General features: G+C 32.6%; 1 long non-coding RNA gene across 1 annotated transcript; it reads right to left on the bottom strand.

Moving 5' to 3' along the window:
• Positions 1-30,267: 30,267 nt before the first annotated feature.
• Positions 30,268-37,974, bottom strand: LOC123656722. The gene is made up of 2 exons (XR_006743584.1): positions 37,883-37,974; positions 30,268-30,361 (listed from the first exon to the last, which is right to left on the bottom strand). It is a non-coding gene; the product is annotated as an uncharacterized LOC123656722 (long non-coding RNA).
• Positions 37,975-72,089: the final 34,115 nt, after the last annotated feature.

Genomic DNA, 72,089 nt, shown 5'->3' with positions numbered 1-72,089 from the left:
TTAAAAAATAATGACGTAACAATTTTATATTCATATATAATATTTCGTTTATAAAAGTTTAATTTAATACATGCGATGTCTGAATACCATTACGTATTAGCTCACGCTGGTAACAAATGGAACTACGTTTTTTTATTAAAGCTCAAAACGTGTCTGTAGTGACAACTATAAAGGTTATCTATACAAATAAATAAAATTGGAGTGTCTGTTTGTAGTAATAAAATAACCGCTTTTTACTAAATACATATTGATGTATATACGCTACATATGTATGTATGTATATTTCAAGAACATTAAACAAATCATTTTTCTATTTACTCATTAATTACTTATAATAGTTTTATGTACAACTAACGATAAGGAGAGAACTTGAATTTAATGAAATTATAATCGTATTGCAACAAATCTTTGCTTTATAATGGTACTAATGGTATAAATTAAATATGTTAGACATTTGGTAATTAAATTTCACTCTATACAATGAACTCGTATACTCGTAATACAATGTACGCACATAAAAAATAAAAAAATAAACGTATTAAAAATATCGAACTAATTGCTAATGAAATAGGGTCTTATTTTGATTATCTTCCACTGCTTAAAAAAGACTTTGCACTACCCTCGATCAGTCAACCTTTTTAAAGGTAACATTTTGTCGTTACATTAAAAAAGGTTTTATGGACCGTTATAGTACGCGACATGTCCGGTTAATGTGTGAATCGTAAAGTGAGTCTACATTCGATATTAAGCATTCTTAATCATTGACATGCTATGTGACCACTATATTACATAGGTAAAGGTTGGAATTATATTTCGTTATTTTGTTTCAGGAGATTGAATATCTCTTGACGCTGTATTTTATGCAACATGTTACTAATTTTGTACTAAAACATAGTTTATATAATTATTATGTTTCAAAAGAGTAACTGCGAAGTTTCTTGCCGATTCTTCTCTGCAGAATCTACATTCCGAATCGGTGGTAGCTTTACTTTTAAAAAAATAATAATTTATTTTTAATGTTTTAATTTGTAAAATGACGATTCAAAAGTGCTCTTGGGTGCTATTTGAATAAAGCTGTTTTTGATTTTGATTTTCATAAACGGGTTCCCCTGCGATACAAAAAAAAGGAGATTTAATATCTGAGTTTTACAAGCTGAACAATTCAATTCTTTAAACACGACTACCTACAATCTAATAAAAAATGTGGTTGGAAATCTATTTAGGTAAATTAGAAACATTATTAAGATAAAGTCAGTAGTCTCTTAACTGAGATACACACAATATCTCTTAACTGAGGGCACAACAGGCAATACCCTGTTCAAAATCTGGAGCAGCCCGACTGCGGAAGTACCTTGACTTTCCCGAAAATCACAGCTAAATAATACTACTTTCAAGCAGTGTTGTGTTACTTTGGTAAGTAAGGTGAACAAAGCTCCTTTAGGGTCTCCAACGCGCTTGCGATGCTCCTGGTGTTGAAAGCGTCTATAAGCCACGGTAATCGCTTACCATTAGATCAGCCGTACTTGCTTGCCGATCTAGTTATCTAAGTGTGTTTATCCTCTTAAGAACCGACGGCCGTACGCTTTTTTTGCCAACCTTGTTGTATACTCGTATATATATAAAAAAAAAAATCAGATGAAACCGCATAGGACATGTACTTAAGTACAAAATCCTCTACAAGTCATAATCACGCATTATTACAGTTCATGAAAAGTTTCCAAAGTGAATGACCTCTATAAGTGGCTAAGAGTCAAATCATGAGTTGTACATTTAAACGAAAGTGTTTGCTTTACACGGTTTAATGACCTAATAGTCTTTATGGTGTTATTAATAGTAACTATCAAATAAAATGATGCAACCACTTTATATATAAAAAAGAAAATGCTAATTCCATTAATTGAAATTTTATTACCAATAACAAGCTTTACAATTTCATGGCTTCCTTCTACCATATTAGAATCTTCGTGACGTCATGTAGATTAAATTTTTTTTATGTAATCACATGTATAGAGACTACTTAGACACGTCCACTCTAACATTATGGAGGAGAGAGAGAGAAATCTGTAAATATGCGTCTGAATTTAGAAGATAATACCCAGAAACCACTTCAAATTTTTGATAAACATCAAGAATCTAACAAACATAAAACACAATGCGGATGAGTTCATAAATAATTTATTTATAATAGATATATTGTATCCGACTTCAAAAAAGGAGGAGGTTACCCAATTCGACCGTATATATATATTATGTATGTTCGGGATAACTTCGTCGTTTATGAATCGATTTTGATGATACTTTTTTTGTTGGAAAGGAGATATCCCAAGGGTGGTACCATGATAAGGAAACCAGGATCTGATGATGGAATTCCAGAGAAATCGAGGACAACCCTCGCAAATCGTAGTGGCGGCTAGTGTTTTTGTTACTTTTTTTCGTCAACTTACGTTGTATTACTTGTCTATGTAATTGAAGTCGGTTTTTTTTCGTTTGCGAGCAAATACAATTATTTTCATCTCAAGTGCCAATAAAATCAATCGATGCGTTATGTGTGAGTAGCATGAACATTGGTTATATGCAAAAGGTAAATCCAATAAACTGTCTATTAGCGCTGTAGTCGAGCTGTACCCCTATACCTATTCTATTCTATACACTATCAAAAGCACTGCTGAATGAATAAAAAAAATTTGTCATTTTTTTCGTACCAAACAAACGTTCCTCTCGAAACGGAGATATTTCAGAATGTTGAGTAAACAACGACCAATTTGTATGATAATAGATGCAGAACATTCTTTTACATTGCGTTGCACTTGATTAAAATTTTAAATTATTTAAATCACTACACAAATGTATTATTATATTAGTATTTGTCCTTGTTTTAATATACTTAACAAAATACTGTCTATCTCATAGAGAATATACTTAACAAAATACTATCTCATAGAGATACACTGTATAATCTGACAGATACTGTAAATAACATGAAATATAGTTGTATTCCGTGGTAAATACCATGAATAAATCAGGAAATAGAAACTAAGCGAAGGATAGAAACAATAAGTGAATACAAGACATACACGACTATCAGATTATATCTTCGTCAAGTATTACAAATTTAATTTTGATAAATTAAATGGGCCTTATGGAGCATTGACTCTCGATGACTTGTCCAAATTGTTATATAGAATTACTTAAAAATATCTATCGGATGTGGTCTTCCATAACATTTATACTTCTGTAAACAGTTCGCTATAAATAAAATTGGATCGTAAAACTGTAGCTACAAGAAGTATTTATACGCTAGTGGAAATTGGCACGGATATTTCAGTCACCGTTAACAAAGTAAATAATATTTATTTCGAATCGCGCATTGCATTATTTTTAAACGAAAAAAAAAGTTTAGAATGTTAACTTATGATTTATATTATATTTGTCTTTATATGCTCCAGGCAAACAGGCAAAAGTGTTTGACACATTATTTTTTGTTTCTTTTCATCCAAGAATCATGCACATAACTTCACTGAACCCTAATTAAAAGCAGTCAAGCACTTATAAAATTCTCTTTGGTCTTCAAATAATATTTAAACTTATATAAACTCAGTAAAAAAAAAAAAAAAAAACAACTTACAACGCAATTCAAATTAAATTTAAACTGTCATAACGAATAAAATTCAGGAAATATCCAAAAGTATTTAAACATACTTCTCATGTTATGAGGCTAATATGAATATTGTACAGTTGTTTTAGTTGGAAAAGAATAAAAACTTCCAAAATCAAAAAAAATATATACTCATTCAAAATTTACTTTTTCTCTTACAAAAAAAAAACGAAAACGAAAACAATCAACAACTCGAAAAACAGATGACAAATAGACATTGACATTGACAATGATCTACAACACTCTTATGTCATTAAATATATATAATGACTGTTCTACACGACAGTACTAACTAAAATTCCTGTTATAATATAACAATAAAAAAATAAAAAAACAATTTTAACCTTATATTTTTTAACTTTGTTGTAAAGTACGTAAACGGAGATTATTAAAACTACTAAATTAATTAATTATAGTTCCTTTAACTATTGTCGTTCCCCAATTTGTCCTTGATTAGACTTTTGAGATATTTTCGACGAAATCATGAGACCTTCGACTTTCTATTCATCAAAGTCGCCTAAGTTACTGTTTGGCCTGTAACGATGTTTCGCTATCCCACGGGAACTACGTATCTTTCCGAAATAAAAGGTAGCTTACGCCCGTACTGGGCCCCTAAGCTATCCTGCTATCCTGCCAAATATCATGGCGATCGGTCAGGTCGTTGAGACGCAAAAGTGGAACAAACAACAAACAAACTCAATTTCGATTTAAAAAAAAACTGTGATAATATAATTTTTATTATGTAATTTATAAATTTGCAACAGTATTTGAAGTGCTAGAAAACAATATTTATATCATTAGTTATATCCACTTAGTTTTGTGCGACAAGCTTACGATAAGTTACTTTTATAAAACTTTAATAAAAAAAAGTATGTCTTATCGAAAATAATATATATTTCATTTCCGCTAATTTAGCGACATAATATGTTATATAAACGATCCAGTCCTTTGACCTCACGGGATCGGCGCCTAAGGTGATCGCCCTCTTCGCTATTAGGAAAGTGCGCAGATAATATCTGTGCTGGAACTCATTCACCAAAATACAAACGAAAATACAAATAAAAGCAACAACATAAAGAGAAAGTAAGAAAAAATATATTTAATTTAGCGTTCAGTTACTGCAGTCAAATTGTAGTGATAAAAAATAACAAAAAAGATAAACGCATCCATCTGTCATAAAATCGTAGATTACATTATATATTATAATGTCATTTTATGACATAGATAACTTTCTTATATTAGTAACTAGCGACCCGCCCCTGCTTTGCACGGGTGCAATGCTGATACTAAATATAAAGTAAATATTTACAATGTAAGCGTAAAAAAAAAATGTGTTTATTATGACATCACATTAGAAATCTCTAAAACTATCAGTGTTCCTCTACTACATTATGCATGTATTATACATATAAGCCTTCCTCTTGAATCACTCTATTTAATAAAGACCGCATCAAAATTCGTTGCGTAGTTCAAAAGATCTAAGCTGCTGACAAACGCTGACAAGCTCAGCAATAATTAAATTTCGTCATAATTACACCAGAGTATTGACACTTTAATTCATCAGTCATCATTAATTTACCTGTTTTTGAGATACTATAAGTCCATTAATAATAATCAACCTATCCAGGCAGTCAAACCACAACAAAACAAATATATTTTAAATAATAATTTTTTAATATATTTTTTTAACACCAATTTTTTTTTTCAAAAAAAAATAATTCAAAAACAATTTTACCTCAATAAACACAATTGATTTACTGTGACAAGTTTCGCAATATGAAAAGAGACTTAATGAGGCATCAATGCTATTCACCTATTTATGTCAAAGGAACAGCGCAGTAGGACGTCACCAACATATCGATTCAACGTGTTCGGGTCAACGGAACATACTAATTGATTCTTTTTACCTGATGTATCTTTAGGGCGTGTCATGCCTACGTACGGAGGCTTCGATCTTGACGAAGGGCGTTTCTTTTATATTTCATTGTATGACTATGCTACTATATATTTAATGTATACATTTTAGATTATTTATTGATGTGTAGATGTAATGTTTTTTTTTTTTTTTTTGATTTGGGTGTATGTCCCTGTGGAGCTCCCTATCGTGATTCGGATAGCACATAAAGCTATCGAACCCTATGAATGAATGAACTCTTACTCTGTCTCATTCTTTGAAAGAGGTCTTTTTGTTTTTTTTTTATTTATGTGATATGTCCACAGGCTTATTATGCTTTTGTTATTCCATATATTATTATTATTATTATTTTTCAACATGCATCGGTACTTCACCGCAACTTAAGAATCTAGAAGCCTTAATAACTAGTCTTAAAATTTCAAATTTCTAAAAGTCGACGCGAGTCCACTGACCAAGACTATTCTACATATTGCTTTTTTATATTCTTATATACTAACTGGTCTCTTTGTTTAACAATAGAACGTTACAGGGTGAGTCAACCAATCAATCTATCAATTAGGTGACAAGATAATTGAGTAGGCCGTAAAGATTTTTAGTCTGGACATTTTTATTTCTTTCTCGGAAATATGATTTTATACTGGGGACTATTGATTTTTTTTATTAAGTTTATATTGACTTACCTGTCAATCCCTTTTAAGATTTCTTTTATTATTTAAACTGACACTAAAATCCAATCGGGTAAATACGAGCATGACGACGATAATTACCTGAAAACAAGAATAATAACTATTAGTGACATCATTAATACATTAAACTATGGTATAAATACAGCTTTATATGTTTAAAGTTTGCGAAAATATTTGAATTACTTGTTAGACTGATTGATTCAATATAAGTGATCGTAAGCCACATTTTAAATTAGACACACACACAAACAATGGTATCCTTTCATTACGGTGATATAACATATAGTTCTGTAAGGATTGTTTTTGAAAACTACATAATCAGAATGAAAGTTGAAAATAAAATTGTAAGATAGTACTTTTTCAAGTAAATTAAATATAAAACATTATTATATGACGGTTGACTATTAACGCTACCTAAAATACCTGAACTGCTTATTTTAATTGATAATTCCTTAATAAAAACTTTCCTTAACTTCCTATTATAAATACTATTTACAATAGTAAATGAAACATAAATATTATCTTCGTATGACTATAAGAAAGAGCCACAATTCCGTGTAGAGCGTATCCTTGTCAAGATTTTCTGAGATAAGCCCATATGCGATATAAAAGAAATCCCAATAGAATCGCATCTATAGAGAGAGTATAATGAATAAAATGTTTTATATACGTATACTAGAATATCGAAACTAATTCGAGATCAATAAAGCTTCAATATAACTTGTATAAATATTATTATTACATTAATTAGTTAAACGTACGTCTTTTATAAAAATAAAATTTATACCGATAGAAAAAATCTAAATTCAAATTAACAAACTTCTAAACATTTTTTGAATATCATATCAAAAATTGACCGCTCCAAACATTTTTTGAATATCATATCAAAAATTGACCGCTCCAGCGGGGTTCGAACCCGCGTCTCCGACGTACCGTGTCGGCGCTCTAGCCAATTAAGCTATGGAACGATACACCCGCTCGAGCGAAATCTTCGATATGATACTTTTAAATTACGGTTTAAGCGAACCGTGGCGCCGTCTATAGTGAGCTCTTTACAGAAACCCGTAACTATTCAAAGTTTCATATTACAATGAAAGTCTTTGACAGGAGACGACACCGTGCTATTTTTAATATCTAAGATTTTATTTTTGTGTTACCCACATTAGGAATTCTAAACATTTTTTGAATATCATATCAAAAATTGACCGCTCCAGCGGGGTTCGAACCCGCGTCTCCGACGTACCGTGTCGGCGCTCTAGCCAATTAAGCTATGGAACGATACACCCGCTCGAGCGAAATCTTCGATATGATACTTTTAAATTACGGTTTAAGCGAACCGTGGCGCCGTCTATAGTGAGCTCTTTACAGAAACCCGTAACTATTCAAAGTTTCATATTACAATGAAAGTCTTTGACAGGAGACGACACCGTGCTATTTTTAATATCTAAGATTTTATTTTTGTGTTACCCACATTAGGAATTCTAAACATTTTTTGAATATCATATCAAAAATTGACCGCTCCAAAAAATGTTTAGAATTCCTAATGTGGGTAACACAAAAATAAAATCTTAGATATTAACAAACTTCTACTAACTACGTGCATCTTATAAATAAAATTCTCGTTTCACAATGTTAGTTAACATACTCCTCCGAAACGGCTGCACCGATTTTTTTGAAATTTTGTGTGCATATCGGGTAGATCTGAGAATTGGCCAACATCTATTTTTTATGACCCTAAGTTATTTAAGGATTAAGGGGGTTAATAACATATATGGCAAAACAATGTTTGCCCGGTCAGCTAGTTTCTTTAGAAATATTCAAAGCTTTAGCAAGGCGGTCGTAAAACGCAGTAGGCTTAGGTAAATTTTATTAAAATTGGACACTCAAAACAAACTGCACTGGCGATCTTACATGGATCGTCGGTCCGATGGGCCGGAGGGTGTAAAATTTTAAGCGATAATCACCACCAATTTTTTAAAAAAAGTCAATCATACCGATTCTCATTCTTCATCCTCTTAAATACTTTAACAAATTTAAGTCACTTGAAGTAAACTAAAGGAATTCGTACATAACAGTAAAAATAAATGTCTCCATTAAAGTGTTTAAGACTTGGTACAATTGCTCGGAATAATTAAGAAAAGGTAAGTTACTTAACGGGACTTGGAGGAACCGTACAGTAAAAAAAAATCGGTCGAGTTCAGGTCGCACGCGAGAGGTTGTGTATGATTGAAATGTAAAATTATGTACACTATTTTATTCTCCGGCAATATGGAAATGTATTGGATTTTCAGATTTCAAGGCTAATAGTAATATGTAAATTAATTTATCCTGTATAAACTTACCGCGATTACTATTCACAATACCATAGAATATACCTAATAGTGTCTGCAACGTCGCAATATCACGATAGCGATAAGTCTCGTCTACATAAAAAATAGCTAAGGCATGTAGCTAAGGTATGTTTCTTCTATAGTACTTATTTTTTTTTTTTTTTTGTTTTTTGTAACTGCGGTAAAAGTTTTACAAACTCAGTAAACTTTGACAAAAGTTTATTAATTATTAAACGTTATAATTTTGCGATAGACAGAGAAACAAAGAAGCCTTTTGCCATATGATTCTAATGGAACCCAAAAACTCCAATATCGAATATAGGTTTTATTTTTAATGCTAATTATTTATAAATTTGAACCTGTTTTAATTAATTTGTTTGTAGCATTTTCAATATTCTTTTAACTTTATCGGAGAAAAGTATTATTAACATTGAGAAATACTACCAAAGAGTAATTAAATAAACATTAGATATGTGTAATCATGCACCAAAATAATTTTAGTACAAGAACATTAATGTTTCAATGCATACAATATTTCCAGTAAACGCGTTGCTTGAATAAAGAAAATAAATCTCGTATAACAGGCGTTCATGTTATTAATTATAATAATAACAAAAACGAAAGTCGAACAGTTCACAGTCATTGTTTTTGTTACACTTTCGATTCATAAAATTACAAATATTATTATAATACCTACTGGTACACTTTTGAAACGTTCAGCGGAAAGTGGTACAACCCACAAAAAAGTTTGGTTTCGATTCCATTGTTTTATTTTAATATTTATTTTTTAGACTTAATATATAATGGTCATTTGCATACAAAAACTACAAATTAAAATTTAGAAGTTAAATGAAAACGCGCGCTTTTAAGTTTACCTGGTTATTATTATGCATAATAAAATTAATTATTTTCACGCTGCCGAGTTTCTTAGAATTTTAAAATATCACTTTTTCTATCGCGATCGTTTTCCTCATAAATTAAATATATTTTAATCGAATTTATTTAAATAGGAATGCGACACTGGCCAATGGTCTTTAATCTTAAGAGAAATGTATAATTCTAAACTACTAACTACTACTTAAGTAAGCAATAAATAAAAAAATAACATAATTCATTAGAATAGAATAAGGGATGAAAATATATGTCTATAAAACACGCTTACGTGCTTCAGTCTGTAATATCCCACTCCTGGGCATAGCATAAGCCTCATTCCCCATAAAGGAAGGATCAGAGCACGCTGCTCTAATGCGGGTTAGCGCTATTGTTTATTGTATTATTTTGTATTATTCTTCACACATTGAGATAAATCTTTAAGAGGCCTAGAGTCTATTTAAGTTCAAGTAATATATAATGTAATGATTGTAATGCAATAATTTGAACATACACAGATATCTACGTGTTTATAATTTGTAGCTAATCGAACTAAACATAAACTATTTTAGAGCGACATGTTATGAGGCCGTAATTTAAAATAATTTTTATATGTAAGTACATAATGAAAAAAAAAAAATCAAAATTAACCGTGGACAATAAAACTGAGCAAATAAAGTACAAGACTGATTGTTAAATTTTAAATTCATGAAATTAATTAGAATAATTTATGTTAAGTATTATAGTGCTGTGTGGCTACGGCACTAAAGAATTTAGCCACCCCCTCTCTTCCCGTGGGTGTCGTAAGAGGCGACTAAGGGATAACAAGGTTCCACAACCATCTTGGAACTTAAGAAGCCGACCGATGGCGGGATAACCATCCAACTGCTGGCTTTGAAATACACAGGCTGAAGACGGGCAGCAGCGTCTTTGGTGCGACAAAGCCAGTACTGCGGTCACCAACCCGCCTGCCCAGCGTGGTGACTATGGGCAAAACACATGAGTTCACGTTATTTTTGACGTAAACTTGTGGAGGCCTATGTCCAGCAGTGGACTGTATAGGCTGTAATGATGATGATTATAAAATTATTTTAATTGTATACGTTTATTTCGTTTCTTAATTAAGTATGTCTAGCCAACATTACAAAATGCAAATGAATGTAGAATTCTCGTTCAAAATCCAAGCTTTCTTGTTTAAAACTTAAACATGCTTAAAATATCAACAAAAAATGTAGTACCTTAAGTCAAGACGTAAATAAAAACGACCATTAGAGACGAAATACGAAAAGGAACACACAAAATCAAACACTGCAAAAAACAAGAAGAAACGGGAACACTCAATAATGGAAACAAAGAAAGAAGGATAAATAATATAGGACGGTAGTTTATAGACCTCTTTTCAAAGTGAATTCAATAAAAATTAGTCAGATAAGGAGGATTTAAATAAACTTCAATTGGTAGAAAAGGCTTTTATGAAAGGCGGCATAGCACAGAAATTATCGAAGCATTGGTATTGTTGAGCTTGACACCTTTCTGCTGCCTCACTACAATGGAAATCCGAACGCTCCGCAAAATATTAATAGTAATATAGCTATTTTAATGGCGAGAATTTCCTTTCTGACGTTTTCAATTACAATTTCTTTTGTAATATAATACTTTGCTAAAGAATAAAAAGTGCATTTTAAAGTATTAAAAGTAAATTTAAAATGAAACAATGTATTTAAAAATTAGTTCTACTTTTTAAATACGTTTTATGATTATTTTCCTCTTTTATTTTTCAATTCAACTTTTTACAATTTTTAATATATAATATGGGAAGAGCGGAGCCTACTACAGGTATTAACATACTTTGAATGGGTACCTAACATTATGTATCAAAATGTACTTTTAAAGCAATAAATTATATTTGTGACTTTTATTTATTTAAGGGTCCATAAGGCATCGACACTGTACGGCTACTACGTACTGTGTGGCTACGGTACTAAAGAATATAGCCACCCCCTCTCTTCCCGTGGGTGTCGTAAGAGGCGACTAAGAGATAACACAGTTCCGCTACCACCTTGGAACCAAAACCAATTTAAAAAGCCGACCGGTGGCGGGATAACCATAAAACTGCTGGCTTTAAAATACACAGGCCGAAGACGGGCAGCAGCGTCTTCGGTGCGACAAAGCCAGCCCTGCGGTCACCAACCCGCCTGCCCAGCGTGGTGACTATGGGCAAAACACATGAGTTCACGTTATTTTTGGCGTAAACTTGTGCAGGCCTATGTCCAGCAGTGGACTGTATAGGCTGTATTTTTTTTTTTAAAGGCATCGATCTTCATGCTTATACATATGATTATGTAGTCACTAAATATGCAATGACACATGCATATCCTTATTTTTATGAAAACAAAAATACTCACACTAAATTATAAGACTAAAGACAGAAGAGAGTTTCATTTAATCACTATTGTAAATACTTTAGTACAACCATTTGTATTTGTGTATAAGACTATAATTATTTATGTCTATAAAACGCAATATGAAACAGGCCGCAGATAATACGGTTTCGTTAATTCTTGTCTTTGTTGTTCGTGTTCAAACAAAGCTCTGTCTTGAGTCATAACGTTTACGCACTTGGCACAACTTAACTGCCAACTCCGCAGAAACTAAACATTAAAAAAATCTGCCGCTATATATAAAAATTTGAAAAACGTGAGGATGTAAAAAAAAGATTCGTGATATTTGTCCCGAGGTAAAAATTACAAAAATATCGTTTTAGAAAATACAAAATGAATAACATTTTTATTTTGATACTTTCAATCCATCTCAAGATTTCCTGCAAAGCCAATTTAAGACGTCTTATCTGATATAGGGGATTAACATAGAAAGATAGTAAAAAATCATAATAAACGATAATAATACTATAAAAATTCACTAAAAAAAGGCTAAAATAAAGAAAATGAGATATGTTGTAATAAGTATGAGAAGCAAAAGAGCTGAAAGACAAAGAACGTAAAAGTGAACTGCGAATTTCAAATTTAAAATTGCAGACGGTATCCAGACTCGATGTTATTTAATGGGAAACATACCACAACTGCAGACGGGAGACAGGAAGGTGGCAGGGTGTTGAGTTTGCTAGTTCTAGACTTTGGTTATACGCACGTCTAGACGTCTGCTCAACTAGCAGAGGAACATTTTGATAAGAATTTCTAAATAGTTTCCAGAAAGTAAACGTTATTCATAGCGCAATCTTAAAATAAAAAAGGAAAATGGTAGATCACGTAAATATTTTATTTTTTTTCTGCTTGCTTTATAAAGTTATGCTGAGAAGTTCGTGAATCATGCCAGTAGAGGACGTTACTCATAACTCTTTTACATCCACGCATATAGGAAATATTTTAAGTATTAATTATTAACGTACTATTTGTTCTACGTCTTGTGACGCTTGAATAACCCGAGTTCTGTCGAAATATTTTTATCAATATATTTTGACGATGATCTCTACATGACAAGCCTGAATTGTTTATATCATACATTTACAATCCAAGGCTATTGTGATGTGCATAAAAATATCAGTGGAAAATATTTATTTCATACCATATAACAGTTTGTAAACGTAAAAGAAACAAGTTATTTTGTTGATAAGGTCGTTAAAAATATAAATAGTTTAATGACAAATGTTTGAACTCTGTTGAACTGAAAGGTAAATAGTATAAATGAACAGTGTGGCTGCTGCGAAAAATTAACTCCGTCATGTTGCTCTGTGATATCATTTAATTTATTTAAAATCATGCTAATTGAACGTATAAATTGTAGAACCAGTGAGTCACTTTTTATTTTCGCTTTTGCGCACTTCGTGAAAGGAGTCACGTATAGAGGATCTCTCAAACTGGGGGCTTAAAACTTTCATCAGACAAATATTTCCTAAAACTGGAAGTCGGCCAAGCAATCGAGACGAACATTTTCTTCCGAATTCATTGTTTGTTAAACAACGTTACCAATTTTATAAATCTATAAGGTATATAATATATAATAACTGTGTAAAATGTATGTATTTTTTTAATAGTGTAAAGTGAATTAAAATATGTACATATAATGATGGCGTGACCTTTTTTATTTGTATCAATGAATAGCTGTAAATTAATAATGCGCAATCGATGTTAGGAAATGGCTCATAATGACACGTTGTACTAACGACGTAGTTTTCTCTTATCGTTGTCTTTCACTTTGACTTCATTACTGAGCAATATTATATTATTTACATTATAAGATAACATTGTTATGTACAATTTGTTAGCAAATGTGTAGACTATTCTGTTTATCATAACAACGATTGTTACTTTGTATGTTTTATATGAAAGTCGTACTACGCATCTTGTTAACATCAGCTGTAGCGTTAACGGATATTTCTTATTGTTAAATACCTATTTTATTCTTAATTGCAGTTCATAGAAATTTAGAGAATTATAGAATAGCTTATCTTTTCATATAACACTGACCGATAATGAACACGTTAGCTTATAAACATATCAATTGAATATAATTAAGTTGTGAATTGCTACAAAACTGTGTCTTTTAAATATGAAATGATGTCTTTTGATGTCTTGAAAATTAAAACAATAACTTTACTCAGGGTCATGGTCCTCTGCTTGTCTCTCATCATCATTTCTTAGTATTAAAGTTATCTATCTCCATGTCATTTATTGATCAATCAGGCGCAGATATACAGATGGACTATAAAGTAACAATTTCCACAATAACACTACTTATATTAACCTAATTTTTCCATTAGTTCTGATCGAGGTCGGTTCGTGAAAATATAAACAATATCGAAAGGAGGTTCTTTATAGTTCTGTTCCAAATAAATTCTTTTACTCTTTTATTTTTTGTTCTAAATTGAAATCAATGACTGACTTATTGGAAACTTTGTCAAAATAAAATACAACTACAAAGAAATATAAAAAGGTTTCTTAAAACCTTTGTGTGGAATTATTGACAAGCCAATGTTTAGCGTGATTTCATTTTTATAATTTTGTCATTTTTAATGATACTCTGTCCTAATAAAAGCTGGTTTGCAAATTAATTTGAAAGTTAATTTTGAAACGATTTTCAAGCCACGACTTCTGAGAATAATCAATTAATGTAACTTCGCCTACTCTTATCTCTGAGTGAAGTACACTTTACCTTTAGTGGGTCTTACGATCATTTCCTTCAACATTCTTGTTATACAATTGCTTATACTAACCGGTTATTTTATCTTAGCTTAATCTATAACCAATAACTCCAGTGAAAGTTTTAGGTGAACGCGCGCAGGATTAAGTGAAATTCGTAGAGGTCATCGGTTAAGAGAAATTTAACAATGGAGAAAATGTATGTCGCGATCATTAACCATTAAAATAACAAATTGGCATAACTGGGACATACGATTTTTACCGTTTGTATCTTAGTTCCTAAAGTAAAAGTTTCCTTTTGTTTACAGATAGTCGAATTTCGAACACGAAATTTGAAAGACGAACCAAATGTGTTTGAAATCGGCTCGTTTTTTGAATATAGGAACTGGGCATAAGAAAATCGCGTGTGTAACCAGTAAATATAGCGGTCAAAAGTTGACTCATCTTGGTGTGACCAGTAATGGACGTTCACATACTACATCGTCGTTTAAACCGTTATATTAAGAAGTTTATACATAGCGTCATACGTTGTCGAAAGTATTTTAATTGCATACGATAAAAATAGATACTCTCATAATCTTTGGCTAAATCCATGAATAATTCTATTGCGATAAGTATGTTAATGTCTATAGCTAAGCGTATATAGCTCCAAAAATATTTAAACCGAAAAAAAAGCTGAACGTCTTAAATAAATAACAATTACATATAAATTATAATACTAGCATCCTGCCCGCGGCTTCCCCGCTTGAATTATAAAATTTTGTCTATCCTGTTTTCTTCAATATAAGCAAACTAGCTGTGCCCCGCGTTAATTTGAGGAAAAAACATACTAAAATATTATATGGCTTTCCTTGGTAAATGGGCGATCCAACACAAAAAGGAATTTTTCATTTCGAAACAATAGTTGCTGAGATTAGCGCGCTTAAACAAATTCCTCAACTTTATAATACTAATAAAGACATATAAGCAAATATATCACTCGGTGATAACGTAGCCTTTTACTATGAAAATAAAAATCTATACAATTTATATCCATTACGTACAAAATACTTGCCTTTTTTTAATATTAGTAAAGTAGTTTAGACAGTACAAATATTGCTACATAATTAAATTAATGATATAATATACTTATTGTGTATGAAGCTTTACTGAACACCTTATGAGCTACCGTTAGGCGTCTCGTAACGTGACCGGCCAAAATAACTGTATCTAAATCGAGTCGAAGAAAAAACAGCTTTAATCTGCGACTAATTCACTAATATAATGAATCTCATTAGCGTAACGTGAAATCCTTATAGTATTATATAAATTTTTAAGTCACAAAGTCCTGTGATATATTATATTTGTCGGATAATATAAAGTAGGTCAAAATTTTTGCTTTATAATATTAATGGATTTAGTAATACCTTCGGTGTGTTAATTTTTAGTTCAAGTATAGAATTTTAATTATAGAAACTAAACATAATAGTTTGTATCAAATAACCAAAAGCCTTCCTTGCTCGTAAATTGTAAAATGTATCATTAACAACGATAATTACTTAAGAATATAACAAAAAAAGAATAAACAAATAAAATTTCGGACAATATTTTATTATAAATAAAACTTTCATATCGACAAAGAGATGAACTTCTAAATAAAACTCCACGAAAATAATTAAAAGAGAACTAATTTAAAAACTAAATTTTAATAACAAACTGCGCTCGTAACTTACCTTTAATAACAAAATACAGCTTTGTTTTTGCCGTTGAAATAATATTTCCAAGCACAAATAGTTATGCCACAAAAATCACTAAACACTGATTTGCGCAGAATAAGAAAGCCTAAATTAACTGCACTATATTTAGCTAAGTAACAAAAAGAACTGATTATTATAAAAGAGGCAACACACGACTATTCCGCACGAAGTGCATACTCGAACAAAACAGAAACAGAAAACAACACGCCGCGCTCGGCTTGTCAACAAACAAAGAGGGCTCGATCGGACCGTCTGCGCAGGCGCAACGACGCCACACACACTCACACCCACACAAACAACATGTTTGAATGGAGCACGTAAACATTTGACTTGTTCCTATATATGTAATTATATAAAAAAGCGAATGTTTTTCAGTAAATAAATCTCACGAATACTATAATACCTGCATATTGGAATACCGCACTGTTATAACAAGACAAATTAATAAAGATTTCGACGGCAATACAAATAAAAATTACGCAGAAATTTACATGGAATTCTAATCTGATATTGGTATATATGGTAGTTCTAATCTAATATTAAATAGTTTACAATAACGATATATTTATAACTAGCCCTTCGTGTAAGCATACTTAAAACAGCACGCAATTTTATATTTAAGCCATTTGACACTCCTAACCTTATTGCGTCTAGTGTTACTAAAAAAATGTTTTCGTTACTACATATTATATACATATATAATACGATCGCTTAAAAATTATATAAAAATATTTAGCGTGAAAGTACTTTAAGGAAAGGAGTAATACATATTTAGTTTCTGTAACTGCGCAAAATTATATATCATCAGTGACGTCAAACACGCACACAACTACAACGCATCAAAACAAAAACACTCTTATCGGTGACATGTTATCAGCAGCTGTTTATAACGGTAAGGCGGTCTAGCTCTTAATCGCTTCGACGATTGATTAAATATTCACATACTTATATCGAACTTACCTTTTATAAGGTCAAATAGTTATTCGAATTCTGTCATGAATCAGTACGGTTATCCTTGAACTTGTGCGTAGTGTTGCGTAGGGAAGAAATTCGTCAGATGCGTGGGTGTAATGATAAACAGCACTATGAAGGTAAAGGTACACTGCTATCTCTTCGTTCGTTTTCCTTCGTATAGTTTTTTTTCTATGTATTTTATATTTTTGGTACAAGTTAAATTGTGTGTCGCTAAAGCGCATTAATTTTTTTCGCAAGCTACCATAACCACCTGCTGTCACCATGCATATATTTTACATAGAGCAGTAACAAGTTCTTTGTCCGGCTATGACTCAGGTATACTTTTTTTTTTCTATATCATAAACAATAAATGGAACTATTTATAACTAGCCAGCAACTATCTCTGATTTAGTAGTGACTGTAGAGTCCAATGCATGAGTTTACTTGAAAAGGATTTTAAAATTAATGCGTAATCAATTGTAAATATCTCTTTAGTTAACTTCATTTACTTTTTTAAGAGATAAGCAACAATGTTGTTTTAAGAAAACCTACTTAATAATTAGGTAACGAGAGGGTGACGGGCGACCTTGTCATCGTACAGTGTACTGGTATTTCCAAGGTTTCAATTATATACAGTTTGCTTTTTTTGTTTCTATTAAAAATAATGTATTATTCATTATCTATGTTAATCAAGAGTAAATATTGAAAATTCAACATTGGCAAGAATTACTAAAAAAAGTTACTATATATAAACATATATGTTTTAAAACCAAAGATAAAAGTTTGGGTCACGACTAGACCACCCCATCCTAATTTTAAATAGCACTGAATTTGAATCCATTCCAATTGATTACACTGATTGCGGACCAATGTATTCATTCAAAACGTTTTCATAACAAAATCATCATGAAGAGCATCAGCTGCTTTTATTCTGTTATATATGACGGCATAAAACTTTGATAGTTCTATTAAGATATTTAAATTTATCGAACTTCAATTGAAACCTGCGCCGATGCTCACGACAATCGAAGGCAAGATGTTAGTGTTGTAATTTTTTTTTAAACATATGTTCACGGACAACCATGTCGTTTATTAACTGACTAGCCGTGCCCGCGGCTTCGCCCGCGTTGAAATTAGTGTGTCACAAAATTTTCCCAGCAAACTTCCAGTGAAACTCTCATCAAAAATGGCTTAGCCGTTCCATAAACCTTCCTCTTGCCAATGGTGGAGCCCTCTCTCCAATGGTGAAACCGCATGAAAATCTGTTCAGTAAATTTTAAGCGAATCGATCACATACACTTTTGGGGATTTTGTTTATAATACACTTACTGTTGCCCGCGACTACGTCCTCGTGGTTATGAAGATATGCATTACTATTAAGATATTTAACGCAAATTATTTTTTTATTTCAGTCACTTGAAATGCTTATCAAACTGAGTAACTTTTTAAAAGGCACAATTTAGTATAATTTAATAGTTATTTTTATAAAACCTCTCTATACACTACATTTTTGGTTTTATTGTCAGCCTGTATATGTTTCATAAAAACTACCAACCCTAATTAAACCCCCTTAGCGATGGAATATCGTAAAATCCGTTCTTAGCGGATGTCTGCTAACTATAATCTACCTCCCTGCCAAACTTTATCTTTGTCCAACCTGGATGGATAGACCATCCAGCGGTTTTTGAGTTCTCGTGATGAGTGAGTCAGTGACCTTTCTCTTTTATATATATAGATTACGATGCATTATTTGGACACTTCCTCATCATCTATAGAGCAAACATTTTAAATTTCAAGTCTCTTACTTCAAAAACATAAGACTTTCATACAAACTTACCAACCAACCCCCGTTTTATCCCTTTAAGGGTTGAGTTTCATAAAATCAGCTCTTAGCGGATGTTTAAGCCCTATAAGGAACCTACTTGTCAAATTTCAAGTTTGTAGCTGTTATAGTTTCGGAGATTTCGTGCTGAGGGAGTCAAACTACCATCCCCCGTTTTAACCCCAAAAAGGAGTTGGTTTCTAAAGATACATTATTTGGACACCTTTTCACCATCTAAAAAGCGTACATTTTAAATTTCAAGTCTCTTACTTCAAAAACATAGGACTTTCATACAAACTTCCAACTCCCGTTTTACCCCTTAGGAGTCGAATTTCGTAAAATCCGTTCTTAGCGGATGCCTACGTCTTATAAGGAGCCTACCTGCCAAATTTCAAATTTGTAGGTGTTATAGTTTCGGAGATTTCGTGATGAGTGAGTGACCTTTCGCTTTTATATATATTATTATTATAGATTATAGATTATGATAATTCTTTTCTTGTTGGAAACAAGATATCTTAAGGGTGGTACCATGATAAGAAAATCAGGATCTGATGATAGCATCCCAGAGAAATCGAGGGGAATCTTCTAGAATCATATATAGTGGCCGACTAGTGCGTTTATTAATTTTAGTCGTCTTCGTCGGTTTTTTTCGTTTGCTAGCAAATACAATTATTTTATCAAATGTCCCGCAGAACAATTTCATTGATAAATTAAGAATTTCGCGATAATCCTAGCTGTCATCGTGAGATTGTTACGCCGCTCTACTATACAAATGTAACCGTCTTAGGTAAGCTCAATAGGTCGAATATAAAATAAAAAACTTGAAAACTATTAAAAACCGGAAATATCACTAATATTTCAGCTCTCTAAATGATATAGCGAGAAACATTTTTAATGGCAACTTGACAGCAATAATTGCACAATGTTACTATTGTTCAGTTATAAAATATTAAGATATACCACCATAATAACCTACACAAAGAAATATCTATAAGTATCGTTTACCTCTACATAAATCTATACAAATAAATTAAATTAGAGTGCCTGGTTATAATATTAAAATAACCGCTTTTTACCAAATGCACATGGATGTATACTCGATTCATATACCAAAATATGTATTTTTTTTTACAATTTTTGTCTGTTTGTCTGTTTATTCCGGTTAATCTCTGAAATGGCTGGACCGATTGTGACGGGACTTTTACTGGCAGATAGCTGATATAGTAAGGAGTAGCTTAGGCTATTTTATTTTAGAAATTTAGTTATTTTATAGTTCTTTCAAATGAACAACTTTTTGTTAAATTCCACGCGGACGAAGTCGCGGGCACAGCTAGTGTATACATATATTTATCAGTAACATCGATAATTCCGATATAACTAAACAAACTACGGTTCTAATATTCAGAAATGAGAAATAATATTGTATTTGTGTCAAAATCGTACAATATGACACCGGCGACGTAACAGCCTTGAATGTATTATTGGTTTCAGTTTACCGTTTGCGATTTATTGAAATTGATAGGATATGTTCCAGTTATGTGTGTTATAACGAATATTACTAACGATAATATATATCACAGATATATCAAGAAAAACACATTACAAAACTGTATCTAATAATGTCAATTATACGGTGATAAAGATAATAATTTGAGACAAATTACATACATACAATTTGGTTCACAGCTCCATTAATGGACAATTAGATTCATACTATTTGTCTCGATACGACTAAATAACAATTAAATATCATAACTCTATTCCCTAACCTAACCTCATTAGAACTGGTATTGAACCAATTTTTCTAAGCAAATAGATATATATCGGTATTTTTAAATAACTGCGCTTGAAAAACTTAATTAAGTATAAAATAGATAAATGCCGCCTTTTAACACTTTTCAGTAGATTAATTTTTATTTTATTTTTTATTTAACTAACACGTGGTTCAATAAGTCCCGAGACTAAGTACTAAAAAAAGGTCTTTTTTATAAAATTAATTTTTATTCATCAACATAGTCTCCTCCAAGAGCGATACAGTCCCTCCAACGCTTTTCTAACTTTTCTATCCCATGTGTGTAGAACGATTTGTCTTTGGCTTCAAAATAAGCCTCCGTTGCTGCGATAACTTCACTATTTGAGTTAAATTTCTTACCCTGAAGTATTTTTTTGAGGTCTGCAAACAGCCAGTAATCGCTGGGGGCCAAGTCTGGCGAATAAGGGGGATGAGGAAGCAATTCGAAGCCCAATTCGTTAATTTTGGCCATCGCTCTCACGGACTTGTGACAAGGCGCGTTATCCTGGTGAACACCACTTTCTTTTTGTTCATGTGAGGCCGTTTATCCGCAATTTCGTACTTCAATCGCTCCAATAAGCACATGTAATAGTCACTATTTATATTTTACCCCTTTTCAAGGTAGTCGATGAAAAGTATTCCATGCGCATCCCAAAATATAGACGCCATAACCTTACCGGCCGATTTCTGAGTCTTTGGACGCTTCGGGCGGCTTTCACCAGCCGTTCTCCACTCCGCTGCCTGCCGATTGGATTCCGGAGTGAAATGGTATATCCAGGTTTCATCCATTGTTACATACCGACGTAAAAAATTCTTTTTATTATGATTCATCAGCGCCAAACATCGCTCTGAATCATTGATACGTTGTTCCTTTTGATTAGTTGTAAGCAAACGCGGCACCCACTTAGAAAAAAGCTTTTTCATGGCCAAATTTTTATGTAAAATAGTGAAAACACTACCAGCTGAAATCTTCACTATCTCGGCTATCTCTCGCACTTTTAACTTCCGATCTTCCAATACAATTTTGAGGACTTGGTTAATATTTTGTTGAGTCACTGCTTCATTTGGACGACCTGAGCGTTAACCATCATTGGTGTCCATGCGACCGCGTTTGAAGTCGGCATACCACCGACAAATGGTTGCTTTAGAGGGAGCTGATCCTGCATAACATTTTATAAGCCATTGCTGTGCTTCAACGGTATTTTTTCCCATTAAAAAACAATGTTTTATCAACACGCGAACCCGTTTTTTTCCATTGTATCGAAATTACAACCGTAGCGTCACTTAAATGTTTCAAAATTAATAATTTTATTGTTCCATTTTTAAAAATTTGACACATATTCTTGTATTGATAGCCAGTACTTTTTAAAAATCAAAAGAGTTTTTAATATATGCGCCATTTCCAGGTTAGTCTCGGGACTTATTGAACGATCTAGTAGATCGTTGGCAAAAACTGAAGACTTTTAACTGAGGTAGAGCACAGCAGGAATTTCCTGCTCAAAATATGGAGCAGCCCGACTGGGGTAGTACCTCGACCTTACAGAAGATCACAGCAAAATAATACTGTTTTCAAGCAGTATTGTGTTCCTGTTGGTGAGTAAGGTGACCAGAGCTCCTGGGGGGATTGGGGAATGGGTCGACAGCGCGCTTGCGATGCTTTTGGTGTTGCAGGCGTCTATAAGCTACGGTAACCGCTTACCATCAGGCGAGCCGTACTCTTGTTTGCCGACATAGTGACATAAATAAAGCGTACTGCTCACTTGATGGTAAGCGAATACCGAAGCTTACAGACGTCTGCAACCCTACCCCCGACCCTATCCCCGTTTCCCCCCCCCCCGGATAATTTTAAGTATAATTGTGTTTTCTCGCAAATAAAAAAAAAACGACTTCAGTTACATTGACAAGTAATACAATGAAATATACAAAAAAATTGTCAAGTAAATACGCGTTATCAAAGATTACTAGTAAGTTAGTCATCATGGTTCTTTTCTTAATCGAAAGGTGGCGGTTGTCATGTGGCCCCATTTAAATTTAACCGAGTTCTGATAAGTACTTTTAGAGTTATATCTACTCACGCTTATTTAGGTACTTGACAATTTTTTCGTCGACCTACGTTGTACTTTTCACTGGGTGTAACTTAGTACTGATTTTGATAATTCTTGTTTTAATCGAAAGCTGATGTTAATCTTGTAGTCCTATTAAAAATTTCTAATTAAGTCTTTTACCTCTTTAAGTTTTTAGAAAGTGATTTTAACTATAAAACTTTTATAAAATATTGATATGACGTATACAATATAAATTTATTAACATTTTGTTACACAATAAAGAAAAGAAACATTGTAATTACATAACGCTAGAAAGTAATCACACAAACAGTATAGTAAGTATACAGAAGTAATAAGTTAGAAAATATCTAGTCTACAGAAATAAAAGACACGCAATCATATAAAGAATTGATCAGATTTCTCAGTCAGACACCATTTTGTTTTTGTAAGAAAAAACTTATGAAGGTTGTCTTAACGCTTATTATGAAGTATTGTATTCAGATTGATCAATAGTACAAAAAAACGATACAAAATAAATTATACGTTCAATCACACCGTACAATCACAAGAAGGATTCAATAGAATACATAATGTGAAAAAACTATGATAAAATTTAATATTATTTTGTAAACGAAAAGACGTCTAAAATAAATATTTTGTAATAACTAGAGAATAGAACAATTTTTATGATTAAATTCAGCTATGTAATATTGAAGAAACATAAAACATAATATACTATGTAATATTGAAGGTAGGTTTTACTGTAGTTGGGCACAGCAGGAACCACCGACCTCGACCTTGCAGGTCATAGCTAAATAATAATGCTCTCAAGTAGTGTTGTGTCCCTGTGATGAGTGAGGAAGCCAGGGCTCCTGGGGGGGGGGGGGGGGGGTCAAAGATAGAGTAGGCACCACGCTTGCGATGCTGCTGATGATGCAAGCGTCTGCGGCAGCCTCTTAGTGGGCCGTACGCTTGTTTGCCGACCTAGCCATATAAAAAAAAAAGATAAGTTACACACTTTCGATCTTTCAATATAAGTAATATTACTCGTGGTACTAGTAAATTACTGTGTTCTATTCCATGGCAATAGTGCAACACTGTCAAACTGAATCAGATTCAAAATATGTTGTTGGTTGCACTAAAATTTATTATTTATTTATTTCTATTAATTATTTTAAATTTATTATTTATTTATATTATTTTTATTAATTATTTATTAACCTGAATATATATGGAAAATTAGAAAAACTTTTGTGGTATATTTAAATTAGTATTATGCCTAGTCCAGATTCAGTTTGGTGTGAAAAATATAATTATTTCATTTTACAAAATATCGTTTTTAAAAACCAGGACCTTTAGACTATAGTTTAAAAACATTCACACAATTATTTAGATTTCTAAACAATCAGTCAACGAATCTATAACACAAACTAGGCTAGGTCAAGTGCCAAAAAGAGGGCTACCATATTCATATCGGTCACCAACGGTTGGGCTTATTGTGAGCACTTGACCCCGTTCTACGCCTGAATTTTCTTTTTCCTGTTTACTTTGATGATAATTTACATGAAAATTCTATTTTGATGCTATTCGATAAATACCTACTAGAAACGGTTGGAATTTTCAAAGCTTCGATAACTTAAAAGTTTTTTTTTAAATAATAATAATGATCTTCATTGTATTACTAGAAACAATAAATATAAGAAATGTAAAATGTTCCCTTGTCTCATGTAGTATTTTTTTATGCTTAAAAATTCGGTTAGTAATTGGTCATAAATAACGAGAAAAGACGGTGTGAAATGAAATACGTAAGAATAAAGGTTTGATACGAGCCTACATTACATAAAATAATTTTCATTTTTACCGAAGAAAAGCCATTAATAATTTAGTCACTCATTATATTCAATTATTATCTAATCTCTCTCCCTAAGCCCGCGTAAAATAAGCAAGGTTATTTGCTATTGTACGAGAGACATAATTTAATATGATTTTTTATTACGAAAGATATATAACCAGTTACCTGTTCAAATATAATATGCTCGAGTTGCCAAAAAATATAAAAGATGTTTACGACCTCGAGTTATGTTACGATTATGTAGTCTGCAGAGCTTGTGGAAAACCTTTGATAAAAAATTTATGTTGAATTTTTTAACGTTATTCTCGTTTAAATCTGACTACTGTTATTAATTTAAAACTTTGGCTGAATATTTGATACTCCAGCCGGTTCGGCTGAAGGTATCTGGACGAATTTGGCATAGAAATAGTTAATAGTCTACGAGTTTAATAGTGTAAAGCTTCTTATTACTGCAGAAAATGTATAGATAATAGATTTTTAAGCAAACAAAGTCTTAAAAATATCGTGTTTATGTTATTATCAAGTTAATGTTTCATAATTATCAAGTATACAACAATTAAATAAGCTTTAATACCGTTCTATGACGAAACGAAGCTGTTTAACCTTAATCTTCGACTTTTGTGCCAGTTTGCCACAAAAGAAGTAACTACTCGTATAATATAATCAAACAATTAGACAATGGTTCAGAAATAACGCATAAAATTTCTTTTAAAATTTTCTATTATACAACAACGAGCAATGGTATGATAAAATCGAATTAATTAGCTAACGATGACACGATGGGTGGCAATTTAATCCAATACGATGAGTATTGACAACTCCACTTGCATCAACTTGATCACTTATAGAGTATATACATACTGCTTTTATATTTATTTTCAGACTAATTATTATTTATATTTAAGATTCAATTATTATTGTATATTTAAGCTTGCAGAAGTCGATTCTCTCTATTGGAAACCTTTTCTTTGTCTGTCTTTGGTTTGAAAATAGAATTTTCTACCATTTATAATATTGATTTAATTAAGACTAATATTTTTGTATTTTATGATATTTATGAAAAAAAAAATATTGTGCCCTAACAATCAATATAACGGTGATTCATCAAAGGAGACAAAAATGAAAAGTTTTATAAGAATCCTATTCAGATTTTAGCAAGTATATATGTACTTAGTGATGTACCTACTAGAATCTCTAGAAAATACGATAAATTCATGGAAATTCATCCCAGCTCTAATTCGTAGCACATATGTAAGCACGACTATAGGTGGTCTACTAATACGTAGAAGTGCTTCCAGATAGTGACTAGGGTTAGGAACGCTGCAAGTTCCAGGTATTATTAGCAGTATCAATAGCAAGATTCAAGCTTGCAGTTCGTTATGCGACACAGCTTGTGACAGAGATTATTGTAATTCAAGATACTTTGTTATACTAATACAATATAAATAGAAACATTTTATAACATACACACACGGTCGTCTGTTCCTATAGTAACCAACTTAATGCTTTATATGTAGCAGCCGACTGTTGTAACTATTTTTTTTTATAAATATACATAGTAATAATACATATATAAATACAAATATTACACCCAGACTCAGGCGGAAATCGAACCCGCATCCCGCGGAACAGAAAACAGAGCCACTACTAACTACGCCAACGGACAAGTCAATGAGCACTTACAAACTCAGTCACCATAAGATTTAAAAGTTTAAATTAAAATACTTGGGTTAGAAAGGCTGTTTAATAATGGTGTATTTTGATTGCACTACTATTATACTATTACGGTTTTAAAAAAATATAGCATATTTTAGAAATAAAAAAGGTTATGGGTTTCAAAAGCCCGTGGGTGTTTCTTAATTGTATAAAAAAATACAATATGATGGCATGTCTACTAATGTTTAGGGAATGAACTATCTTTACCCAACATTAATTAATGACTTAGTTACCGTATTAAAAACAACTGTATTAAAACAGTAAAAGATTATTATTTCGAAAGAGAAAAGAACCGTCAACGTCAGAGTGACTCAGTCATAAATGGGGAGACTTTAGCACAGCAGATCTGGTAGTGTACATTATAAATTACTCTAGAATAACTAAATGAAAAAAACCATAATTTAAAAATGCATGGTCAAGTGGAATTTTTTAATTTTCATTATAATAGTAAGTAAATGTAATTACAAAAAAAAGAATATTCCTAAAATGTCTTGGTTAGCATTTCCGGAAATTTTCTCTTCCTGACTTCTTACTTACAAATAAAAGTTGCCATTCTTGGCAAGCGTAAACGCCGAACTTTAAAATATTTTACAGAATTCAGGCTTCTTGATTCTAGACATGATCAATGTTCTACATTAACGACTTTACTGGAACATTTTCAAATTGTCTAATTTTGCTTCTCTCTGCCTTAATTAAAATTATTTTCCCTAAATATAAACCTTTAGTTTTTAGACTTCGCTTTTCGGCGAAACCTTATCAAGGTTCACACACATTATCATTCATATTATCAGCTGTAACGGGAACCTATGTACATTTGGGAAGTTGTATAGCTAGGATGATAACAATCTATGATATCAGCCGTTGCACGCTTAATATCTCTACATATCATGAATTTTGAAATAAAAAATAGACCACGATATAACAATAAGTTCCATCACGATAAAATTAAGTAAATACTTCAAATTCTTAAAAAATATATAACTATGCAACAATAAAGTGACATTAAGAACATAATACTAAAATGCCTCTTCACATACAAACAACACAAATGCCCACATAACGACATACATTTGTATGACTTGAAAAAACATTTATCATGAGCTAGAATTGATCCCACCACATCTAGGAAACATGCTGTCTAAAAACTACTGCTTCAACTCGCCAACGTCATATAAAATAACGATGTACTTAAAATTGTGTGCGATATTTATTTATTTATGAATCAGTCTCTAATGAGGGCTGGAATCGATTCAACCTTACTGACGTCACGCGTCAATCCCATCGATCGAACTGATAAGTTACATACTTTTAACTTATAGTTAGTACGAAGTGTATAACGTGAAACTAATGTACTTTGATTTCCTTGTGTACAAAAAGATATCTTTTTGAGACAGAAAATGATTATGAACTAATAGATTAATTCGTAATCATGGTTAATATATATGTTAAATATATAGGTTAATAAACGTTTTAAGGATTTTTTTAAAGTGAATAATATAAAAGTTTTTAATATTCGAATAGAATTCAAAATAAAAAGAATATTTTATATTACATACAACAATTTAGATGAAAAGAAGTTCTTTATTCGATTGTATTTTTTAAAATATTTAGAATTAAAGCCGTATTAAGTCTCTGCATACACAAAGATATGAGTATTGAGTACATAAAAACTACTATTGATTAAATTAAAAATTTAATGACAAAACAATATAGCGCCTATCGTCCCCATATATGATTTTTATTCCCCCATACAACTTCGTATGAGACAATCTGAACTATAGGTATAAAATTTGATGCACTAACACGTTAAAAAGCATTACCGTCAATGGCTTCTATAATCGGATGGAAACATTAATGTTTCAAATAGAAAAATCTTAAACTTTGGTCTACATTAATTACGAAAATTAACAATAATAGCCATTAAGCAATAATAAACACTTCAAAGGTTTTTATTTAAGCCAATTTTAACTTGCAGCGTTTGTTCTCGATTTGTCCCATTTATATTTTTAAGAGTCTGTTAGGGCTTCGAAACCTTGAAATGAGGCAAACCAATAAATTTAATATTTATGAAAAGTTACTTACAAAGTCAACTGAAATCGTATATATTTCAATGCATATAAATTAGAACGGGTAAAATATCTATTTTAATCTTTTAATATAAAATATCATTTACATTTTGAAAAATGGCAAAAAACGAAAATGATCATACGTGTAAATAAAATAATATATGCGCTAGCGCAGTTGCTTTATCCATTTAAATATTTATACATAATAAATAACAATAAAATTTCTTATTTCAGACTCTTTCTTCTCCATATAATCAAAAGATTTTAATTATTTAGATATGTAGTGTAAAACTATTTCTGTTTTTCAAAGTTATATTCTTAAAATTTACGCTTCAGCCTGTAATATCCCACTACTGGGCATAGGCCTCTTTCCCCATGTAGGAGAAGGATCAGAGCTTAATCAACCACGCTGCTCCAATGCGGGTTGGCGGATATATTCCCTACTATGAGTAACGATCGCTATCAGGTGTACATGATAACAACCGGGACCGACGGTTTAGCGTGCTCTCCGAGGCACGGTGGGGAGAACCCCAAGGACTGCACAAATACCCAGACCATCTTAACATTTAAATCTTAACATTTAAATTTTGTAAATGATATAAACCTAACTAATAATCTTAGCATATTTAAATTTTTTATTGTTATGAAAATTTATTACTTAGGTAATAAATTTTGATGTGCCATGTGGTTGGTGACAGTTGCACTTAAGTTAATTTTACCAAAGCTTTCACTCATTATGTCAGAGGGCATTCACCTACACGTTAGTTAGTGCATATACATAATTATTTAAATAAAAATGTAAAAGTCGACATAAAAACAAATGTTAATTGTCAGTTTCACGAAGATTTATCACTGATTCTGTTAAATAGTAGAATCTTGAAAATAACTTAATATTTTTAGCATTATCTATAAAGTATCAAAGTATGTTAAAACTACTACATTGTACAAGAGCTAATCATTATAATTTTTTCCGCTTTTTAGTTTCAGCTATCGTGTGTCATTATATATTTATATTTTATTAAAAGCTTCGATACATTAAGTATTATATGTTCTCTGTAGCCAGGCTGTGGTAACTGAGTTGTAATAGTTCTAAAGTATTAACTTGATGTACACAAATACACCTGGGAGTTTGGTTACGTCAAACTTTTCAAATTTACCTTCGTATTTCTACGCTAAACAATGTTCACTTCTACTTGTCATTTCGCCGTCGCAAACAAATACACACTAAATATATTTTAGGTATATATCTCGTTAAAATTCTTTGAATGTCATCGATACAATCACATTGACCGATAAAAAAAAAATTATGTCAACGATCAAAACATTCGATTATTTCTGTGCACTAATGATGTTGTAAAACAAAACAAACAAACCTCTTTTAGACAGAAGCGGCGCTATACAATCCGTACAATGTACAGGGACCAATAAAATACAAAAAAGTTTTGGAGGAGTCGTAAACTCACGCGGGGCAATCTGAAAGAGCGCGTGGCGCGTCGCGACCGCGACACAGCGTGGCGTCTGCTCAACTGAGAGTGCAACTCAATGTGCAACGAGCGAAGAAGAATTTGTGCATCGATTCAAAGCTGTCTACTACAGCTATCCTTACCTACCTGTGGCTCTTGTCCCTATCGACAGTGAGATCATAATGGTACGACGATTCTATGTAAATAAATTAAGTGGTGAAGTGTACGCTCGTATACCGGAGCAGACACATAAAAATTTTATTATCTTTTATTTTCACTGCTATTTATATAAAGAAAAGGAAACTAATTTTATTAAAGCTTCCCTCTGAGCACTATCCGTCTGTATATAATAAAAGTAACGAAATATACAAACCAAGTATATTAATCAATTACGTAAACTAAATATTTCATATTAGATGGAAAAAAAAGATAAAAAGCATATTTTATCAGCGTTCATCGTTTTTATTGCACAACATTAAAGACAAAGCAATTGGAACTAATTATCGTCGATTTAATCGAACAATTGCCGCATCCGATCGTTTAGCGCGTGGGTGTAGGGGTTGCGAACTGGCAAGACAAAGCGGAGTCAACGTACCGGGCACAGGCGATGACCGCCAACGGAAATGCAAGCGATCGAGCTAGACCGATTTGGTTGCTTAATATTAAATCTACGTGTGTGACGTTAGTAATTTTCTTATTATTTTCCCATCTGTTTAATAATAGTATCTCACTAAACTTCACAAAAATTTACTAAAGAAGAAATTGAGAAATTCGATGTTAAGAGAACCATCGTCCCAATATAAATTGTGAATCAGAACTTATTTTTAGGTTATACCGTGCCTCGGAGAGCACGTTAAGCTGTCTGTCCCAGTTGTTATCATGTACACCTGATAGCGATCGTTACTCATAGTAGGGAATGTATGCGCCAACCCACATTGGAGCAGCGTGGTAGATTAAGCTCTGATTCTTTTCCTACATGGGGAAAGAGGCCTATGCTCAGCAGTGGGATATGACAGGCTGAAGCGTAACGTATAATAACTATAAACCCTTTAAACAAGTTTATGACAGTACTATAGTAATGTATTACAATAATGACAGTTACAAACAAGAAATACGTCACACGAGCCAATCACAATAATCTTTTAAACACGCTAGAAATTAGTGACTTGTCAGTTTTTTTTTTTTATAATAATAGTTGTTAGACAGGAAATTGTTGCGGCATTTAATAAGTTAGAGGATTTTATCAATAAAAATAGTTGTTAGCTTAATTAAGTTTAATGTCTAATATTTCTTTCAATATTAAATAGAAACTATAAATCTAATTTTTAATGTAGCCATTCCACTTTGAGTCGTTGTTTTGCAACTCACTTTAGAACATTTTTCTTTTTATTTAACTTATTCAAGTGTAAATTGTTTACTTTTCATCTGTGTTATTTATAAAAGAAGTAATTGCTTTCAACTCACACAATATCAATATTATGACGCTAATTTTAAGTTATTGGTTTTCTTATAAACTGAATAGTTTATCTTACGACTTTACCTTATTTTTTTTTACGACTAGGTCGGCACAAAAGCGTACGATCCACCCGATGGTAAGTGGTTAACGTAGCCTTTAGACGTCTGTAACACCAGAAGTGCAAGCGCGTTGCCGACACTACACAGGATCCTCCCCAGAAGCGACAGCCACCAAACTCACCAAGGAACACAACACGACTTTAGGGCAGTTTTATGTACCTGTGATCTTCTGTAAGATTAAGGTAAGTACCTTCCTCAAACGGGGACCTACCTCAATTATTATAATCTTTAAATACGGCTATACTACACACATAGTGTTTGTTTCCGAATTTCCTTTCGACTTCTGTGTATGTAACAGACGTAAACGGGAAAAGATGTGATTGCGAATAAATTTATATGCGAGCGTCTGCGGTTTTCAGGTATCCTGTCTTTGTTTTGAGTTCGTGGCATGAATAGCAAATACTTGTGTTCACATACTAAATATATCATTTGAGGTTTATATTAATTAGATTATAAATTTGAAAAATCGATGATCGAATAATTAATCATTCGTCGGAACTTATACCCAGTGCAAGGGATACCAAATATGAAGTTATGTATTAATTTATTATATGTATATATTATTTATCATTATGAAGAAGTTATGAACCAACGCTGAACTGTCCGATTGCTAAACGAATAATCACTTATATTAGGTGAAAACACAAACCATAAACAAATAATTAGATAGTAACGAAAGCAGATATCTCGTTTTTTGTTATACTGTGGTACGTAAAACTTAATTGACAGAAGTGATCATCGTTAGTAGTAAATGCAATCACACGCCCGGTTAGGCTAAATCGATGTTACAACGCTTGTAATATACTGTTTTACGGCTATATCAGCTCCACGGGAGTTCCCGTGAGAATTTTGATTTTGCATGCGTTTATGCATACTGTTTAAATGTTATTTTCGACCTTTATCTACATATCAAGATTCGTAGATATATTCTCAAAAGTTTTTCGTGAAAGAGCATCAATCATACATTGATAAATCCGTCAATATTGAATACAGTTGATAAAACTTCAAAAACATATTTATCAAAAGTTTAAAACTAGAAATGAAATTATAAATACTATCTGTGCCCGCGGCTTTGCTCGCGTTAAAATCAGTTTGTCACAAAGTTTTCCCGGCAAACTTCCAGTGAAATTCTCATCAAAATCGGCTTATCCGTTTCGTAAACCTTCCTCTTGAAGCCCTCTCTCCATTGGTGAAACCGCATGAAAATCCGTTCAGTAGATTTTGAGGGACTCGATCACATACGCTTTTGGGGACTTTGTTTTTTAATACACTAACTGTTGCCCGCGACTACGTCCGCGTGGTTATGAAGATATGCATTACTATTAAGATGCTTAACGCAAATTATTTTTTTATTTCAGTCACTTGAAATGCTTATCACTCTGAGTAACATTTCATGTATTATTTGGACACCTTCTTACCATTTATAAAGCATACATTTTAAATTTCAAGTCTCTTCTCCTTCAAAAACATAGGACTTTCATACAAACTTCCAACCCCGGTTTTGCCCCCTTAGGGGTCGAGTTTCGTAAAATCCGTTCTTAGCGGATGCCTACGTCTTATAAGGAGCTTACCTGCCAAATTTCAAGTTTGTAGGTGTTATAGTTTCGCAGATTTCGTTATGAGTGAGTCAACCTACCATCCCCCGTTTTAACCCCAAAAGGGAGTTGATTTCTAAAGATAAATATATTATTTAGACACCTTCTCACCATCTATAGAGCTTACATTTTAAATTTCAAGTCTCTTACTTCAAAAATATAGGACTTTCATACAAACTTCCAACCCCCGTTTTACCCCCTTAGGGGTCGAGTTTCATAAAACTCGGTCTAAACGGATGTCTACGCCTTATAAGGTATCTACCTGCCAAATTTCAAGTATGTGGCTGTTATAGTTGCGGAGATTTCGTGATGAGTGAGTCAACTTACCATCCCCCGTTTTAACCCCAAAAGGGAGTTTATTTCTAAAGATACATTATTTGAACACCTTTTCACTACCTATAGAGAATACATTTTAAATTTCAAATCTCTTACTTCAAAAACATAGGACTTTCATACAAACTTTCAACCCCCGTTTTATCCCCTTAGGGGTCGAATTTCGTGGAATCCGTTCTTAGCAGATCTCTACGCCCTATAAGGAACCTACTTGCCAAATTTTAAGTTTGTAACTGTTATAATTTCGGAGATTTCGTGATGAGTAAGTCAACCTACCATCCTCCGTTTTAACCTCAAAAAGAAATGGATTTCTAAAGATACATTATTTGGACACCTTCTCACCATCTATAGAGCTTACATTTTAAATTTCAAATCTCTTACTTCAAAAACATAGGACTTTCATACAAACTTCCAACCCCCGTTTTAGGGGTCGAGTTTCGTAAAATCATCTCTTAGCGGATGTTTACGTCTTATAAGGAGCCTACCTGCCAAATTTCAAGTTTGTAGGTGTTATAGTTTCGGAGATTTTGTGATGACCGAGTGACCTTTCGCTTTTATATATGTATAGATTATAAAAAAATATATTCATCAAATTAAAACTTACATAACAAGTACTCGTAAATTGTGACTTAAGTACAGGAATGTTCGTCACTTCATCTGCTCAATCTAAACTTGATGTTACAGTATTGCTTTATCTTATATTTATAAATAAAAATGAATGTTGCAAAGCGCATAAACTCGAGAATGGCTCGACTAATTCAGGTAATTTATTCTTTTATATTGGGATAAGTAATGGTTATTACACAATAAATTTGATTAAAAGATTCCCTTTGTGCCCACTAAAGGTTATTAACACTGAAATGTCTTTGTTAATATAATCTCTATTATTCCACTTCGTAATAACACGAAACAGATATTGTTTGATAGTGGTGCATTACGAAATACTGTGCAATAGTAAATTTATTTTAAAGTATACGTTGCAGCGCTGTTATTTGTCTAGATTTAACAGTAGTTAATAAACTATAGAATGTTCCTAACTGAATTATTTACTTCAGTAAAGAACTCGTATTTAGTTGTTTTAAAATGCACGTCGCATTAATTTTAATAACAATATCGATAGGCTTGATATAAAAATAAATAACAAACTTGTGGAGGCCTATATCCATCAGTGGACTGCGATAGACTAACGTGAGTGAGTCAAGAGGCATTAAAATGATTGTAAACTTAAATTTTTATACTTACAGATTTTTACGCATAATTTATACTGTCGTAATGCCACGCCTAGGCTACGAAATTAGCTTACGAAAGCAGGCTGATTGAAACTGAACGATATTTACTTAAAAAGAATTGTCAAATATATTGCCAATGTCTATAATTACCATTCAATAAATAGTAAAAATGTAAACTTAAAAACAAGCTAGGAAGCAAGTAGGTCAGATTTCAAAGATTAAATAAGTCTATTGTGACTTAATTATAGATAATTTATTCTCATTAAACGTTTTCGAAAAATTATGTTCTCACCTTACCTTACCGACCGAATATTACATTTAAGGTCGCAGAAGACCAAAGTTATTAGAAAATAGCAAAAAACACGTAAATAAATTCCACACAAACGACTCGTGAAGGAATGGTTTTGTTATACAAATACTCGAAACATCAAATAAACAAAGAATTAATTAAACAGAACCGCAATTAAATTAGTAAAGAAGTATATGAACAATCGTTACAAAATACGATTTATAACGGCACGAGTGTGGCATTAAAGAAAATTAAACGTAATTTGGCCTCTGAAAGTCTTAATACCGCCGGCCTTGGAACAAACACTATATTTAAACCTTTCCGCTAAGTATACAGGTACCCTGACACCGATATAGAGTAACGAATTGTACCAAGTTGATGTGTAGCGAATGCGCTTTGTATGTTGGCGTTACTTTACACTTGAACATACAATAGTTCGTTGAAATACGTTTATTTTATTAGTGATTTAAATGTTCAAATTTTTAACCGACTTCAAAAAAGGAGGAGGTTACTCAATTCGACCATATACAGGGTTACAGGAAAAGTCGTGCTAGATCCGTTAAGGGCTTGAAGTACCCATCATTTCTGACTTATTTCACTATGAAATACCCTAACCTAAACTTAACCCTTTTCGAGATATTCGACTTTTAATTTTTTATTGAAAATTGCCGATTTTTAGGCTACTAAATTTAATTTTGTTTATTTTGTGTGTCTTATTATTATTATTACTGCATTTTTACATCTCTAATAAGAAGCTTTACGACGTCAATCATTAAAATAGTGCATAAGTTAATTGAAAAGGCCGTAGTAGACAAGTGAAGGTTAAGAAATTAAAAAATATATTATAAAGTTTATTTTTCTCTAAGGGATATCTAAGAAAAATATTATGGCAGTTGTTCGGCAGATGTGTTTTAAAATATCTACGTTTCATCAGCTATCTAACGAGGTATAACAATCTAGGGTTTTATTTAAATGCATTGAAAAAAACTTAGTTTCATAGGCGACAGTGGAGAAGAAAATTAATACTTAGCCCTAAATAGTAAAATAAAACAATAGGTAAGCATGAAATGTCATTTATTAAATCAGGTTTTCACACAACTTTTTCTTACTCTACAGTTCATGTTCAACATGGCCGCCTCTGTTTCTAATACATTGTCGCATCCTTCTACGGAGACCAGTCTTCACTACTCGAGTGGTCAATGTTGTCCTCATTTTATTTGCTGCATCCACAATCCTTTCTCTTAATTCTTCCACAGACGAAACTGGACTTGGCTCGCTGTAGACAAGACTTTTCATGCGCCCCCAGATATGAAAATCCATGGGGGTTAGGTCCGGACTTCTTGCTGGCCATGACAACGGCTCATCTCGTCCTATCCATTTGTTTGGATAATTTGTGTCCAGCCAGTTTCTGACACTTCTCCTGAAATGGGCAGGGCAGCCATATATATATATATATATATATATATATATATATATATATATATATATATATATATATATATAGCTCTGGCTACCTTACATAACTCAGGACCACAATACAATTTGAGCGTAGTATTGTTTTAGCAGTGTATATTTTACCGTAAGTAGACGAAAAATTTACAAACGCACTAGTCGTCACTACGAATTCCGAGGGCTTCCCTAGATTTCTCTGGGATTCTATCATCAGATCCTGGTTTCTTTATCATGGTACCACACTTGGGATATCTCCTTTCCAACAAAAAAAGAATTATCAAAATCGGTTCATAAACGACGAAGTTTTCCCCGAACATACATATATATATATATATATATATATATATATATATATATATATATATATATATATATATATATATATACGGTCGAATCGAGTAACCTTCTCCTTTTTTGAAGTCAGTTAAACATAATTTAAGCGTAAATTAAAATAAAATGGTTTAACATGATTTGAATGAATTATATGTGATAAAATATAATGGTTACGAGAAACCAAGGTCTCGCATGAAGTATTACGTTCACTGAATGCAATCGATACGGCTTATGCATGCCAACAATGTAAACAACGTAGCGTACCAATTTACACTATATTCAGAGTTCTATATTTAAAAGTAATATGTGTATAATGGCGTTTATGCTTGTGTATCGTGTGTGTTACCGGACCCCCGACACAGGAGAAAATCCTACTGGGGCCGTTGAGCGTGAATCGTTTCTTTATTTTATTAAAATGCACACCTGAGTAAATATTGTTAATGTACGTGCACAAATATCTTATACTAGCTTCTGCCCGCGACTACATCCGCGTGGAATACTTGAAAAAAAAAAAAACCCCGATTTTGAAACATTCTTCATTGGTGCTCCGATACTCCGAACGTGATAATATATAGCCTATATAGCGTGATAATATATAGCCTTCCTCGATTAATGGGCTATTTAACACCATCGGACCAGGAGTTCCTGAGATTAGCGCGTTCAAACAAACAAACAAACAAACAAACAAACAAACTATTCAGCTCTATAATATCAGTATAGATTAAACGGTCTCTAGTAATAAGGAATATACAAGACAAACACCAACTCCCAGAAACTAATATTAGTATACAATTATATATAATTATATACATATGTGTAGTATACAATAATTTATCGTGATCGGGAATCTTCTCGTGAAATGTTTATATCAAGGATTACAATTCACTAGTTCCAATATTAATATTCACGGCTTTATAGCGCAGTTGCGTCAATATCAGGGCAATTGAGATTAAAATGTTAATAAAAAAATAAAGTTCAACCGACAGTTGAACTTAAATATTATGACACTTGTCAAAACAAGGAGCAATTTAAGACCGCTATTAATCTTGTTTAAGACGACAGCGAAAGATTTTCATTTTTGAACATCTAATCAACTTTTAACCTCACAATTAAGGATTGATGATCTTGCTAAATTAAAATTCATTTGAGTTTTTATTTAACTTAGTTACAAAAACTATTTGTAATTAAACTATTAGTACAAAAACTATTTTTATAAGTCAAATTTAAAGCTCAATACTCTATTGTTATATTTTTTCTTCAATAGGTAACAGCAGTATTATTGTGTTATTGTTTAAACAGAAATAAATTAAAAAATTATTTTTTAAATATAAAACAAGCATATTATTTTAAATGCGTATGTAACCGCTATTAAATTTTTACTTACATAAGTAACCATTAATTTTTTGACAAATACAAAACCAGATTAATATATACTTAGTAAGGTTTTTAAAAATACACTCGATAATTGGCGGCTATTGCAGTAGCCGTTATATATTATTTATCTAACAAAGATCTATTTTATATATAATAGTTAGTAAAAAAATTGTCATAGTCGGAGAGATAGAAGTTTTAATCTTTTAAGGTTAAAAAACAATTATAGTTTATTTTGCGTTTAGTGTTAGAAAGCCTGTTCAAAATTAAATAATTAAATAAATAAAATATTAAATTAAATACGAGTAGTAACAAACAAATAGGAAAAATATAGTCCACAAAATAAGTAACCATGTCTCATATCATGTATCAGTAACCGCGTGTTTAGCCTATTTGATTAATAACGAAACTTAACGAACGAGTGTGTTGACGAAGCGTTGGCGCAACGGTCACGGCACTGGTTTGTGTGTGGCTGTTGCGCTGGCGGTTGCGGGTTCGATCACCGCACATGATAAACATTTGTATTGGCCATACAGATGTTTGCTGTGGTCTGGGTGTTTGTGCAGTCCTTGTGGGTCTCCCTACCGTGCCTCGGAGAGCACGTTAAGCCGTCGGTCCGGTTATTCTCATGTACACCTGATAGCGTTCGTTACTCATAGTAGGGAATACATCCGCCAATCTGCATTGGAGAAGCTTGGTGGATTAAGCTCTGATCCTTCTTCTACATGGGGAAAGAGGCCTATGCCAAGCTGTGGGATATAACAGGCTAATGCGAAACGAGTGAAAACTATGCGCAGAGTCGTCTCTTTGATACGAACATAAATACGACATTAAAAATATCGCATTGTATTTTTATACCTTTGAACCACCAACGGTCACCAACCCGCCTGCCCAGCGTGGTGACTATGGGCAAAACACAGGAGTTCACGCATTTTTGGCGCGAACTTGTGGAGGCCTATGTCCAGCAGTGGACTGCAATAGGCTGGAATGATGATGATGAAATGATGATCTTTGAACCAAGACCAGGAAGTAATCGCAAAATTCGGTTCCAATATTTGAACGGAACATTTAATTCATCCCTAGATCGATTTCTCTGTACGTATTCATATATATCTTGAATTACTACTATGTTATATTTGGTACGTGTTGATATTGCAAATTTTCCATCGTAAATTTAGTGTAATAGTTAAAGTTATGGTATGGTTTTATATAAAGGTTAAAGTTGACTTGTCAATCCTTAACAACATACCGTATTTCCTTGCATTCCTTATACCAGATTAATTGATTTATTCACACTAAGTTCACTTAAGTTCTTGGAGTATGCACCGAAATAGTGTTTGTCAAGTCCGTTTGATCTAACTAAAGATAGAGCATACATATATGAGGCAGATAATATGTAATATGCATGAGAAACATCTTAGGTTTTCGATATTTATTATTGAGTTTCTATTTACGAAAGATGCACAATATGACTGCTATTTATAACGCCATGCAAGGATTTTCTGTATTAATTTTTTAAATAGTTTGTTTATGATATGGAAACATTGTCACAATATCTATGTAAATTTGACGATTAGAGGTCTTTTGTTTTCTTTAGTATTCAGCTTATGTGTCGTTTTTTGTACATTATGTGTGTTGTAGCGTGATGTCGGTTTGAATATTATCCTACAGCACAGCAATTCAATCAAACCTAACTGAGAAATCGATGGAATCAATTACAGAAAGAAACACCTTTATTATACCTATAAATAATTATTAATGAGATGCTTAAAAAAAAGCTTTGTAAATGTATTCTGAAGTGTATACGATATGATATTGTAATAGACATTTTGAGTTTTTACTTTGCTCGTTTATTTTTATTTATTTAATATATAGATATTGCACTATAAAAAATTACTATCGGCAGGTTCTTATAAAGTATATCGAAGCATTTTTGAATATCATATCAAAAATTGACCGCTCCAGCGGGATTCGAACCCGCGTCTCCGACTGACCGTGTCGGCGCTCTAGCCAATTAAGCTATGGAACGATGTACCCGCTAGAGCGAAATTTTTGATATGATGATTTTTATTTTCGGTTTAAGCGAACCGTGGCGCCGTCTATAGTGAGTTCTTTACAGAGACCCGTAACTATTCAAAGTTTCATATTACAATGAAAATCTTTGACAGGAGACGACACCATGCTATTATTAATACCTACGATTTTATTTTTGTGTTACCCCCACATTAGGAATCCTAAACATTTTTGAATATCATATCAAAAATTGACCGCTCCAGCGGGATTCGAACCCGCGTCTCCGACTGACCGTGTCGGCGCTCTAGCCAATTAAGCTATGGAACGATGTACCCGCTAGAGCGAAATTTTTGATATGATGATTTTTATTTTCGGTTTAAGCGAACCGTGGAGCCGACTATAGTGAGTTCTTTACAGAGACCCGTAACTATTCAAAGTTTCATATTACAATGAAAATCTTTGACAGGAGACGACACCATGCTATTATTAATACCTACGATTTTATTTTTGTGTTACCCCCACATTAGGAATTCTAAACATTTTTGAATATCATATCAAAACTTGACCGCTCCAGCGGGATTCGAACCCGCGTCTTCGACTGACCGTGTCGGCGCTCTAGCCAATTAAGCTATGGAAAGATGTACCCGCTAGAGCGAAATTTTTGATATGATGATTTTTATTTTCGGTTTAAGCGATCACTATAGATGGCGCCACGGTTCACAAAAACGGGGTAACACAAAAATAAAATCGTAGGTATTAAGTATATCGAAGTATTAGAAGATAACATAACATAACAATAGACTTTATTGTACACCATAATACAATTAATACGTATCAGATTAATTATGATGACAAGTTTTTTTAGTAAAGATAATTGTGTTTGCTCGCAAACGAAAAAAAAACCGACTTCAATTACATCGAAGAGTAATACAACGTAGATCGACGAAAAAATAGTAATACTTTGTTCGTATTCCATATAACGCGACATTATAAAATTGTAGAATTATATAATGTCCTACTGTTATTTCTAACATTTTGTTAGCGATTGTAGGCAGAAATTTCATAAAAGGCCCGTCGTCGATTCGCGTGAAGCGCTGACATCGCTTATTACGGCGGGTTTTTTAGTTGAAGCGGATTTATATTGAATTACGGTTTATGTCTTTTTTATTAAAAATATGTAATGTTCATATTTTCACACAGCTCCGATGCACGACTGGAGTTTACCCCTTCAGATCAACTGTCTAAATAGGCACAAAAAGGCTTACTAGTCTAAGAAATATATTATTACTATATCAAATTGTAAATAAATGAATGCAATAACGCCATCTATCGGAACCTAATTGCGTTATTAGAAAACGTCTGAACGCCATCTCTAACAAGGTCATTCGTTCAGTAGATTTTACTGTTCAATTTTTTCATTCCGGGGCCTTAAATGAAAATCGATTCTTAAGGAGAAAACTCCAAAAACAGTCAAGTAAATACGCCATATCAGATATAGTTCAAAAAGTTCGAGTCAAATCTCAATTATATTTAAATGGGACCACATGACAAGCACCACCTATCGATTAAAAAAAGAATCATCGATATCGGTCCACCCAGTAAAATAGTAATGAGGTTAATATAACTTTGGTCGACGTAAAATAGCCAAGTAAATACCCAGTATTAGCAATAACTCAAAAATTAAAAGCTCAAATATATTTATAACGAATAAACTGCTACTCTCTACTCTAGTGGAATATTGTAATTTGATCGATAGTGAACGAAGTAATTTCATAACATTTTGATAGATGGCGTTGTGGCAAAGTATTGAACATGACCACAGTCGTCTTAACATCGTCATGTAAATACGTGTCATCAAAGATTACTCAAAAATTGCTCATTATATCTCAATCATATTTAAAACGGACGACATGACAAGTATTAGCTTTTGATTTATACAAAAAAGATCAAAATCAGTGCACCCAGTAAAAAGATATAACGTATAATACAACGTAGGGTGACGAAAAAACCGTCAAGTAAATACGCAATATTAGATATAACTCACAAATTACGAATCAAATCTCAATTAAATTTGAATGGGACCACGTGACGAATAGTAGCTTTTAATTTATATGAGAAACGTCAAAATCGGTGCACCCAGTAAAAAGTTATGAGGTATAATACAACGTAAGGTGACGAAAATAATGTCAAGTAAATACGCGTTATCAAAGATTAATCAAAAAGTAGTTATCAGATCTCGATAAAATTTATATGTGACCACATGATAAACATCAGCTTTCGATTAAAGTAAAAATTATCAAAATCGATACACCCAGTAAAAAGTTATTGCGGATTTTCAAGAGTTTCTCTCGATTTCTCTGGGATCCCATCATCAGATCCTGGTTTCCTTATCATGGTACCAAACTAGGGATATCCCCTTTCCAACAAAAAAAGAATTATCAAAATCGGTACATCCAGTAGAAAGTTATGTGGTATAATACAACGTAGGTCGACGAAAAAAGCGTCAAGTAAAAACGCATTATTAGATATAATTCGAAAAGTAGTTGTTAGATCTCAAATAAATTTAAATGGGACCAATCGGCACACACCACCTTTCGATTAAAACAAAATTTGTCGAAATCGGTCTACCTGGTCAAAAGTTCTGATGTAACATACATAAAAAAAAAAAAAAAAAAAAAAAAAAAAAAAAAAAAAAAAAAAAAAAAAATACAGTCGAATTGAGAACCTCCTCCTTTTTTGGAAGTCGGTTAATAAAAGTTAGGCTTGATTGACGACACGTTAGTGCAGCGGTCACAGCACTGGCTGTTGCGCTAGCCGTCGCGGGTTCGATACCCGCTCACGACAGACATTTTTATTGGCCATATAGATATTTGTCGTGGTCTAGGCGTTTGTGCTTGTGTATTGTGTGTGTTCCGGCCCCGACACAGGTGAAAATCCTAATGGGCGCCGTCGAGTGTCAAGCGTTTATTTATTCGTTGGGAGTTTAAGAAACAATGCAATTTCAGCAAATTAAAAAATAATTGCAAATTAGCAAATAGACAAATATAAAATTCATTATTTTTTTTATGTACTCAGACTTATGAAGATCATATCTGATCATATAAAATCTGAATATTTTCCAATATTATAGCTTGACAATTATGTAGCCTTACTAGCTTAATTCGAATTAATTTATTTTGTAAAAACGTAATTTGTATTTTTACACTCACACTAAATGTTAACAAACTTTGGATGTTTTTGACTTTTTGTTTTAATATTGCTCTCTGACATTAATGTTAGATTTTATTTTGTATATTTATATTGATGTGTATTTTGAATTTTTACTGTTTGTTACATGGTCGGTTGTTTGTTCAGTTTATTTTACGTTTTTAATATTGTAAGTAATTTACGAACACCTGTAAAATTGGACCATCTTCTAAATTCCGTTGATGCTCACTTTTAATATATTTTTCTTAAATGTTTTTTACGTCTGTTTTTTTTTTAATTTACTTTTCATAATTTAGTTCTTGACAATAAGTTCTGAATTTAATCTCGAATATTCATTACTGTATACAAAATCGACAATCTTTAATTTGACTTATTTCGATGTTGACGATATTCTTAGTAACTTAAGGACACCTGTAAAAAAGTAGGCAATTATCTAGATACCGATATTTACTTTATTTATTTTGTATTTGTTGTTGTACTACTTGTTGGTGTTGAATTATGACTAAATAAATAAATAAAAAATCGATTCTTCCTCAGGAACCAACCGTATATTTAGTGGTAGTGCTTACAAAATCTTAACAACACTGAAGATTTCTCAGTCAAAATTGTAAATATAGATAACTCTGAACAATACGAACGTCTCGACAGTCATTTGCAATGTATCTTATCTCGTGAATCAGGCAGACGATAAAGTCTTACAAACACCATTGTCTAGGAGGCGATGACCTACTGTCCTTGACAAGGCTATTATGTCTGTGGCACAAGTAAGGAGTTTAAGATTTTTTATATAACACAAAATAATCTATTTTTAAATCCTTAAGAAGAATTATTAACTTATAGCTTTCATAGTACTTATAAATAAATGTTTCACTGTTTGTCGGTCAATAAATATGAACAACAGTACCTAAGTGATTGACTAGCTGATCGACTAGCTGTGCCCGCGACTTCGTCCGCGTGGAATTTAACAAAAAAGTTATTTAAAGTTTTTAGTTAAAAGCGGTTGTTTTATTATAACAAAAAGACACCCCAATTCATTTGTATAGATAAATAATACAATAAAATATTCAATAAAGAAAAAAACAACCGAAAATTGGCACCCGACGTGGGCTAGCCAAAATTAAAAATATCTAATTCTAAAATACAACATAACAGTTACGTTTATAGCCTAAACACAAATGCATGGTATGTTTGACGATTATTCAAAATGCTTTAAGCGTCTTGCCCAAACATCATTACTTTGGTATTCAAATGGCATCGGGAATACCTGTCAAACGACTATGAAAATAGTCGCGTGCTACATCTATGTGGTCGCATTTACATAAATCATGGCTATGACGGCTAGAGAGTCTATTTAGCTCACGGAAAATGAACTACCACTACTTTTAGCATGTATATTTATCGAAAATGCATCAATCTTGCTGATATATTCAACGAATATAATAAAACTTAAAATGTTAGTTTGACGAAAGCGGTAATTGGTTGTCAAATGACTCGCTTGTTGAGAAAATTCGTAGGCGAATAAACATTATACATAAACTCAAGAGGAGCAGTTAATATAAATTTAAAGAAATCTGTCAAGTTTTAATATTTAATTCGGGTGAAACTGCGAGTTTTGTCTTACTGTCTCTGTAACGATTTTTCTTAAATAAGTATGTTTTATATCTCGCCAAATAGGCATCTACAACAGATATGTGTGTCATAAAACTAATACTTTGTAATTATTGTATTAAATTGTAAATAACCTTTTTTTGGTCTTATATATAAACCGACTACTTTTCCAGACTTTTTTTTTTTTTTATGTCACTAGGTCGGCAAACAAGCGTACGGCTCACCTGATGGTAAGCGATTACCGTAGCTTATAGACGCCTGCAACACCAGAAGCATCGCAAGCGCGTTACCGACCCAATCCCCAATCCCCCCAGGAGCTCTGGTCACCTTACTCACCAACAGGAACACAATACTGCTTGAAAACAGTATTATTTTGCTGTGATCTTCTGTAAGGTCGAGGTACTACCCCAGTCGGGCTGCTCCATATTTTGAGCAGGAAATTCCTGCTGTGCCCTACCTCAGTTTAAAGACTTAATAACGACCTAACAGTTTGTGCAAAATGGCATCACCTGAAAGCTATATTTGATTTCTGTTAACACTATAAAATACTACTACTAATAATACTACTATAGAATAGTTGAAATACGTAAAAGGAAAATATTGTTGTTTGTAAAATTTCAATGGGCATTGAATAATAATCCACGGATATGAAAGTAAACGTACTATTTTCTTTTTACTCGTATTACTTTGCTAATTCAAAATATTGAATTTTACCTACAATAGAGACAAAAATCAATATTTATATTAGTGTTTAAAATAATAATTACACTCATGTTTTTTTGGACAAAAATAGAAAATTCAATTTATTTAGAATTATTAATACTTCTCGGCTCTTCGTGTGTTAATATGTTGCTTTATTGTCAAGATTATGTTGAAATTTTAGAACTATTTAACTTTATAATAAAAGTATACGTAGCATATACATATGTATATGCTACGTATAGTTCATGTATTATATATATAATACATGAACTATACATTTAAGTCTTGAGTAGGTCTATTAATTTGTTCGCAGCTGCAGTTTCCTCCCACGCGCGTTGCAATTATCAAACGATTACAGTTAATATTCCCAAATCGTACATTCGTATGACGCGTAACTAAATATGCTCAGTTACTTGTTTAATTAATTTATACAGCTTTACGAGTGTATTATTTGCTTGGTATATAAATTAAATTATACTAAAGTCATATTGATTTGTTACGGTTATTGAATTAGAAATAATGAATAAAAATATTTATCAAAAAAATAGGATTTTAGAGAACTACAATGGGGAATTTTATTATAGTTATTAGCTACTCAGACAGACTTCGTTCTGTCAATAGTCTATAATATAAAAATGAGTCGCTGAATGTGTTGCTAAGCGCAAAACTCGAGAACGGTTGGACCGATTTCGCTAATTCTTTTTTTTTAATATTCCTTGAAGTACGAGGATGGTTCTTACGGAAAGAAAAATTCTAAAAAAAAAATTAAATTTCCTGAAAAAGTCTAAAAACAACACTTTTCTATACTCCCATACAAAAGATTTGTGATAATATCTAAAAGTCAATTTGAACTTTAATACCATACGATAAAGTTTGTGTTAGGCGATACGAAGTTCGCCGGGTCAGCTAGTTTATAATAAAATTAATGGAACGTTTTCCGATTGATGACTTCGATTTTTTTTTTTTTTTTGTTATAATACCTTCCATAGGCCTAAAAGAAGATATAAAAAAAACTAAAATAGCGGAATCGGTCAGCCATTCTCGAGTTATGCGCTTAGCAACATTCATTTTTACTTATATAGATATAAGATATATATAAGATTTTATTAATAAATCCTACGGAATATTAAAGGTTATATAAAAACCTTGATTCGTGAATTTTTTATCTCATAAAAGAAATGTATAAAAAAACCTTAAAACTTTTATTATCACACAGGATATAAAGAAGTCTAACCCTTGAGTTATTATTCTCCAATATGGAAAAAATATCCCGTAGAAATTCTTTCATTTCCGTTATAAAAATATCTTTTATGTAGTCATAGTTATAGCTTCCCCTAGTCATGATTCATTAAAATTAATTGAGAGCTTTTCCAATGACATCAATATAAACAGACTTTTAAAAAGGGTTATATACTTCGATAAATGGATATCTCAAAAAGTTTATCAACTGACTTTCTCAAGCTATTGGTTTTGTAGTTTTTAGTTTTCCGTTTATATTTTCTACGATTTTATCAAACTTTAATTTAACGAACAGAAGATATAATAAAAGTATATGGGAAAAAAAAAATGTGTCGATATATTGAGTTTTATTGGGATATTTGATTAAAGCGGTGTATGTAGATACTGTACAATTTTTTGACATTTCTAATAACTTTAGAACAAATTTCTTTCATACTTTCGTCACATTACATTAACTAAAGGGGATGTCCACTTTGTATGGGGGTTTCGGCCCCGAGTGGACAGTCACTGAGAATAATAATTATATATTAAGTTAGTAGTACTAACAAGTAGGAATTAGAAAAATGATATGGTTTTGTGTCCAGGTGTTTCTTTTTTGTTTTTTTGTGGATAATTACAAGAAGGTTTCTGAAATAAAAAATCATTGTTTTTGCTATTTTTGTTCTACTAATCGGATTCGTACGTTAACAGAATGTTATCTAAAAACTAGGCAGGTAGATTTATAAAATCTTGAAACCATTTCCAGCCCAAAAACCAAATAATTGTCATGACATGGGCACAACAACCTACTGTCCGTCGACCAACTATGCAGTTGCAATAATATTTTTTTATGGCTTCTCTGCCTGACCTGCATTGTTTACATATAAAATAAATACAAAATATATTTTCCTACTTATAAATATGCCTACTGTGTATTTTACGTCGCAGTAGTGATGAATTCTCGGTTGACGGAAAACCTTAGTTAGTTGTTAGTAGGTTGCTATATCACTATGAAAGAATATGGAAGTCAAATGAATGTATGACGCAAAAGTCTGTAGTTTAGGGTTGCCATAACAAATAATATTTTCAATAAACAAAATAAATCGATTAAATCGATAATCGAATTTAATATAATTAATTGCTTGCTTTTTTTGTAGTCAATAACAACGTTTCTAAAATAGTTTATTTTTCATCAAAGTTAATTTTTTTTTACTAAATACACTTTTATAGACTTTTTTTCTAATTACATAATTCGATTTAACAATACTTTTAATCGATTTTAACAAATAATTGATTTAAAAATATTATAAAATCGATTGTTCGTTAATAATAATTGTTTGTTTAAGACTGGCAACGTGGTATAATCAAATCACTAAACCGGAAATAAACTAGACGTATATAATAAATGAATTAAAATACTTATTAAATAAACTTTTTATCAGTTTATATTGATACAACTGAAAATCACGAATAATCATGGTATAATATATAAAAATTTTTGGTATATTTGTTTTTTTGTATAAATTCTGTTTACGCTGGGCCGAAAATGGACAGTCCCCTTTGTCAAGCCGTACCGTAGGTATATAGTTGTCCGTATATTTTAAAACATACGACAAATAATATTTATTTAGATAGACATAAAACTTTATTAACTGAAAAGGCAAGCAGAAAGTACGCTCCTTTGTATCACATCCGACTAAATCCAGTATCGGTAAGTAAAATATCATTAGACTCATATAGTTAAAGCGGTGCACCAGACAACAAAGGAACTCAACAAGTGAAACAGGGAAATTGGTGGGGGTACGTACGTCTGCCCCCCGGCGGGCCGCTCTCGAAGGAAGTGTCTGTCGAACGGTAACTATTTTTTATATGATAAATACGAGCTTTGTTCCGCTACAGGATATGTTATGTGTCGTGACATATGACGGTGAAAGGGGTTGGTTTTATTTTTGTATAGCAAATAATCACGTTTTTGCTATGTTTTAAAATCATTAAATTAAAACCTGAATGTATTATGAAACAATATATCCAAACAATGAATTAATAATTGATTCAGCTTGTAACGTCTACCTGCTGGCTATGCCCAGCCTCTTTCTTCTAGGCAAAATCGGAGCTTAATCAACAACGCTGCCCCACAGCAACTTGGCGGTTATATATTGCCTACTATGAGTAATAATCGCTAGCAGATCGACACACCTTACGACAGCCTTAAATACTTATATCTAAAATGGGGTCTAATCTAACAAAACTATGTTGTTTTACGACTACATTTTTAGTCTGCAATATAGGTCTAGGATTTATAAACCAAAAAGTAACTTAAAAACATATACAAAAAAGTACGTGACTCATCCATGAATCAAATATTATAATGCCATTTATTACGAAAATAGATTTTGACCAACAAATACATGCATAAACTATGACTTTAACTTTACTATAAAAAGTGCAAGTTACACGCCAAATAAACGATAATATTTTTACATTTATTAGGTAAAAAGCGAAAAATATAGCTTTGAATAAAAGAATAATAATAATAATTCTTTGTAGAACATTTACTTAAATTTAAATATTTATTTTACAAAATTGTTAAATGTGTATTTTTGTTTGCTTATTTCCACTATTTTGAATTTTCATATTTAAGAGATTTGAAAGACGGCTCTTTTGAAACAAATTTTCAAGATAATTATCATAATAAAGGAGTTGAAGTATTTAGACAAAGAACATAACTTCGCGAGCATGTGACGCACAGTCTTTTGAAGCGTTTCATGAAAATTGAAAAAATAGTAATATTTGGGTACATTCAATTTTGAAAGAAAATAATCCATATATAATACTAGCTTCTGCCCGCGATTTCGTCCCCGTAGATTCCGCTCCTATTGGTCTTAGCGTGACGATATTATAGCCTATAATAGCCTTCCTCGATATCGCTATCCAACACTAAAAGAATTTTTCAAATCGGCCCAGTAGCCCCTGAGCATTAGCGCATTCGAACAAACAAATAAACAAACTCTTCAGCTTTATAATATTAGTATAGATTAACATAATTATTTAATATTGTATTTACGTAGTAATTTTGAAAATGGAGTAATTGTGGTACCAAAATCTCTTTAATATTGGGTTTACTTTATTACTACTATGATATTTACTATACTCTAGACGAGTAAAAAATCAGATGTATATGTACATCAAATGATATAAGTAGATATATTTATTTTCAGTAGTTCGGAATTTGTGATAAAGTGTGTTTACAATTGACACACTACCTTACCACTTGAATGAGGCTTTGTTTGAAACTAAAATAGTGCTCCTGAGCACAACAGGATATAATTGTGTTTGCTTGCAAACGAAAAAAACCGAATTCAATTATGATATATATGTAAGTACCGACTAGTGCGGGTACTATGAAAATAATTGTATTAAAATAATATTATGCTCAATGTAGGTAACTCAGTTCCGTAATAAATGTTAACTAGCAGCAAGTCTTTCCTTTGGTTCCCATATTTTAATATTATTATATACTTGAATATTTATCAAATTACATCGACAAGTAATTAATACAACGTAAATAGACGAAAAAAATAAAAACGCACTAGTCGTCACTACTACCTTTCGAGAGTTTCTCTCGATTTCTTTAGAATTCCATCATCAGATCTTGGTTTCCTTATCATGGTACCACACTTGGGATATCTTCTTTCCAACAAAAAAATAATTATCAAAATCGCTTCGTAAACGACGAAGTTATCCCCGAACATATTACTTAAATATATATACGGTCAAATTGAGTAACCTCCTCCTTTTTTTAAGTCGGTTAAAAATAAGCATCGACCTCATCCTGCTTGAATTATAACACAATTACAATAAACCAGTTTGAAGAAAAACGAAAGCGCTAAAAATGTTTTTAAAAAAAAATCCTCGTCTATCGCAACTGTATCAACAAATGAAACAAGACACAATTTATTTGGAATCTAGATTTTTTTACATGTGAACTTTAGAAAAAATATAATGTATTTACACACTGAAAACACAAATTCCACTATTTTACTACTCTACCTTGTTTAACAATTCTTTCCTTGTAGAAAAATGAATTCCATTGCATTCCAAGCATTTTCACAACGACTTCGCTTCATTTTGTAAATCACATTGCAGTTGTAAACTTGCACTAAAATAAATATTTCCTTAAAAATATTATACAATCCCAAAGTACTTCGAAATTTACTTTTTGGAAAAATGAGACTATATCGATCATTTAAGAAAAAAAGACAAAAAAAAAATACTAGCACTAAGCTTCGAGAAGTGTTCTGGCTACAAAATACAAATTGGTGATTGTGACTTATAAAAGACCCGTCTTCTAAAAAAGGAGGAGGTTCTAAATTTATATTTATATCTACTAATAATGCGTATTTACTTGACTATTTTTGATATTGTGAGCGTATGTCGAATGCCGGTGTGCCATAAATCAACAATAATTTTTTTAACCGACTGCAAAAAAGGAGGTTACACAATTCGACCGTATTTTTAACCGACTTCAAAAAAGAGGAGGCTACTCAATTTATTTATCAATACAGAATTCAACTATTTGCATCCACATATTTAGCTAACAAATGGTACGATATGGAACCAATTAGAACGAACCATAAACAATAACCACTTTAAGCAGAACTCAAATAATTCAAGATCACTACTAACCTCTGAAGTTTATTTTGATAACTTCGGCTTTGGTAAATGCCTCAATTTACGGAATTATTTGTATTTTAATGGAATACAATAAAATAATTTTAAGACGAATTATTTAAATGCTCCTTAAATATTAGTAATTGACTTTAATTTTCAATTGATGAAATATTTATAATTATAAAGCGACTATCATATTTTAATTTTTAACAGTTTTTTTTTTATTTTTTTATGTCACTAGGTCGGAAAACAAGCGTACGGCTCACCTGATGGTAAGCGATTACCGTAGATTATAGACGCCTGCAACACCAGAAGCATCGCAAGCGCGTTGCCGACCCAATCCCCCCAGGAGCTCTGGTCACCTTACTCACCAACAGGAACACAATACTGCTTAAAAACAGTATTATTTTGCTGTGATCTTCTGTAAGGTCGAGGTACTTACTACCCCAGTCGGGCTGCTCCATATTTTGAGCAGGAAATTCCTGCTGTGCCCTACCTCAGTTCAAAAATATAATGTAGAGTATTTTTTGTATTACCATATTATCTGATTTCTAAAACATAGATAAGTAAAAACTAAAAAACAAGAAAGAATAGTTAGAATGTCTTTTCTTTAATTTCAATAAAGTACAAGATGTTTTATATGTGATGCACTGGCGCAACGGTCACAGCACTGGTTTGTGGCTGTTGCGGGTTCGATCCCCATGACAAACATTTGTATTGGCCGTGCAGATGTTCGCCGTGGTCTGGGTGTTAATACAGTCCTTGCGGATCTCCCCACAGTGCCTCGAAGAGCACGTTAAGCCATCGGTCCCGGTTGTTATCATGTACGCATGATAACGATCGTTACTCATAGTAGGGAATATATCCGCAAACCCGTATTGGAGCTCTGATCCACAGCAATGGGGTATTACAGGCTGAAGAGTGAAGCGCGACATGTTAGAAAAATTATGAATACAAAAAAAAATATTAAAAAAATACATTATAATAATAATCCACATTAAGAGGAAAGGGTACCGGCTCTTTCTCCATACAAACGTAGTCGACTGTTTTCTCCCTGGATAATGACACTAGATCAAATATTTTTGCGACATAGAACTCTTTGCTGCCATGATCATGCCCCTATGTTTTGATTTTTTTCATATTCTTATTATCATAGGAATTAGGAGACTTCAAAAACTCGAAATATTGCAGAATTTTTTGTACATTTTCAGACACTCGTTAAAAAAAATATATGCATATTTTCAAAAAAATGAAAACATAGGGGCATAGCCGAAGTCTTCTTTTATTTTCTAAAAAAAAAATTTTAAAAAAATTGCCATGTTTGGAGGAGAAAACAGTCGACTACGAAACACTGTTTTGGTCAAAAATTATATACCTAAAACGGTCTGAGCTGCAGTTGTCCCTTTCTTGCTTTTTGGGGGATAGGTCTGGGGGAGGGAAGGGTCAAAGCAATACGTATATACGCCAGCGAAGTGATGCCTCATAGTCGACAATTATATCGATACACTAGTGATGTAATTTTAAGTCGATATTTTCTAAAATTCGTATTAACAAAATTAAATAATTTCTCTTTTCGTAACTACAATAAAACCGTATTTGTATATGCGGTTTTTATTGTAACACTGTGCAAACCTGGGCTAACGAAGGGTTTCGCTAACAAATAACAATGATAATTATGGTAAATAACTGTGTTGTTTGTTTTTGGTATCAAATTAAAGGGCTCAATACAAGGATTTCAAAAAAGTATATTATGATTATTATTACCGTAATACTAATAAAAAATACAATAAGAAAGTTAAAAAAATTATGACTCTGCTCTTTTCCATGCCTATGCCAAGCAAGCTGCGAGCCGCGCTTCTTCCTCGCCTCCTAGGCGAAAAACAACTTCGGGGTTTACTCTTTCCAATATATTTTTTTTATCAATTTCGGAATACTCGGTAAAAAGTTATGCATGGTCAAACATAAATAAATATAGGTACGTGGCGACTTTAGAACCTCCTCTGTTTTTTTTCATCGGTAAAAAATTGCTTAGTTGTTTTCTTGACATTACTGAGGAGCAGATTATTAAATTTGGTCGAATCTATGTACCTATGCGATTCGTATTTGGACTTCGCAAATAGAATCATATTTCTGAATTGCGTAAAAAACTCAAGTGGCACCACTGGCGTAGCATTCCTTGGAACCCCGGGAACCTTGGGGCCCTGTATCAAAATTAGTAGGGGGGCAGGCAAATGATGGGTAAAGATTTCTCACAAAAAAATGCTTGCATTCAATTAAAATAAATATTTATTGATTATAAGTTATTACTTCCTCCTAGAATAGACAATAGTGAGTGTAGTCTGCTGTAGCTGTTCCTGTTCCATCGAAATCCTTAGGTAATTTTGTATCAGTTTTAGTTTTGAAAAACATCAAGTTAATACCTCCGGAAAACTGGATGCAAGGCTATTGAATTTTATCAGTAATAATTCCATGAGTTCTTTAATGGAACGAATGTTTTGAATTTCGGATTTTAAGCTAATTTAAAGAGCTTGTAGTTCCAAGCTGGAGAGTTATTAGCCTTGACCTGCAGCAATAGATGCGGGGGATCGTTTGCTTCAGCTTGTAAGGCTAATACTATTAGTGGATTCCTATGAATCTCCCGCATCTATATGCGGGGGATTCACAGGCGCATAGCCTGAAGAAGAGATTCAACGCTGCCTCCAGGTCTTACAGGTAGTAAATCGCTAGGGCAAAGTTCAAACACTAGCAGAATTGGCGAGAGACTATTGGGCTTTCCAAATGGAACCCGTGCTTTTTGTCTCTTACAAAAGCTGTCGAAGGTAACTATTTTTAGTCTACACTTCCATTATTGCACGAACGTGAAGGCTCTCTGGTACATTATGCGAAAAAGTAAGCGAAAATTCTTTGCACTCTTTTTGCGTCGAATTCAACTCTTGACGATGAGGGGAAAGCACCACCGAGCATTCCACGGTGCGAGCACGCGATGCGTAATGTGCACTATGAGCAGTGTCGTTTGTCGTGTTCTGCATTCTTTCGACGTCAAGAAGTCTAGTGGTGCTAATTGTATCCATCAGTGGTTTACAACCAATTTGCGAGATTCGTGCGCATTTTTACCGCGTACATTCAAACTGTGGATTACCTTGCTAAAATTTGGGGGTTTTCAAGCGAGTTCGAGTGTCTATATCTTTTCTCTTAAAGGCCATAGGTGATGCTAGCCGTTATATATCAGATGCCTTCGTCAGCTTGTGTGCTCCATTCTTATATAAAAAAAATAATTCATTGTTAATAATGATTAACTGAATCCCGAAATAAACGATACAGAATGTTATCAACTATTGGGCGCACGCTTAACTCGGATAAAAGGGCTTTTCAGACTTCAGTCATTTCTGAAGTGAAAACTCTATAGGTATGTATGACATTTTTTTTAATTCTTTTTTCCAGGAATCACAAGATTAAGTGACATTGTGGATAACATTGTACTAATTTTTGCTTACACACCTTAGATAGGGGGCCCCGTACCATTGATACGGCTGATACGGCAGTAGTTACGCCCTGAGTGGCACCCAATTCCCTTCTGCAAGAATACGCATATTCTCAACTTACTTTACTCTATTATTTTTAACCCTGTTGTACCTGCTTATCTAAAGCGACGATTTCTTAGTGATACCCATGAACGCAGTCTTCGTTCTGAGGAAAGCTTACTTCTTGAATTTCCCTCTCACTCCTCTTTCTTTTATACTAAATCTTTCACTGTTCAAGCTTCTCGACTTAGGAATTCTATAGACGTGTAAAATCGGTTTGTATTTTTTACCGACTTCCAAAAAAGGAGGAAGTTCTCAATTCAACTGAATTTTTTAATGTATGTTACTTCAGAACTTTTGACTGAGTGGACCGATTTCAACAAAAAATTTTTCATCAAAAGTTGGTGTGTGTCATTTGGTCCCACTTAAATTTATTTAAGATCTAACAACAACTTTTCGAGTTATATCTAATAATACGTTTTTACTTGACTATTTTTTTGTTGACCTACGTTGTATTATATCGTATAACTTTTTACTTGGTGTACCGATTTTGATGATTTTTAATTTAATCGAAAGCTCGTGTTTATCGTGTAGTCATATTTAAATTTCATCGACATCTGATAACAACTTTTGAGTAATCTTTAATAACGCGTATTTACTTGACTATATTTTCGTTTACCTTTGTCGTATTACATGTCGATGTAATTGAAGTCGGTTTTTTTTTGTTTGCGAGCAAGTCGAAATCGGTCCACCCAGTCAAAAGTTCTGAAGTAACATATTATATACAAAAAAAAATACAGTCGAATTAAGAACCTCCTCCTTTTTTGGAAGTCGGTTAAAAATCAATCTGATACGTATTATTATTTTCTGTTGGTGTACAATAAAGTGTATTGTTATGTTATGTCATGTTAATCAACCACTCTTTAAAAAAATTGAATCGATTACGTAATTTGCCTAACTAAAAAAACATAAATAAAATAATAATTGCAAAAGCCGCCTTCATGATTTTTGTAAGTGTACATACAGTACATGTGTGAAATTGTTGTGATTTATTTAGCTATCTTTGTGTAATTATTGAATTTTTATCTTGTTCCAGCCTTTTCAGTTGACTTTATAGGTAATAGTTGTTCTTCACGCAGGCGGCTATTCTCGTTTTTTTTTTTTTAATTATAATATTATTTTTAACCATTGTTATATCGCCGCAATTATATGTTAATTAATACATATAACCTATAGGTATCTGTATTAATAACTGCGACAAACATGAGACATTACAAATGATATAGGTACTAAGACAAACGTTTTATACTATACTTACACTTATACTATATACTACATGTATACACTATAATTATGTATGTATCTCAATACCCATTCTTACACACACCTCAACCATGTAATTACATACCTAATTCATAAATAAAGTACCTAAGTATTTCGATAATTACCCACAAAAATATAGTCATGTATCAAGTCACAAAGAGTATCCAAGTCAAAATAATAAAACATAATAATAAGTAGTTTACGAAATCCAATAATAGTAAGCCGAGTCACAGCAATACGATGCAGAACAAGTTCAATAAAACAAGCCAAATTCAGAAAAATAACAGTATGCGCTATATGTATGTGTAGTCAATCACAAACGAAAGATGCGAATACTAAAATATCGTCAACAATTAATAGCTGAATAGCTGGCGCACGCACACTAACAACGCGACAGTCACACATAAAAAAAACGGAGCGGAGATGGCGCGGGGCGCGGTAGCGGCATGCAGCGCGACAGAAACATTTTATTCAAATACCTATTTTTGAAAAGTCTCTCCGGTACCCTTTCCTCTTAATTGTCAAGTACTTTAAATAAAATATAAGTAATTTATAAAAAAACTAGTCGATGGTTATTGGTAATCGCTATTTAATAAAATAACACAATTATTGTATCGTTATTTTTAATCTATATTAAAGTAACAAGTCTTTATTATACTTCAAAGATTCTTATTCGTATTAAATATTATCAGTGTCAAAAATGAAGATGGTCTATAAAAGTAGAAATCATCTACCTATTTTTATCTGAAGCGTTCGAGAGCTTGAATACTTGACCCAACGACCTTACTTATAGCCACAATCCTATTAATAGATGTACCTAATAACATCTCCGGCCTGTTTATGCTATTGTGGTACATTTATAGACAAACCCTAAAAAAAGCTATTAAGCTAATCTAGCTAGTCCAGACAACGCAAAAAGACATAGCTAAAATTGAGTAAAAAATATTACTTGTTATTATTTTTTACATATTCATGTAGTTAATTAACGTCAATGCCCACATTTTTAAGTTTAACTCTGTAGTATCTCTCTTACATAATTCTTTATTATCCCGCGGTTTATTTTTGTTTGCGTCGGGAGGATATGACCTGTGACCTAGTTAGCGCTGTAACGTGACACGAGTTGACCTCTCGGCCTAGGTCGTCGTCGGCCGCATCTCTAATGCCTCTGTTAGCCCTATCTGCTCGCTACTAACATCTCTTCTAAGCCTTGTTATCCTAGTAGGTCATCTGAAATCGCAAGTTTTGTTTTATGTACAAAAAGTTGTCTTCTATTTTTTTTTGTATGCCCATTAACTGTTTTGTTTTTAATGATGCAAAACTTTTATTTGAAAAACAAAAAAGAAAGTAATATGAAGTTGTATGCCTGCCAGAAAAATAGGTACACTATGAGGTACAACTAAATAATAAAAAAAAAACAATACAGAAATCGAAATATTAATGCGAGAAATACATATGATACGATACGATACGATTACGATAATACGATTGTTACTTCTTAACGAGCGCGAGCTAGAATTCGCTCTGTATCTTTGCTCTGCAACCGTATCGCTATGGTGTCTAGTTATCTGACAAATATCAAATAAAAAATAACATAATATCTATACATCTAAATAAAAATGAATGCTGCTAAGCGCATAACTCGAGAATGGATCGACCAATTCGGGTAATTTATATTTTGTATGTTCCTTAAGGGCCACGGAAGGTTTTAATAATAATAAAAAATTGTCTATATAAATAAATATGAATGTTGCTAAGCGCATAACTCGAGAATGGCTCGACCGATTCGGCTGATTCGGCTAATTTTTGTATGTTCCTTCAGGGCCACGGAGGGTTTAATACTAAAAAAATAAATAAAACAAAAAATTGTTTACTGTTATCTTTTGACAGAACGAAGTCTGACTTGGAAATGGATGTCTAATAATTTTATGTTTAACAATAGATAAATAATATGAAATGAATAACTGAAATAGAAGTTAGTCAAAAATAAATCTCGTAAGTCATTAAACCATTTGTACCTAAAAGTATATACAAGTATCCAGACAACTATAGGTTGCTGCGTGGAATAAAAAATAAAATAACGAAAGAGATATTTTATTTAAATGTCAAATCGTTTTATGTATTGGTTAAGTAACACACATAATCCGCTCAGTAACAAATAAAATTACTGTGCCCCACTTACTGAATACTAAAAACTGACTATTTCCAGTTTATTGCTACTGTTACCGGTACAGTAACACCGATGATTGTACAAATGACTAAGCTAAATAAATGTTAAAGATCTTGCAGCTTGGTAATTGATAATGGTCTATAAATCTCGACTTATTAAAGTTGTCGTTATGTAGTAGCTTCGTACAGATCGTCGACCTACCCGCATCAGATCGCTGATACTTCAAGCGTTGATAACCTGTGACCTAATTACGATGAACCGTATATCTTGACCTGCCGTCTGATCTCTTGGTAGATAAACAATATCGACACTCCTCGAGCAAGATAGTTTTTATATCGACACCTGATATGAAGAACATTGTATCTCATTTTGTTCAGTTTTCAGGAGAGCGTTTGTACCATTTTGTTGCATTTAAAAAGTGACGAAGTGATGTTAAATTAAGCCGCATCCCTAATAAAGTAAATTGTTCTACTATTAATATATTTCATTACGGATATCTATATATATAAAAAATTCGTGCCACGATGTATGTCGGCGATAAACTCCGAAACCACTGAACCAAGTTTTATCAAATTTTGTAGGCATCTGTAAATTTGGTCCAACTTGGGAGATAGGGTAGTTTTTATCTCAATTGGATCCGGTAGGTAGCGCTGCTATCGGTATGTAATTCTGAAACTACTGAATCAATTTTCATCAAATTTTGTAAGCATCTATAATTTGGTCCAACTTTGGAGATAGGGTAGTTTTTATCTCAATTGGACCCAGTAGGTAGCGCTGCTATGAGTAAGTAAGCTATAAAATTTGTTAGCTGTTTTGTGGGCAGGACAACGTCTGCCGGGTCCGCTAGTATATTATTATTTTCGTAACCGACACCGAAATTAAAATATTTTTTTAGCGGAAATCTGAATTATCTTGAATTACAATGATTTTTTTTATATAAATATTGTTCTAGTGGTCGTTCGGTTCGGTCGGACAGTTCCCAAATTGAAAGATACCTTATCTCCCCACAGTATTTTGATGGTATAGTTAGAAAACATTGTATTATTAGTTACAATGTTCTTCATATAAGGTTTCGATATAAGAACTCAACGTGCACTCGGTTTGAAAGCGAATAATTACCTCATTACTATTTCATTAGAAACAATTTGTTGTTCATTTGATCAACAATATATGCCAAATGTTAACGCCTTCGAATATGCGTCACAATTTTATGAACTGAATGAGTAATACGTTTATAGTGAAAGACAATGACCGGTAACTCAGGCTATAAATCACGTTAGTTCCGATCATAATAAGTATACGTTCGTCGAAAGCTTACAAACTAATAATACAAAACTGCGAATCGTGTCTTTAAACGTGCAGTTTGCGTCATACAGCCCTATAAATAACGCGAAAACGATGCAGCAACAAACAAGAGAGATGAAATGGACGCCAACAAGCTACATATTGAGGAAAATTCCTGACGTGCGAAAATAATGATGGCCTGTGCTGATCCTGCTCTGTCCTCGATCTTTAATATGTACAATTTCACACACTTCTTATTGTTATCTTATATCTTAACATTCCTCTCTCTCGAGCCTCTCAACTCCTACTCAAGATTGATGGCTTTCAAAGAAACAAATACGAAAGAGCCGATGAAAGTACGCTGCCGTTTAGAAAGCTTTATATAAAAATAAAAATAAAACTCTAACTAAATTAGTCTGGAGCATTAAAATACAATTAACATTTAGGTCAATTAGGTTTCCGTAAAAACAGATTATCTTGGTTTTATGGATAAATGTCACAATTTTTATGTAACATTCGCCCTGAAGCTTTTTAATCTTTTTAAAAGAACATATCATGATATCAACATTCTATGATGATGAGATTGTATCTAATTTACTTAGTACCTTATTTTGCGTTATGTTAGATTATATGCGATGATTCTGATAAAATTTGCGAGTTGCATTAAAGATACCTATTAAAAATTACGAGTACTTTTTACTATAAAACACTAAACACACTTTTTACTACTATAATCGGCACTTCAAAACGTGGTTAGACTGGCCGAAAAAATAAAACGAAAGTAAAATAGAAGCAAGTAGAGAACTTATTCGTCTGTATTCACTGTCCACTAGCTATAAATACTCGTTTGTTACTCAAACTTTTTTTGTCTATAAAAAAAACAGGAAAACGAGAACAACCGGTCTGATTACTATTATGCGCATTTTAAACTACGATCAATATAAAACTACATATTTTGATTCCATTCTGTTCTATATTTTAGGCGGTCTTTACACCTTCAATAATATTGCCCTATATAGATGATTGCACAATATTAATGAACGTGTAGGGGTAGTATGGAAACATTACCCAATGATTAGACAAAAGTATGAGCGAACTTAAATTTTATGATGTATTTTTTACTTCCACCGCATATATTTTGCATAATTTTTTATTTCACTGCTGGAGCGGTCGCAAACGGTCATTCACGGCGTAGCATACAGTCGTGTATTTTGAAATCGTGTAAAATAGGAATAATACTGTAAAATATAAAGAAAGGGATTTTTTTGTATTGAATTATATGCCAATTTACCAGCTTTGTGTCAAATAAATAATAATAATTGGATAAGACGAAAGTTATGTTTAACAACCAAGTCATACCGATACCGGTATCGGTCGATGGTATCCTTCTCGAAGTTGTTCAGGATTATATTTACCTAGGCCATACTATCCAACTAGGCCGCAACAACTTCGAGAAGGAGGCCGATAGGAGGATTCGGTTGGGCTGGGCGGCGTTTGGCAGACTCCGTCGAGTCTTCACTTCGAAGATTCCGCAATGCTTGAAGACAAAAGTTTTCGAGCAATGCGTCCTGCCTGTGTTAACATACGGAGCCGAGACGTGGACACTGACCAAGGGACTGGTCCACAAGTTTAAATTCGCTCAACGTGCAATGGAACGGGCTATGCTTGGGGTCTCTCTCAAAGACAGGATTAGAAATGAGACTATCCGCGAGAGAACGAAAGTAACCGACATAGCCCACAGAATTAGCAAGTTGAAGTGGCAGTGGGCTGGTCATCTGTGTCGCAGGACCGATGGCCGTTGGAGTAGACGGGTCCTAGAGTGGAGACCGCGTCTTGGCAAACGCAGTGTGGGACGTCCTCCGACCCGTTGGACCGACGATCTACGTAAGATTGCCGGTGTAGGCTGGATGAGGATTGCGGAAGACCGGGATGTGTGGCGCGAACTTGGGGAGGCCTATGTCCAGCAGTGGACTGCGATAGGCTGAAGTGAGTGAGTGAGTGAGTGTCAAATAAAAATAAAAGTTATCATGGGTGGGATAAAAAAATATGGCTTATGATCTATTGCTAGCCAAGTATACAAGTATACCAATACCAAGCGCTTGTGGGGAAATAGCACTGCTAAGTTTTAAATCCTCGAATGTATTACCAGTAACTAAATACTGCAAAGTTATAGATAAAATCGTTGCTAAGTTGGAGTCGATTCTCTCATAACTGTGTCCATTTTCTTTATCAAAGGGTTTACTAACTGTAACAATTCTTCAAACTTTGCAATATCAATTTTCATACAATATTTAAAATAGTTTTCTTCAGTTATGGCTAAATCCTTTAAAAGCCTTTAGTTAGTGTAGACTGTCCCCTCTTAACAATTCTTTAGTCTATATTCGTTTTAATTTTAATTCGTTTATTCAACAATATCACCAACATGACTACCGGCATAACTTACTCAGATATGTTACACGCACAAAAATATTAACGCGAATGATTTGTCAATTTTAATTGAGTGAATATTTTTGGGCATTTGGATTCAAGGATTATATTCAATATTATTGCGCAACAAAAATATTGGGCAATATTATAGAAGGTGTATGGGCCTTAGATAAATCACATTTTCGTGTCATTTTTATTTCAAATCTGAGAACATAAGAGTAAAGTATGATTTGCTATGCATACATATCAAAAAAAGGAATACCCAAGTAATAATTAATAAAGGAGAGTAAAAGTAAACCAAAAAATATATCTATTCTTTTTTCAACAAGATGTATCAGATATCTAGAAAAAGAAACAAAACAAATATAAAATATATAGTATTTCTGGATTTGGAGATATCGGGCTATTTTCATACTCCAGAATAGTTAAGAAGTTACTAGTCCGATTTAACGACTATTTTAGAAAGGTTAACCATCGTATGGAATATATATAGTATTGGCTATAACCGACAAAACATCACAAAATGATGTATTGAATCGAAGCAGAACATATACACATGTGAAACAACACGCCATCTACCATTTTATAAGCATAGATCACAATCACACCAGCGTACTTTCTCTATCGTTTCATCTATCCGCATGGCATCGCATCTGCCCCAGTTTTCGCCCTGAAAGCCCTTGACACACGAAAAGTGGTTGCACACGTGATTAAAGTCACATAATCTCAAAGCATTGTACATTATTAGATCACCCGAATGAACTATTTTTCTTAATGTGTGCGATTTTATTTTTGTGTTACCCACACATTAGGAAATTCTAAACATTTTTTTCAAATATCATATCAAAAATCGACCGTTCCAGCGGGAATCGACCGTTCCAGCGGGGATCGAACCTGCATCTCTGACTGACCGTGTCGGTGCTCTAGCCAATTAAGCTATGGAACGATCTACTCGCGTAAAACTTTTGTGTTTTTTTTAAAACGCCATTTATTTTACATTTTGAATTAAAACTCCCCTTGACTTTCGTGTTATGATTTTTTTGTATAAATTTGATCATCGTATACTTAATTGTGTTAATTAAACTAGCTCAGCAATTCTGATTTCTCCTGAATAATAAAACAATGTCATTATTTCAGCAACAATTAGTTATATATTTTTGTCTCTCATATTCGATTAATACAAATAACATGTCTCTGCTGCTAGGTAGCACTAGTAACATAACTGTACAGTTTATCGATTGTTTCTAATTTAATTAGAATATACTCGGCTTCATTATCTCTAATGGATAATAAAGAACAAAATAATTATTAACGAAAAAAATAGCACGAGCGTTTGCGTGGGTTTAAATAATAAATTGTTACTTTGTGACTTATTCTTGGAAGGGATTATTTTGTAAAAGTTTTAATATTTCGATATTGTTTAATAAAGCATAATCGATTGATGTATATTATTATGGAATATTCTGCTGTGTTAAAGCTTCTTTTTTATGTGACCAGCTTTCTGGCAATATCGTCAAGAACCATCCCAATAAAAAATCTGCAGCAAGTTCATTCCACACTGGTCAGAAAAACTTTTCTAAGTACTTTAATAGAAGGTTTGCTCAAGGTAATTAATATTATCTGCAGCTAATTCAAAACTTTAGTGGAATCTTCGTTCATTATGTCCTGTCGGAAGATAAAGTACCTTATTTTCAAATTCTGGAAATTCAGACAATGAACTGATATTGATACAGCTCGGTCAGAATGTTCTGCAGATATATTATATATCATTAAAAATGAAAAAATGAAAAATGAAAAAAATATTTATTTCAGTACTCAGTAATTAGGCGCAGAAAGCACCTGAGCCAGATGGAGTCGCTCTTCCATTATAAACTAAATACAAGGAAAAACAGTACTTAGCGCTAATTCATACAATACATGTATATACAATAAAGAAATAAAGAAGTAGTTAAATATTCATACATAAATATACATGTGTGTGTGTGTACGCGTGTGTGTGCGTGTGTGTGTGTTTGTGTATGGGTGTTTGTGTGCGTGTGCGCGTGCGTGCGCGCTTGTATGTGCGTGTGTGTATGTGCGTAATTGAACGTATGCGTGTGCGTGTACATGGTTCAGCTTGATTTTATTTTATTCAGAAGATTTTCTGTCTGGTCGTAATCTAAGGTTTTAAGCGAACTCGATAACTTATTTCTACATTTACGAAGTGTCAACGGATGAATATTTAGGAATTTATTGATAGTATTATATAAAAACGATGACATATATCCGAACTGACACTGAGCGAATTGTGAGTGAGTACGTTTAGTGGCAAAAACATTATCCTTTCTTCTCTTCTTAAAATTTACTATATTGTAATTTGAGGAGGTATGCTTCCTTAAAACTGTATGCTGAATGTAAAGTTTTCTGACTGATAATACCTCCGATGTTGTGTAAAGGCTAGTGGTCGAATATTGGCGTTTTTTAAAATAAATAACCTTCAAAAGTGCTCGCTGTGCTCTCTCCAACACAATTAAATGAGTTTTCGAGGCAGCACCCCATACTGTAATACAATATGTAATGACTGTCTGTGCTAAGGCGTAGTAGATCTGTTTCAACAGCCTTTGGCAAGCCACATGCCTGAGAGTTTTAAAAATCCACATAAGCTTTCTAAGTCTACCAGACACTAATTCTACATGTGGTAGCCAGGACAATCTATGATCGACCATAATACCCAGGTATTTAGTAACAAACACTCTTTTGATTGAGGGGCAAGTGCACAAAGTATTTTCAGGATGATGGTTTTTGTGTATTTTGATATCGAAATTGCAATCCGGTTGGGTTCTGTTAGTTACTGTAAGGCACATGTAATTAGTTTTGGAGGTATTCAAGGTTAGCAAATTACATCTGAGCCAACCTGCGACCAACCCTAAGCCATTTTCAGCCACAGCCTTAACCTTATCCCATGACTCCCCGGTGAAAACCAGTGCTGTATCGTCTGCATAAGAAAAGATCCTAGTATTCTCCAAGTTCAGATTGCAAAGGTCATTAATATAAATGAGGAACAGTGTTGGACCCAGAACACTTCCCTGTGGTGCACCATAAGAAGTGTAGGTTTTCTCGCTTATGATATCATCTATTTTTACTCGCTGAGTTCTATTATTTAGGTAATCTTCAAACAGATTCCAAGCAGCACCTCTAATACCAATCTTTTCAAGTTTTTGTAAGAGTATGGGAAAAGAAACTGTATCAAACGCTTTCTTTAAATCCAAAAAAACCGTCAGACACCTACCCTTGGTATCAAGGTGATCAATAACAACAGAAGTCAAAGCCTCAACAGCATCCACAGTCGATCTACCCGTTCTAAATCCAAATTGTGATGCTGATAATAAGTTAAATTTATACAGATATTTTTTTAGCCTTGAGTTTATAAGTTTTTCTACTACTTTTGATATGGAGAGCAAGACGGAGATCGGTCTATAGTTACTAACGTCGTCAGTAGCTCCATCTTTGTATATAGGAGTGATAATTGACTCCTTTAACAGAGTAGGAAACACGCCATTAGCAAAACAAAGATTTACTAAGTGAGAAATGATAGGAGCCACTTCAAGTCCTGCAAGCTTAAGGAAACTGGTCGGGACATTGTCACATCCAGGGGCACTAGTGGTTTTTAACTTGGAGATGACAGTGTATACTTCTTTTGAATCTGTATCAAGAAAAACAAAGGAAGACAGATTCGTTACTAATTCAGATTGGTGATTCGTATTTGCTTGGTCTATTTTTTCAGCGAGACTTTTTCCTATATTGGTAAAAAATTTATTGACAGTATCAACCGAATCCTTTGGGGAATGTTTTATCTGTAGGAGTTTAGAACTATCATTTATTTTCCTTTTTTGATGGGTAATAGTCGCAATATTACTCCAAAGGGCCCTGGGATCACCAGATGAATCCTGAAGCAATTTTCTGTCATACTTCCTTTTTGAATTTTTTACAATATTGTTGCAGAAATTACGATATCTTCGGTAGGAGATCCTAAGAATCTCGTTGTTAGGGTTTGAACGAAGTCTGTGCCATAATTTATCCCTGTGTCTGATGCATCTTAACATCCCCTGTGTTATCCAAGGTTTAAGGATTAATTTACTCTTAGTAATTGTTATCTTACGAGTGTTTTCTTTTAAAGAATCTGCTATATTCTGGATAAGACTATTCGTTATATCTTCTGGGTTAGTTAAAATTAATAAATCAAACAAATTTCTATTTTTTAAATTGAGCAGTGCACCTTTGTAGTCAATTACTGTTTTCGTTTTTATATTGTTTATTTTAACAGCCAAATTTGCAAGATGTAGCAGGACCATGTCGTGATCAGTCACTGTGGTATTCAAAACTACCACCTGTGCAGATATGTATTTCCTATCTATTTTTAACATGACGTGATCGAGCGAATTGTTTCCTCTAGTCGGAAGGTTATGACCCATCATAATACCATGTGTGCCTAACATTTCTAGGTAACTTAACCTATTGCGATGCTCACCACTCTGTTCTGTTTCGCTAGCTATGGTATTTATGTTTATGTCGCCCACTAAAACAATGTTTCAAACATTATGATCGTATATTTATTAGTCCAGCTATTCAAAGGGGGAACGCTGCCAGTATCTTCGGAACTTTGCCTAAAGGGACTCCTTTTAATAATATTTTTTAGTTATTATATTACATATATACATTGTTATAACTCACATATGTATAATTACAATACATAATTTATTAACTCCAAGTTAAAAAAAAAAATGTACGAACAAGCTTTTAACTCGATATTTTCGTTAACGCAAGCGTTGTGTATCTTTCATCGCATCATCATTTCTTTATTCGTATCCACAGCATCATCTACAAATCTCTCAGACAGTTTTACATTTGCTACACTACAAGTTTAAAGCGAGCTGTAATCTTTAATGGGCCGTTAAAGCATGCAACATCAACCCATCGGATTATATTAATGATAAAAAGGTGAAACACATTAGTTCCACACATTTTTTACTTTGATCTTCAACCGGATCAAATCTAAATTGCAATATATCTAAAGTATTTTAAAATAGAATAGATCTATTATACATACATATCAACTATAAAAAATGCAGCGCATGCTGTAAACTTTTTTTATTTAAATTAAAAACTACAAATCAACAAAAAAACCTTTATTACTCAAACTTACAAGTCCTACAACACAAAATCAAAATATCAAAATTAAATTACTTTATTCGAATAGGCTTTTAAAGTCATTTTACAAATTAAATTTACATTTTTTTAATGCTATAATTATAGTAAAATGGAAGTTATCACCGATTCAGAATCTAGATTCAGCAGAGAACAATCTGTAAAAAAACAATGCAGTTACTCTTTGAAAAAAACGATGTCAACCTTTATAAATTTCGTCATGTTTCCATAAGTCTTGTTTATAAATTTGTATATATACTGATTAACATATACAATATAGTTGTTAAAAATATATAATTTGATTCCTTCTATTTTTGAGCTTGATTGAAAATAAAGTAATTATAAAAGGTTCATTAGCTTGGCCCGATTTCACGTTTTATAAGATGCCGTTACCAGAAATATGAATATTAAAAACCTAATCGCTTAAACTCAATTTTGATGTCCTTGTAAGATTAGAAATAATTCAATATTAGAAGTGTTTTATTAAGAAAAATAGCTTTTTATTATGAAAAACGATTAGTTTAACATAAAAGGGAAATGGAAGTACCTAAAATAATGTCGAAGTTTCACATAATTCATTAAAAAAGAAAAAGAATATGTCCGCGTACGGTATCCGCGAAGACCCAAAGAATAACTACGTCATATTTCTTTCCAAAAGGTGACCAAGAAATTAGTTGTTGGCTCAGGCAGATTAAGATAATTGTCATATCTATAAGATATTATTGTGTATTAGTTATATACGTAACAATTAAGCTGCATGTGCAAACAGGTTGAATTTTATTTTTTCGTCAGTTTACTTGTAGTCAGCTACTACTACTACCAACTTTGTTTTTAAGTTTTCGTAAACCTAAATTTGTGACAGTGAGTCCATATTCGTGATCACAAGCCTGTAGGAGCAAATGATTTACCGCTATCCTATAATGATCGTTACTCAGGATAACCACCCTAGCATCATGGCACACCTACGACCAAATATCTGTTCATATTGATGACATTTTATCTTCGGGATGCGTTTTCTATTATGTTGTTCACATTATTTTTTGTGTATATACAACTAAATATCGTGAAGACACTGAATGTGACGTGAACATGAGCGTAAAACTAATCATTATCATTTTGTTCAGTAAACGATTTGCTGAAATTGATGCCTTTAACAAGAAAACATTTTGAAATGGTTACCATTCTTTACACGTTGGAGAGTGATAAAAACAACATTCTCACGTTTATTTTCAGAGCGCAAATTAAATGTGATGTAGCTATATTTCACAGCGCTCTATGATTTCTCTCTGGAGAGGTTGTCGACTTTGAGCGATTTCATTCTAGCACCATCGCCATCGGTCTTAAGTGGCAGTCAGACTTTCATAGCTGATGATTCTAAGTTTAGATATGTTAAGATGTAAATTAACTTATTTATATATTTATTACATTATTGCATAGATATAGTAGAACACATTCACATAGTAAAAAAATAGTTACTTATATTTTAATTCTTAGTGCAGCAGCAGATGCAAGGAAAAAAATAATAATTGAATAATAAGTATTCGTAGCCGACACCTACATACTTAAATTATGAAATTATTATTATCCATATACAAGACTCTTACAAAAAAACATTTGTAACAAAAGTCTGATGTCGTGTCTATGGCATAATAAATAACAGAGCTATTGGAAACGTTTAAAGGTCAAATACCAAACGTTACTTAACGTTAATAATTATTATTATTTTCACATTTCTCACAGGTTTATGAATGGATGTAATTAAGTCCACAGGTGAATATGTAACAGGTGAATCGTATTAACATTTGCTTGTGAAGTTATTGGTCTTACATTTGACAAAATTAGGTTCTATTCACTTTATACGTTCTTAAATATTATGCATGTTTTTGTACACTGTGTTTCAACTTTGCATTTGTCTTCATATATGATTAGAGTGCTGATTAAAAGTTCAACGCTTCCATTAAACAAACTTAGAATTTAATTATTTTAACATTTATCTACATAAGTATCATCATTACAGCCTATACAGTCCACTGCTGGACATAGGCCTCCACAAGTTTACGTCAAAAATAACGTGAACTCATGTGTTTTGCCCATAGTCACCACGCTGGGCAGGCGGGTTGGTGACCGCAGTACTGGCTTTGTCGCACCAAAGACGCTGCTGCCCGTCTTCGGCCTGTGTATTTCAAAGCCAGCAGTTGGATGGTTATCCCGCCATCGGTCGGCTTCTTAAGTTCCAAGATGGTTGTGGAACCTTGTTATCTCTTAGTCGCCTCTTACGACACCCACGGGAAGAGAGGGGGTGGCTAAATTCTTTAGTGCCGTAGCCACACAGCACTACATAAGTATAATATATATAAAATTATCCAGATAATTAAGTTCATTGCGTATTATGAAAATGTTAATAGCATAGAATGCAAGGGTTGTCATCTACATGAGTAATACAAAGCTGAATAATTTCTTTGCTATGTGCTACATTTCTTTATAGCTCATGAGCTAAGTAATTTATTTATTTATTAATATATTTTTAAATTTTTTATGCGCTAGAGTGAAATGTGAGATTTTCTTTTTGTCATGGAACCGGAAAATTCTAATAAATTTATCCTTCCTTCAATTAGGTTGTCTGAAAGAAATGGCTATAAGACCGCCCATTGTACTTCACACTCTGTAATTGTCTTTAAATGTGCTTAATGTTTAAAATGTAGTTGTGATGTACAATAAAGTATAAATAAATAAAATTCTTTTGTAAAATTCACGACACCGCAAGTTTGTGCAGGTATAGCCACTAATGATTGCAAAAGATAATATGTAGATATAGAGATTCTAGATCGAAATTTCCAGATTTTAATTTTTGTTATCGAAATCCAGCACAGAATATCGAACATTACACTCACTTTGTAAGAAAACTGTAAGAAAACTGTAAGTAAAATATTTTCAAAACAAAGCAAACGACTGCAAGGTGCTCAGAGTTCGCTTGCGTTGGTCTCAGGACGATAAGCGTACTGATCAGCGAATAGATATAAAATAAATCTCTCAAAATATATACAAAATATGGAGCAGCCCGATTGGGGTAGTACCTCCAAGTACTAAATAATATTGCTTTCAAGCAGTGTTGAGTTCCTATTGGTGAGTAAGGTGACCAGAGCTTCTGGGGGGAATTGAGGATAGGGTCGGCAATGCGTATGTAATGCTTCTGGTTTTGCAGACGTCAATAATCGACGGTAATAGCTTAACATCAGGTGAACCGTACGCTTGTTTGCCGACCTATTGGCATAATTATAATAATAATTATAGGTATAATAAATGCAAATTTCTCTATAAATTCGTGAACAAAACATTGTTATCATAATATTTACAAGGATAGGCACTAAAGGGCGTATATTTCACATTAACAGACAAATCTTCAATTTACTCAGTTTTATGTTATATTTCGAACATCTTCACGGCTAGAGAGGTTTTTGTACAAACTTTATGAATACTTCATCAAGTACTCAAAAGCTTTGCTAATGATACAACTTCGTAACGATCAAAAAGTAACGTTGAACTTTACCAACAGGAATCGGTCTAAATGTAAAAAAAATAACTAATAGTGAAAACCAATGCTATCATTGAAAAAATGTTGTAGTACTGAACTGCTTTAATTGACTATCGTCATTCATAAAAAGAAGAGTTGGTCTGTTTATGTCTATGTTATTATGCGATATTTTAACCAGTTTAAGGATTTTTTTTCCAATATATGTATTTCCTATATATTTCATATTTTCCACACAAGTCAGTAATAAGTAGAAATGGCGACTAGGTCATACTGCCAGAATGACCAGTACGTCTACCATGAGTTTTTGTGCAAGCGCACATGACATAACTACAGTAGTAAACGTAGAAACGCAACAGGAATAGTTATCTATACCATACCTATTATGAGTATTTCTAAATTTCACTATAGAGTCTATCGAGCACTCGATAAGACTTATAGTTTTAAATCCGTTATATTGGTATTAGTTACTAATATCTTTATCTCTTTCTTCCGTATAGAAAAAAGAAAGAGTAAACATGATGACTTTCGAATGAAGTGAGGTCTAAACGAAGTTTAAAATAATCCGACAAAAATGCAAAGCAGCATATTACAGTGTATTCATGCGAGCTCAAGAACTTCTAAATTTTTTCAATTTATTCCGTCAGTTTAAATGTCTAACTTAAGTTGTTGTCAAACACTTGTGAAACAATCATATTGTTTAATTGTTATACAATAATTCTAAAACAACAAAATATAAAAAATGAGAACTAATGCTTCCCAGTTCGAACTTATGGTGGATTATATGAAAAAGTAAGTGTTTATTTAAGTGTTATGGTTATTTCTTTCTTTATTAACGTAAATCGTGATCATAATTTTATAAATAAATTGTATAATTTGTATTATATTATTATATTATTTCGTAAATTGAATATAGAAAATAATATTGTTATATCTTAAATTGTGTTTTAGGAACGGGGCTATGTTCTACCAAATATAATGCAATTAAATAGTATATAAA

Source organism: Melitaea cinxia, chromosome 9 (assembly GCF_905220565.1).
Source record: "Melitaea cinxia chromosome 9, ilMelCinx1.1, whole genome shotgun sequence".
Taxonomy (NCBI): Eukaryota; Metazoa; Arthropoda; class Insecta; order Lepidoptera; family Nymphalidae; genus Melitaea; species Melitaea cinxia.
This window is presented reverse-complemented; position numbering and strand designations above follow the sequence as displayed.